General features: G+C 47.0%; 1 protein-coding gene across 1 annotated transcript; it reads right to left on the minus strand.

Moving 5' to 3' along the window:
* Positions 1 to 2,813: 2,813 nt before the first annotated feature.
* Positions 2,814 to 56,767, minus strand: PIAS4 (protein inhibitor of activated STAT 4). The gene is made up of 11 exons (XM_066574428.1): positions 56,680 to 56,767; positions 33,126 to 33,573; positions 24,669 to 24,753; positions 18,022 to 18,063; positions 17,854 to 17,944; positions 17,632 to 17,760; positions 9,619 to 9,724; positions 9,296 to 9,369; positions 6,968 to 7,128; positions 5,634 to 5,764; positions 2,814 to 5,487 (listed from the first exon to the last, which is right to left on the minus strand). Exons 1-11 carry the CDS (start codon positions 56,704 to 56,706, stop codon positions 5,279 to 5,281), a joined length of 1,503 nt encoding a protein of 500 aa, XP_066430525.1. The 5' UTR covers positions 56,707 to 56,767; the 3' UTR covers positions 2,814 to 5,278.
* Positions 56,768 to 72,089: the final 15,322 nt, after the last annotated feature.

A 72,089-nucleotide genomic window follows, 5' to 3' on the forward strand; every position in this document is an offset into this window, starting at 1 on the left:
ACTGCTTTCAGTAGTTCCCGGACCCCTGTTGAAGATGTAATTGGTGACCTGAGCCTCCTGTAGTCAAGAATTCTTGTCGGGGGTCAAGATCCAAATTCTATTTGGTACCCATGGTGTAGGATTTGGGGAATCCAGGTGATTTCGCAGAATGCGGCTCATCTCTCTACGAAGGCCTGTAATCTCGCCCCAACCGGGATGGCGTCACAGTTTTGGTTTGGGGAAATCCCGCTGATGAGGGTTAAAAAGGAATCCCATAACTTTTTTTCCCTTATGCTCTGATTGTTGCATAAGGCCCCAAAAAGGTAGTCTTTGTTGTTTCTCTTCAGTTTTTCGATCTGATTTGGTCAAAGTTTGGGCCAATTAGAATTGCTTGTGAAAAGGGAGCGAATATGAATTATTTTTGGAAGCTACATTGCCTGACCAGGATTTCAGCCACAGCACCCTTCTAGTGGAGTTAGGTAATGCTTCAGCGCGTGCTAACAGTTTGACGGACGATACATCAGCCAAGTAGTTTGTGGCCATCTTCAATACCGGGAGGGAATTCAGAATTTGCTCCCTCGATGTCTTATTGGATATGTGAAGTTCTAACTGCTCTAGCCACACACTTAAGGTTCTGGCCACACAGGTGGCCGCGAAGCTGGGTTTGAGTAGACTGGCTGCGGCCTCCCAAATGTTTTTTTCAAGAGACCCCTCTGCCTTGCTGTTCATGGGGTCCCTCAGCTGCGTAGCGTCTTCGACCGGTAGTCTCGTTTGCTTGGCCATTTTAGCTACGAGAACATTCACCCAGAAGGCTTCCTCCCAATCTGCACATAAAGTCTTCCAAAAATGGGTAGCACCTTTTAATCCCTTTAGTCGTGAAGGATCCTGTATCGGGTTTACCCCACTTCTTTATCATCTTTTGAATATTTTTACGGACTAGAAAAGTGTACCTACTTCTTTCTCCCAGCCTCCTGAAAACCTCATCCTGAATGGCATGAGGGTATCTGGGTTCTTCCATTTTGAGGGTAGCCCTGACCGACTTTATAAGTTTGGAAAGGTCTTCCTGGTTAAATAAAAATTTCTTGTAATCGTCCTCATCCAAGCACTTCTCAAGGACTGGCTGTTCCTCCACATCTTAAAATATGGTACTTCTTTCAGAGCTTGAGTAGTCGCCTGAGCTACCAGGCCTCCTAGAGTGTTTTGACACGGACGCCGTAGTTGGCTGTACAATTTGGGATGTCAGGGCTGAGCATACTTCCTCCCTGATCAGCTGTTTAATGTCCTCCATAAACGCACTTGATTCTTCTTTTATAACCTTGGCTATATGTAATTTGCACAGTGGTTTGGCATATGCGAAGGGTAATTTTTGCGCACTTTACACATTTTTTTGGTCTTGGTGGGCCGTTTATTTTCTCGTCCCCCTAACAAACAACATAGAGAAGCAAGTAAAATGCATAGATATTTCATTTAACATAACATTCAATCAAGCGTCTTTTTACCAAATGGGCTACTTACAACCCCGGTTCGGGAATGTCCAATGCTGGAGTTCTCATTCTTGCTAGTACTGCAGTCACCGATGAACAGAAAAGCCTGCAATGCAGAGCTTTACTGCAGCAGTTTTATCTTCTCTTGGACTCTTTTTTTCCTTCTTCAAATTTGGTGCCTCCGCTGCCTGGCCACACCCCCTGCTCCACCCCCAACACCACTGCATCATCGTGTCGGTCATGAGCGTCTCCTAGGTGAGATTCTGAGTGCCAGGCCCGCGGCTCCTGTGGACTGGTAGCACCAGGGAGAAGGCAGACCACAGACCCCACGCAAAACCCCCGATGAGTTTCAGTGGGAGGAATCTGGCTCAGGTAAACTGCCCGATGCAGCGTCTCGGAAGACGTTTCTAGGAAATGGAGGACCAACTTCCTGACCTCCGATCCATGTGAGTATTCAAGCTGGGATCTCCCCACAGCACCTCCCTGCGATCCTGCCTCAAGGCAGGACAGGATTACACCGAGGAAGGTAGGAGAGAGGGGAGCTTTTAAACCTCTGTGTGTTCCTGTCCTATCAGGAGGCGGCGATCTCAGGTGGTGCCGTCGTTGAGAAAAATTTGAAAATTTTAAATAAAATTAAAGAATGACAGACTTGTTTTTCCCCATTTCATCCTACAAAAATGTATGTAAAATGGTGCCATTAAGAAAATACAACTCCTTTCACAATAGACAAGCCCTAACAGAAAAAACAAACATATTACTCTTATTAAAGGCGAGGGTGGGAAAACAAGAGAAAAACAGTGCATCCTTAAGGGGTTAAAGGCTATTAACTTTGCATTTAGGAAGCAAATTGGGAACATTTTAATTCAGAGTTAAATTTAAGATAGGCAACTGTATGAAGGAGTTACAGACTTCACAACCAGTAAAACGGTAGGAATGAAGGCTATTATGCAGTTCCAAAATGCGGATCCAACAGCGCACGGGTGCTCCTTGGTGTGCTGCTCCCTCCCGTCTCTCGGCGTTGAGAGCGCAGCAGGGTGGGATGTGAAGAGGGAGGAAAGCATCAAAGGCTTCAGCCAGCGAAGGTAATAGAATGTTCTGCACCAAAGTGTAAATAGGGAGTAAAACACATACAAGGAGAGATATCACACACGCCATGGATGAGTTTAGAGAGAAAGGAAAGCACCCACAGCAGAGAGATGGGGTAAAACTTAAAAAGCCTATTACCATGTTGGAGTAAATCTGAGTGCCACCAGGTGGACATGTATGCTCTGACAAAAGAATGATCTAACATGCCCAATAATTGCATCTAATCTCATTATATATATATATAAAAATCTTTCAGGAACTAGATAATTGCAAATAGTTTTATTGTAACAAACACTATCTTTTTGTGTTTTCCTGTTAAATTGGGGAACAAAAAGAAAAAAAAAACCAAAAACCTAAAAGTATTTATGCAAAGCATGTAAAAAAAAAAAGAATAAAATAAAAACACATCCATAAAAGAAAATAAACATTGTTTACAGACACTAGAGACTGATTAGGAAGATTTAAAAACACTTAAATTAGAAGAAAATAACACAAAAATGCCATCTCATTGTGGCCAATTCTGAACCAGTTTCTTTATGTCTTGTCTCTCTCTGCAGGGGTAAGGGGATTAACAAGTACAACCGTGTCTTCGGGGAAGTAGAGCATCCGCCGGCTCCGCACGGCTCACTTCAAGTACCACCCAAATAGTAAAATGGTTTCACACATGAAAATTATTGGCACAGTAGCTACGTTCCATGAAATGTAGTGCCGTGTTCTAAATATTTCACACCTTCCATTTGCATCACACTTACTTTCGGGGTTGCAGTTCAGGTTACCCTACATGCCACAGTACTTTAGTAAATTCTAGCACAATTGAATATTTGCAGAAAATTGAAAATGAGAAAATTCTGCAATAAATTAGATTGGGAATTTCAATTGCAGAATTCTAAAGCATTCTTGGGTAACACTGGGCAGCAATGCAACATGGAAGTTCGAATAGTGACTACATAGGACAGCACATCTGAGTAAAATATGCACAACATGACTTTGAAAAAAGTTGGGAAAAAACAAGGGAATCCTCTCAGGCTACCGCTAGCTTTCTTCCTCAGACCTCCAGTAAGTGCAGTTTGAAAAACAAAAATTGAAGCGGAGGATCAGGAGGAAAAATGAGCAGATTTAGAAAAAAAAACTAAAAAAAAAAAAAAATGAAATGATGCAATTTCTAGGCCAAAAAAGAAAAAAAAAAAAAAGTCAACATAGAACTTTTTGTTACACACAAAGTTTCATTTTTCTTAACACAACAATGGCTCACTTAAGTTTCACTAGAATTGCTGCATGCAGGAAGCACCCATAGTCACATGTGAATGCCAACTGCTCGCATACATGCAGACCCAGCTCTGTCACAGATGTATCTCTATGCATGATTTGCAACCAATTTAAAAGATTTAATGCAAATAACCAGAATATCAATTTTGAGAACTGCTGCGGTTTCACAGTAACTGTGGCAAGCTGTATTGTTTTAAGCAGACTACGTGGTGATGGTCCGGTTAAGAGCATGAACACAAAGCCACCCAAAAAGGTCATCTGCTGTTAACCATTTAGAACATACCGAAAGTTAGTATACTAATAAAACCTGGTTACCTAACCATATAGAGTAAAGATAATGAACACAAGAAAATAGTTTCTATATTAAGACGTTGGAAAGGCTCCTAAAGACGGGAGAGTCCAGGAACAACTTGAAAATATGAGGTTTGCCCTCTATATGAAGTATGCCGAGACTCTGCAAGACATTCTCCTACAGCAGGAAGATTACATGGGCTTCTTCTTAACGACTTAGCAAGTCCAGTGCAGATGGTATGGGTTTGCATTTACTTGAGGGGAAGTGTTTGGGGTGACAGGGTTTTTTAATCTGACTTTTGAAACATTAACACGCAAAAAAAGAAAAAAACTGGAGTAGTTTTCAATGGTATGAGAAGAGATTGTGTATGGAGTGAGCGGGGCAGCAGAGTGAAGTAATCAGGAGGATTATCGTGGGGAGGAGAAGGAAAGTCTAGAGCAGCAATACCCCCTCCCCTAAATAGCACAAACAAAAACCTGAATAGCAGAGAGGTAGTTCGATTGAAAGCGTTGTGTTAACCCCTCTCCCACCCCTCAAATGTTGCTTACAAAAATCTAAACACACCCCGCTTTTTGCATATTACTAAATAGTACAATGAATAAAACCACCACCCACAAGTCTGCAGGGAGTAGTATATTGAGCTGGCCATTTTTTCCAATCCCACAATGGCTCTCATCATCCAGGTTCATCTCTAAGTATTTACAATATTTTGTCTTTAATTATCCCCCAAAACATTCACATCCCTTCAATGACAATTGAGTTGCTCCAAATATTTAGCTTTACTACTGTGCCCCCTCTCACTGCTCATACATGACAGCAAAAGTGGGAAGAGTCAAACTTGTTTCTGAAGGCAAGGAGAGTGGTTGATAAGGAGGCGTGGAATGGTTTTTTCCCCTCTTAGTCTCCTGGACCCACTTTGAATATACATTTAATTACAACAGGGGAAAAAAAAACAAAAAAAAGAGAAAAAAGTAAAAAGGGGAATGAAGACAGAGTATTAACCCACTGCAGGTCAAGATGATGTTCTATGCCTTTTAAACTGTACAAGTAGAAGGGACATTGCAAAAGTTGCGATGCATACAGGTCTTGGTAGGAAGAGGAGACAGCAGCAACCAGCTGTGTCCATTTGCAATTTCAAGGTTTAAGTCCACAGTAAGAAAGCAGGAAAGGGTCAGCAAGCCGATAAAAGCCCTTTTTCAAAGCAGCGTCTCTTATGGGGTGGGCGGTCCTCCTCCTCCTCTTCCTCGTCTTCTTCAGAGGAGGACGATGAAGACGAAGAGCTGTCCAGCGTCAGATCCACCACATCTGGCCCGGGCTTTCCATTCTCAGTTGACACAGCGTTGCTTGGAGGGGGAACCTTTGCTGTCATTTCTGGAGAACCTGATAAAATAGAAAAGGACAACAAGCAGAACAGTTTTTGAAAAAGCAAAGCCAAACCAAATCAGACAAAGGAACAAAGATAAATGGAGAGAGACTTGTGACAGTACAAAGTAAGGAACGCAAGAGAAAAAGTTAGAGGCAAATACCCAAGTCGAGAATAGGACAGACTGGACTGCTGCTCCTCTCTTTTTCAGCTTTTATTGGACGCCAAGACCCATCAACAAGAAATTCAATTTCGTCTGCATCCTTACACTCACTAAGGATCTTTGACAATAGTCTGAAAAAGACGACATTTTGTTCAGACATCAACCGGTTTACATGTAGCAGCATTATTATAATGATCCAGAATCCATTTACCCCAAAGCACTGCATGCTGGGTGCAAAGAGCTGTAAAGTCTGTGATGCAAAAAGTAAGACAGCGATGAAGTTCCTCTATTAAATTTGGTAAATATGTAGTATGTTGCCAACATACAAATTACATTAAGGATTATGTAAAATCTTAATTCTTTTGCTTCCCTGTGATTAAGCTGGAGCAATCATTGGTCTCCATCCCTACTGGAAGAACAAGCACAATCAGCTAAGCTGGTAGGGCAACTTTATGGGGAGATTATGACTGAATGCCGCCTCGCCCGACTGCTCTAGGACGTCCGACCTGATGAAGCACTATGGATATTCCCAGCAACATCCAATAAAGAGTTTTGGTAAGGTCAGTTGGCAACTACTTTGAAACCAATTTTGACCCTCAGATAATAGGTCTTAGAGCTTCCATGCATCTCTAGTACTTACTTTACTTTCCCCGAAAATACTGTCTTATATTAATTTTTGCTCCAGAAAGGGCAGAGTGACTTACTTTCAGGAATGCTGGGGGGTGGGGGGTGGGTGTTATACTCACCTGGTCTGCGGCGTCCCTATGGTCTTTGGCGGCTGCACTGTGGTAAATTTCGTCCTCCTCGTCTCACAGCTGAGGTTCTGCTAGTGACAGGGCTTTGAATACCCCGCCTCCAGCAAAGTGCACCCTGTGATTGGCTAATCTCAGCGCCATCTGCCAATCATAACCAGCGCTCGATGAGCCAATCACAGCCAGCAAATGACATCACTGAATGGCTGTGATTGGCTCATCGAGCGCCGGCTGTGATTGGCTGCTGGCTCTCGATGAGCCAATCATAGCGCTCACTTTGCTGGAGGCTGGGTATTCAAAGCCCCCTCACCAGTAGAAGCTCAGCTGTGAGATGAGGAGAATGAAGTTTACCAAAGTGCCGCCGAAGACCATCGGGACAGCGCGGACCAGGCGAGTTGATTTTTTTTCGGGATTGCTTTAGCTAGGTCTTATATTTCAAGCCTCCCCCAAAAACCCCGATAGGTCTTGCTATCGGGGTAGGACCTATTTTTGGGGAAACACGGCAGCACCAATTTTCTTACTGGCAGTTAGTTGCTTTTATAAGAACACTGTCAGAAGAAAAGAAAAAAACAGACGTCTCACCCATCAATTATAAGCTGATCGTATTGAGCCGGTTTGTCACACACGGGACATGTCCATGTTGGTTTCTTTTCATTCATTTGTAAGTAGAAGACTGCATCAAAGCACTGCAGATGAGCGCACGTTTCTGCTCGACATGGTACAGTTAGGCGCATCTTTACAAGCTGCAGAAGAGAAATTCAAGTATTATGTATAGTGTGAGGTGAAGAAATACATAAGGGGCATTCTGTTAACACAGCAAAGTTTCACAAATTCCACAAAGTATGTAATCCTAATAATGTCCGAGACTTAGATGCTGGATAAAACTCCAGAAGCACCTTTAGATCCTTATATTGAAGTACCGCTGCCCCCTGCTCCCATGCTAGCAGAGCAGAAGCAAAGCAGCCAAAAACGACAATACCTACAAACGCAATCTGTCATGTGTCTGAGCGTGTTCACAATCTCCTTAGGCAAATCTGAGCCGTGTGCCTATAGTTTTCTGTAGCAGTACTGGTTTTGGTATGTGAGCCATGATTTGTGACACGTCACCTCTAGGAGGGCGCCGCCTGCAGGTCCAAACATTGTACATCCTACTGATGGCCTCAGTCATATAACCCCTGCAGGAGGACTGGTGCAGCCCTGTTGGTTCCTGCAGTGTGCTGTACCGAACCTGAGGCAGAGTACACTGCACAAACCAGCAGGGCTGCACTAATCCTCCTGCAAGGGTTATATGACTGAGGCCATCAGTAGGATGTACAATGCTTGGACCTGCAGGCGGCGCCCTTCTAGAGGTGAAGTGCCACAAATCACTGCTTGCATATCCAAACCACTACTGCTACATAAAACTATAGGCACACGGTTTGGATTTGCACAAGGAGGATTGTAAACCATGAATTTTCAGAGAAGCTCACGTTCTGATTTCCATGCTGTGATTGGTCAGAAGTTCATGCAAACTTATCTATCCTGTTGGCAGGAGTAGTAGCCTACTGCACCTGCACCTTCCTCAAGTATCCCAAGATGTAATTCATCTGGACCTTGAGACTTGAATTCATGAAAGGTTGCAGCTTTCTGGCTGAAAGTCACACATTCCAATACAGGTCCATGTTGGGAATAAGTGAGGTATGTGATAAGTCAACATTAAACAAATGCGTTGTTACCAGAACACCCCCCTTAAATCTAGCACCACAATGTGACAGGTTTTCTTAAGTGTTTATTTGCATGTGACTTCCATGAGAAAGCTCACAATCTGGAAGCACTTGCTACTTTGGATCTTTCATCCCTCGGTCATTGGCTGCTACTCTTGAGGCTGTCCAGACATTCGGGATACTTTGTACCTCTGTGCAATATCCCGCATCTCTGGCTACTAAGCAGATTCTCCCTCACTGTAGCTCCGTTCCTCGGGCTGTGGTCCTAACTAGCTCCAGGGTTTCCAGTTGATCAACAGACTAATATCTAGTAATCTGTTAACTGGTGCACTACAAAACTACTTAAAGGGGCAGTGTCACTTCCTTACAAGACTGAGAATCCCATACATGCTAGACTGTAATGTTAGGGCTGCAGAACAAACAAAATAGCTCCTGTTTTCAGTGGGATAGATGGAAATACCACATAAAGATCTGTAAACTCTTTGCCTTAAGCCTGGGCTCCCACACAGCTGAATACCGGCAGAAATCTCGCGGTTTGGCCGCAGCGAAAAACCGCGAGATTTCCGTCCGGAGAAGCGCTGCTTCAAAACCCACGGCACTTAGCCGCGGGTTTTGAAGCGGCCCGGCCGCTCGCTCTTCCGCTGCGGCCGGCGCTCCGATAGAGGAGAGCACGGCCGCAGCGGAGGAAGAAAAAGAATAAGCATGTTGCGGCCGGCTAATCCGCGCCGCAGTGCCGGCTTTGCCGCGGCGGATTTGCCATCCCGTGTGGACGAGATTTCTGAGAAATCTCATCCACATGGCTGGCTAATACCGGGATTAGCGGCCGCAGGCGGATTTGTCGTGGCGAAATTCCAGACGGAATTTCCGCGGCAAATCCGCCCCATGTGAACCCAGCCTAAGACTGATGCCTATAGGAACACTAATGTGGTAACAATATGTTAAGGTTTTTGTTTGTTTATAGAGAAACAGCAGCATTCATGTCCATGGACCGCAGTGTCTGGCACTGCAAATCAACCCCATTCAAGTAAGAACAGTACCAGGCCATTGGATAAAGTAAAGACGTTTCTGGAAGATATCCTTTCTAATCACCAACAATACCTTTATTAATAAAGTATCATAAGTTTAAAAAAAACGTCAAGAATGACCGCCACAGCTGCCGATATCAAAGATAAACCCATGTTTAACAGCTGCCACGTTGATATCTTACCGGACAAATAAGGGACACTCGGACACCAGTGGTAGCGATCTCACTGTCTGGATCCAAACGCAGTTTCTCCCTTACTGCATCGAGGGAAAAAGGAAAAACTGTATTAGGATCCTTCAATAGAAAGTTACAGAAATATTTCCATTTTCTAGCACCGATCACTCAAAAGAGGGGTGCGATTGGAAAAAATAAAAAAGTTGCTCGACTTTTTTTTAGTACTCCGAGCAAAGGCTACAGTGTTCGTAAAGTGGCATACAGTATTGCCTAGCATTACATCTTATTGCGCATACTAACGTTTTGGAGAATGCTTCCAATCTAGATCTTACCAAGGGTCTTGCACAATTCTGGATGTTTCACTCCGATGGTTTTTAAGCGTTGTAGAAGTTCAGACGAGGTTCGCTGTCTCACCAAATACAAGCCCACAGAATAACTCTGTTCAAGAAAGCAAAACATGTGCAAGTGGTTACTGAAAACAAGGAGTTAATGAGAAGTTAGCAAAATAAAGGCAAGACAATACTTCCATACAGCACATCAACACAAGACATTTACCGTAAGGACAGCCTAGCCAAGACTAGCACATAATTGTGACAGCAAAGATTCAGAAGGCGCCAAGGTACAACTGTTTAAAAGAGTATCTCTAAACCAGAAATAAGACAGTCCATATTAGTCAACCAGAAGCTGGAGATGAAGCAGAATGATTCCTGCTATCAGTTTGTGACTGAAAGAGAAGTGAAGCCGTTAATGCTGGATAATGTACACTGACAGATGTGTGAAGATGCTGATGAGATGAGGCCACGATCACACGGACGGCAGGATTTATACGAGGCCCGATGGATGCTGAATATCGTGCATGCCATGCTATTCTGGGCAAAGAGCAAATGAACCCCCATGGAAAACAACAAGTCCAGATTTGAGCAGAGACTTAACCTGCTAAGGACCAAACACTGTAAATATACAGCGCTTGGTCCTTGGCTTTAATCTCGGCCAATAGAATAATAAATCACGGGATTACAGATCCTGCAATCTAGGAGGAGCAGGTCAGGTGCCCGACCCGGAGGAGAAGACATAAGTGATATATAAGTGCTTCGGCACTCTCTTGCAGGCTATATACCGTAGTAGTCAGCATAGTGTTCACTGTTGCCTTTATGGGGCCGTGCGATCAAGTCTTAGACTACCAGCTCAGCCCAACTCTGCAGTGACTACAGCTGAAAACTGAAAATATATCTAAATGAACCCCCAAGACATCTTAGGGTACCAATGTTAAAAAATCCACTCCCTGTCCATAAAAAAAAAAAATCCACTGTCTGACGTCTGAAGACATTATGATTTAAGGCTGTACAGCTCCGATGTTGGAAGACGTCCATCGGGGTTCTCTTACTGTATATTGCCAGCCTCTGTGCTGTCGGAGCCTATCCAACGTGTCACCTCATGCAGTACTGGCTTTAGCCAGCAGATAGCGCCGTTGTATAACGGCAGAAAAAGAGTAAGCCCCCTAGGAAAACCAGGATACAAATTGGATTGGAAAGGGTTAAATTACTATAATATGAACAATTAAGCCTATGAAAAAAAAAATACGATGCAAAAAGCAAATAAAGAGCAGCAAAGGTGGAGACAGACAGAGACTTACTGCCAAAGAGAGTATACCGAACACTAAACTGTTCTTCAACTATATAAAGATAACTGAAAGTGTTGGCCCTTTAAAAAAAGAATTGAGGGACTGTAGAGGGACGTGACAAAACACAAATCTATATTAGGTTTGCCACTGTATTCACAGAGAAAAATGAAAGATCAGGTAAAACACAAAGCAAGTGTCCAAACCACCCCACCAAAAAACCAAAGAAAGACCACAAAACAGACGCCCTTCCAGTGCACATGGCTTGAGGCTTAGCAGCATGGAAGAGGACTTTGATTTTGGTTAGCTGTAAACTTAAATAGGGCAACTAGTGTCAGGAAGCTGCAGCCAAGGCAAGTAGGATCATGGGGGGAAGATCAAAAGAGGTGTAGGGTCCAAGTCACTGGTCAGACCACACATGGAATATTGTGGACATTTATGAAGGCTTTATGCCAGCTTTCTGGCCTAAAAAAGTCACAAAATTTTGCACAAGGACAGCTTGCGAAAATATTTTGCGACTTTTCAGCATTCATCTATTCAATGACCCATGTACTGGGGAAATCTTACTAAGCCCAGCACAAGAAATACTGGTCTTAGTAAATTTCCCTCATTGTGCACAGTTTTGGGCACCGGTACCCAAGACATATGGGACCATGAGCGGATTCAAACGGTTCGCAACTAAATAAAAGGAATGGGAGGACAACACCCAAAGAGCCCAAAATTGGGTTTATTTAGAGAAACGACAGCTGAGCGGCAACCTAATAAATATGAATATTATATCAGGGGTCAGTACAGAGATCTCTTTCATCATCTATTATACCCAGGACTGTAACAAGGGGGCGCTCTAATAACTATGTATAATATATCAGGGGTCAGTACAGAGATCTCTCCCATCATCTATTATACCCAGGACTGTAACAAGGGGGCGCTCTAATAACTATGTATAGATATATCAGGGATCAGTACAGAGATCTCTCCCATCATCTATTATACCCAGGACTGTAACAAGGGGGCGCTCTAATAACTATGTATAGATATATAAGGGGTCAGTACAGAGATCTCTCCCATCATCTATTATACCGAGGACTGTAACAAGGGGGTGCTCTAATAACTATATATATCAGGGGTCAGTACAGAGATCTCTCCCATCTATTATACTCAGGACTGTAACAAGGGGGCGCTCTAATAACTATGTATAGATATATCAGGGTCAATACAGAGATCCCTCCCATCATCTATTATACCGAGGACTGTAACAAGGGAGGTGCTCTAATAACTATGTATAGATATATCAGGGGTCAGTACAGAGATCTCTCCCATCATCCATTATACCCAGGACTGTAACAAGAGGCTGCTCTAATAACTATGTATGGATATATCAGGGGTCAGTACAGAGATCTCTCCCATCATCTATTATACCCAGGACTGTAACAAGGGGGTGCTCTAATAACTATGTATAATATATCAGGGGTCAGTACAGAGATCTCTTCCATCATTTATATATACCTAGGACTGTAACAAGGGGGCGCTCTAATAACTATCAGGGGACAGTACATCTATGGGAGATGGTTCTGGGTGCCTTTCTTGAGTGTTACAATATTACATGTTATATCACTGATTACTTAGAAGGGTCAGTGATCCGGGATTATTTTGATTGCCAGATTGGAGTCTGTAAGGAATTGTTTTTCCCCTAAAATTGGCTTCTACTTCATTGTTTTTTTTTTTTTGCTTTCCTCTGGATCAACGTTGCAGGATAATGGGTTGAACTGGATGGACATTTGTGTTTTTCAACCTTACACACGGTTGTTATGACCCATTTTAATGACTTTCCAGTCTTGTTAATCAGGGGTGTCTTGAGTGGGAGACAACAGTTTACCTGAAACAATGCATGCAAGCACAGCACCTAGCTGTCTGTGCCACAGACTGTGGAGCGCAGGATACATGTTCAAGTGTGGATCCACTCTAACTCCTACAAGCTGCGGATGTGCAGTTAGGAGGGAGGTGACCCTGACTTACTGGCTAGGTGATCGAGAGGTATTACAAGCAAATGCATTTAACATAAGAGTACAGTATCACGTTACAGATCGATCTGCAGAAGTTGGAGGCTTGGACAGAGAAGTGGTAAGTGGTATTTGTCAGCCACTTTGGGCACTAAGCTATACTTATGGGCTCAAAGCAGCTGACACACCGAGTCCGGGGATACAAGTCTTATACTTACCTTCTCCAACGTTACCTAAGTGTCGGCTGTCAAACCCGCTGCTGAACATTTCCAGCAGATTACACAGGCATGTAAAGTGAGAGGTCTCTGTATTCAGCAGCGAGTTTCAGAGCTGACAAAACATTGGAGAAGGGGTATAAAAATTAAAAAAAAAAATTACATTCTGAGACTCTCAGCTACTTAAAGCCCATAGGCAGAGCTCATAGGGCCCAAAAGGAGCCAACAGTCTCTAAAACACAGATAAAGCTAAAGAAAGGTAATGTGCTTGGACAGAAAAACCAAAGTGTCACCATGATCTGAAATAGAAAAAGAAAACCACACGGGTAAAAACAGATGGAAACACTCAGAGGTATCGGTGGATGGCAAAAGGGAAATTTAGCTGCTGCAGAAGTAAATATTGTAATAAAATCACCGATCTAACCACTCATGACACATTCTGCACAGGACTGGACTTTAGTGTAGAGAGCAATCAACCATAAGAAATGGAATAGGTGGACTTATCAGTATGAGATTAACCACCTCAATGCCAAGAGAGTTGGGACGCTGTATAAAAAGAATGCAATGATAGCTATGTTTATACACAGTAGAGCATAGAACACGTCAGAAGGGGGCAGTAACACAGAGGGCCGTGTCATCTTTAAAATGTTACTCAATTAGAAATTGTGGGCAACAAGACATCTCACAAAACTTGTGGCGGGACCGTGTCTACCACTGTGTAGCAGCGCCTCTTTCTACTAGTGTCTGTAAATGTCTGGGAAGTGGAGACCAATTGCTGGAGTTTTGGGAGAGGAACGCTGCCCCATTCCTGACTGTTGTAGGATTCTGGCTGCTCAGTCCTCCTCGGTTATCTTTGCTGGATTTCTATTGGTGAACAGTCTGGACTGCAGGCAGTCTGTTCACCCCAGATTACTCCTCTGCGAAGCCATGCTGTTGTGATGGATGCAGTATATGGTGGAAGGTCCGGACTGCAGGCGGCCGGTTCACCGTGGACTCTTCTCCTGTGAAGCCATGCTGTTGTGATGGATGCAGTATATGGTGGAAGGTCCGGACTGCAGGCGGCCGGTTCACCCCAGATTACTCCTATGCGAAGCCATGCTGTTGTGATGGATGTAGTATATGGTGGAAGGTCTGGACTGCAGGCGGCCGGTTCACCCCGGACTCTTCTCCTGTGAAGCCATGCTGTTGTGATGGATGTAGTATATGGTGGAAGTTCTGGACTGCAGGCGGCCGGTTCACCCCGGACTCCTCCTGTGAAGCCATGCTGTTGTGATGGATGTAGTATATGGTGGAAGTTCTGGACTGCAGGCGGCCGGTTCACCCCAGACTCTTCTCCTGTGAAGCTGTTGTGATGGATGCAGTATATAGTGGAAGGTCTGGACTGCAGGCGGCCGGTTCACCCCAGATTACTCCTCTGCGAAGCCATGCTCTTGTGATGGATGCAGTATATGGTGGAAGGTCTGGACTGCAGGCGGCCGGTTCATCCCGGATCACTCCTATGCGTAGCCATGCTGTTGTGATGGATTCAGTATGTGGTTTAGCGCTGTCCTGCTGAAATATGCAAGACCTTCCCTGATAGAGATGTTCTCTGGATGGGTCATATATTGTGCTACAACCTCAACACTGCTAGTGCCTTTCAAGATGTGTAACCTGCTCCTGCCATAGGCACTAATGCAACCCCATACCATCAGAGAGGCAGGCTATTGAACTGTGTGCCGATAAGCTGAATGGCTGCTTTTCTCTTTAGTCTATGTTTTAAAGAAAAAAAACCAAACACATATTTTGATGCTTTTGACCACAGAACAGTGTTTCACTTTGCCTCAGTCCTTATTTAAATGAGCTTTGGCCCAGAGAAGACGCCGGCGATCCTGGATTGTGCAGATATATGGCGGCTTCTTTGAATGATACAACTTTAACTCGCATTTGTGTATTGCACAACGGACTGTGTTCACAGACAATGACGCCTGGAAGTATTCCTGAGCCCATGCAGTGATTCACATTACAGAATAATGCCTGTTTATAATGCAGCGCCGTCTGAGGGGCCGCAGATTTTGAGAATCCAAGATCGGTCTTGTCCCTTGTGTACATGAATTTCTCCAGATTCTCGGATTCTTTTGATATTATGTACTGGATGGTGAAATAGTTAAAGTCTTAACTATTCTACAAGAGGAATATTATTCTGAAGTTGTTCCACACTTTTTAGGTGCAGCTTTTCACAGATTGGTGACCTCTGACCATCTTTGCTTCTAAGAGACTCGGACTCTCTAACATGCTCTTTTTATACAGTCATGTGACTTAAAAAATTGACCCCCCCTCCAGCTGCTTTTCATTCACATCACTTTTCCAGTCTTGTTAGCCCTGTCCCAACTTTTGTGAGGTGTTGCTGCCATTAACTTCTTACATTTATTTTTTTAAAAACTGAAAATAGAGAAATGTCCCCCTTTCAGCTTCTGAGGTGTTATATGATGAATATGGTTATATGAGATTTCCAAATCATTGTTGTTTTTACATTTATTTACATTTTACACGGTGTCGCAACTTTTTTGGAATGGGGTTTGCAAGATCAAAACCAGTGTTTGTAAAAAAAAGGCTGCCTAGATATGACCAATTCACTATGTATAAATACATCAAATCTGTGATCTTTTAATTCTTAGGGTTGTAATCACGACATGCGATTATCCAAGACATCTAAGGCAAGGGGTGCATTACTACTTATGATCTGTGGGCCACATTGCCATACTGTACCACTTCCAAGGGCTGCAAGGGTATTCCCATCTGAGACATTTATACCCAAAGTATATGGCATAATAAATTGAAGTTCCATTTCCAGGACTCAGACCTATTGGGAGAATGGGTGTCACCTTTCTCCACGAATCAGCACTCCAGAGGAGGAGGAGACCATGCACGTAGCTCTCTCCAATGTAGATGGATATTGAGATAATGGTCTGGCATTTCATAAGTCCTATAAACTACAATGACGAGGGCTGCGTGCATATAGGATATCCCCCAACTCATGTGTTCATTTCTGGAGTGCCAAATAGGTGAAGAGACTTTCTTCTCCTAATATATGGGAGACCTAGACATGTCTACACAGGGCACCCTTAAAGGGGTTCCGACATGGCTCGTCGGAGGAAAAAGACAGCCTGCTGGGAGATGACCCCGCTGCACAACACCACAACAAAAAGGTAAGTATTAGGTTTTTATGCTTTAGCAGCCATTAATTGTGGGTTCCCTGTGTCCATTAGGCAGACCAGGGAACAATGGCTGCTGAAGCGTAAAAACCTTATTTGTGTCAGAACCCCTTTTTACTCACCTTGCCTGGCCAGGACCGATCACCAGACATGTCCCCTCCGTCTGGCATCTTCTTCTGTGGCTTGTAGAAGCAGAGCAGGAGCGGTCAAAATGACCGCTTCCTGCTCTGCTCCGTCCGTCAGCCACTTCTGAGGTGAACGGACGGGCCGCCCACAGCAAGCACGTCACAAGCAGTGTGTCGGCGGCCCGCCCGTCCTGACTTAACTCCGAGATTCTTCGCATGCGCAGTGGAGACACGGCCCGTCCTGACTCCTGTCAGAGGGCACCTCTCCACTGCGCATGCGCGCGATCCCGGAGCGGCCCCGGCTCGTGGAGGAAGAAGCAGAAGAACAGTGCCTGCCGGGAGATGACCCCCCCGATGTCAACAACAACAGGAGACAAGGTAAGTATCATGTTTTTATGCTTTAACAGCCATTAAATCGTGGGTTCCCTGTGTCCATTAGGCAGACCAGGGAACAATGGCTGGTAAAGCATAAAAACATTATTCATGTCAGAACCCCTTTAATACTTGTCCTAATATATGGGAGACCAGACATGTCTACACAGGGCACCCTTAGTACTTGTTCGTTCCTGTTGCCCCAATATGTGCCATTCTTCACCCTGACATGGAAACTACATGTGAGCAGCCATGCACAAATAGATCTGTATCCAAATGGCATGGTGAGCCACATGTTTTGCACCCCTGATCTAGAGGAAAGAAGGCTTCATGATTAGCATAGATCGTTTTCTATTAATGCAAGAGCAGTGAGACTATCAAACTGCCACAGGAGGCCGAGACGACCAACTTATGGAAAGGTTTTAGAGATCATGAATCCGGTTTTGAAAGCTCACCAAATATATACATGCTGGTACCTACAAGAGGAAATGCATTACATAGCGCAATTGTGAGAAATCAGCTGGAAGCACTCCATCTAAATGTGTCTGGCCGACAGTAAAAGGGTGAGGGGGTGTTTGAATGGAAGATGCCGCGGCCCTCCGCCCTCCCTGCCCATTACCCTCTAAGCAACTAAAAAAAAAAAAAAAAAAAAAAAAAGAGGTTGGCTGCAGTCAATGGAGAACCTTTTAGTTCTAGCAATTACTGTGGGTCTCAGCACCCAAACCCTAAAAAACATGAAGGCTTCACTTCTAAATATAGGAATTCTACCGAAAGAATTGCATGCAATTGGCCTAAAATAAAAACGACTACAAGTGCATTTATACTTTGCCATAGTTTCCCCAGGTGACGGTCACTCTGTTGCTAGCTGAAGACAGATACATGAGATTGGTAAGATTTATTGGGCGGCACGGTCTCTTGGGTTCAACGCCAGGTTTATTGGAGGGGTAGTAGCCCTAAGGGAACAAGACAAAGGTTTAAAGTGAAGAACAATGCTACAGAAGAATCTAAAGCATAGGTGAGATCAAGCAAGTAGGCATTTAACTTACTGGCACCGAGCAATAGTTGTGGTTGACCTTTACAGCGATGTTCGGAGGGTACTGATCCTCTTGGGGACAGCTGGTGTCAGTGTAACAAATCCTGAAAGAAAGGACACCGATGTAGCAGACACACCGAGCCGCACAGCACATAATAGCTGGGTACTGGAAACTACTTACCTCAAGACAACTTGAACAGATTTGGTGCCAGGGTGTAAATCCCTAGGAAGGGAGTGAAAAGGGTTACAAAGAACACCAAAACTCAGACATACCAAGTGGTTATAACTAAATATTGTAAGTAGGTGTGTTTTCTCTTTTGGTGGGGGAGCTTGGAATACATAATATCACAATGTCATGGACTTTGCTGTGAAGAATCGAGTTATGCAGTCTGCCCCCTGCAGGCAGTTTACACAACCAGCACTCCGACTACGCTCTGACTACGCTCCGTCAAGCAGTTACTGGGCAGAATCATGGCAACTTGTCTTTCATCCCCATAGCAAAAACTCACAGCTTTCATTCGGCTTTAGAATAATGAAAGCTGCTCTGCGATTGGTTGCCAGCAGTCTCTCTTTTAGATAGATGTCAGAAAATCTGCCCCTAAGCTGCAGGACACAGAGCGTTGTCAGAGTGCTGGTCATGTGACCTGGAAGCCAGAAGAGAAACGTACAATACACAGTCTGAAGCTACAGAACCGGATTCAACAGAGGGAGTGCTCCTTTAAATAAACAAGAGTGTATTAAGTCAGATTTTCATATCTTAGGGATAATGCCCACGGATGGATTTCCGTCACGCCCCCCCCCCCTCCCCCCAAGACCCCCTACTCGCCTCCGGATCCACTGCGTAGCTCCCGCATGACACTGCTGGCGCGCATGCGCAGTACTGCGGCGTTTCACTGCAGCTATTAGGTTTTATTGAACCTGATAGCTCAATGTACACGCTGAGGAATGCCACAGCGTGAAATTACCCACAGCATGTCCTATTTGCTGCGGGAATACGCGTGGACGGCTTCCATTGTAGTCAATGGAAGCCGCTCGTCACGCTATACTTCTGCTGTAGCACAGTGGAAGAATAGCATGAATACACGCCCCAACCACCGTGTCATGTGACACTGCCGGCACGTCATGCGCTGTTCTGCGCATGCGCGCCGGCAGTGTCATGCGGGAGCTACGCAGCGGATCAGGAGGAGAGTATGGGGTCTTTGTGGGAGGAGGAGGGGCTATTCCACTTACAGAGCCCGCCACGGCCGTGGGCATGAGCCCTAAACCCCTTAGTGACCACCAATATGCCTTTTTGAAGCAGTCACCGTCGGGCTTTAAATCTGCACACATCAAAGTGCTAACGACCACATATCTGTGTGTCTGTGTGTATGTGAGAGTCTTCACATGCTCTGCCCCCTGATCACATGACGGTGACATCACAGGTTCTAAAGCATATATAAAACAGGGCCTGACAGCAGCTGTGTGCTGACAGGACCTGTGATGTCACGGTCAGGTGATCAGTCACATGGTCTCTGAGCTCCGCTCCTGATCACATGACTCATCATTGCAGGTCCTAAATCAACAGAGCCTGATCACATTATGGTGAAGTCATCACAGGTGCTTCATCCTTGTGTACTGAATGAGGGATTATGGGCGGACTACAACCCTAACAAACCCCTGCGGCCTCAGTTGCTATAGATACACCAGTATTCAATCTGGCAGTTTGTAGCTGGTTGGGAGACAGCTGCACACCTGTGTGGAGACTCCAGTAAATTACACCTCACAGATGTCCACATACATAGCTGACGGTGCATACTGACTAACATTGAAGCATCGTCCGTCACCACTATCTTCACATCTCCTGAACATATCATCAGGTCATCTCAAGTGTGAATGCCACCAACACCGGTCCAGCCTTCATCTAATCGTCACCCGTTGTCCAGTGGTGAAACAAACAGTCTCTGTCGTGCAAACATGTCATCACAGAGGGTTCAATGCCGCCGTGAAGCTAATTCAGCTTACATGACACAGCGACAAGCCACGATGTCACCTCAGAGAGCAGCTCAAGTTTGCAAATCACGTGCAGCTGATATGCAAAAGCTATGAGCCACGAGCCAACATGTCTCCTTAGCTGCTGAAGTTCGTAAGTCACTGTTTGGAATGTTCTGGAAATTTGTAAATAATGCCAACAGTTTACTATTTGCACATAAATATTTGTACCAACTCCAATTCCTCACAGTGTATACTTGTACGTGGCACACTGTGCCACCAGAAACACTGGTTGTATCCCTTCTTCAGAATAATCACAGGTTTAAAACGTTGCAGTATCGGTATTGTTATTTTGTACATTTAATATTTTCTTATTCATAGGTGTTTGCACTGTTCAGCAAAATTGCAAATAATGGCAAAAGCTAACCATTTGCACAGAAATATTTTGACCAACTCCAGTCCCTTTCCCTATAATACATTAGTAAGTAGCGCACGGCACCATCAGAAACGCTGGTACTATAAATACTAATAACCGGTCATTTTAAGGTGGTGGTTAAGCCGATTACTGATAGCCAGGCTCCAGCTCTAACACACAGGAACAGAAAAACCTCAGATCCTGGCTGTTTAACCCCTTAGATGCCACAATCAGTAGCAACTGCAGCATGTAAGCAGATGACAGGGGGAGGGGCTCTTTGCCACCCATCAGTCTGCAGTGTGGTCACAAGGTAGCAAAGGGATTCCATAGCAGTCAGAAGCCTGACAAAGGCCTTTAAATCTGCCATGCTACTGAGCCTATTAGGCACTGTCTCCCCCGAAATCTAATGGCCTGCTGTCATGGTCTTAGTAGAACTCACTACATAAGTAATGCAGTGTACTAGGCTAGTGATCCAAAAATCACATTTTGAAGTTCCTTTCAGGGACTAAAAATAGCATCAAGCTTTTTAAAGAATTTTTGTTTGTTTGTTTTTTTTTTTATTTAAAGGGAAAAAAATTGATAAAATACCCACGGACATTCAGAGAAAACAAAAATTTTTCTACAGCACAGATCTCCTCTGTGCCAACCGGATCTTTTTCCTTCAGCACGGCGGATGCGTCCAGACATGGATGCATGCACAGTGCAATTTTTTTTATTATTTTTTTTAAATCTCCTGCTTTCCCGCAGATCCGTGGCACAGTCACAGTGACAGCTTTGGCTGTGCCGCGGATAGGACGGCTTCCATTGACTTCCAGAGATCCGCAGACAAAATGAAGCATGCTGTGATTTTGTTCCCGCACATGCGATCCGCACGCCCGGGAAAAAAAAAACCCCATAAAATAATCACATCCTCATGCTTTAAATTGCCCTGCGGATGCTAACGCATGCCTATGGGCGGCTAGAGCTGCGGATCTCCAGCCCGTGGCCCGTGGGCCTAACAGTCACATGTACCTCAAAATGGTACCAATAAAAGCTATAACTTCCCGCAAAAAACAAGACCTCAGAACTCGGAAAACCAATACGAAGACGCAGATTCAATGGTTTTTCTTTTGAAAAGGTGTTTCAATAGTTGTAAAGTAGACAAAAATTCATTAAACTTTGTATCAATAGTAATCGAGCCGATCCAGATAAGAAATTTATGATACTTTAAAACAGCGAATGCTGTAAACACAAAAACCCAAACACAAGGGCGTCGTTTCTGGATGTTTTTTCCATCTTTTCTACGAGTCTTAAAACACTCAGCAATCGTCTGCTGTAGGATTCGTGTATGATTTCCATGCGAGTGCCATGCAGATTTCTATGCGCATCGCATGAAAAAGAAGCAGCACAAAGAAAAACAGGAACTGCAGAGCAAAACGGGGAAAATAAAAGAAAAAAACATGCGAATGACCCCTAAAGAGTATATTCATTCTCTGGGGGCCATTCGCATTTGGGTTTTTTGTCTCATTTCATTTTTTGCACTGTAGCTGAGTCATCCATAGGAGCCCTATGTACAATGGAAAACACTCCCCTGTAGTGACAATAGTCACTCGCAGAGCTGATCTGGGTCTGCTAGGACCCTGCAGTTCTCCTGTGACAGGGGACACCCAGCGGTCACATGATTGCCGGGTCACATAGCGGAACTAACACTTCCGCTTTTTAGTAGCACTATGCAGCCTGGAAAAAAGACAAGCTGTTGAAAACGGCTTCCACCTTCTCCTCCAGGTCCTCGGCTGTGTCTGACAGCTGAAGACCCGACCTGCTCCTGCATATTTTTTTGCTATCGGCCGGAATTAAAACCCAGAAGCAAGCACTGTAAATTTATGGTGCTTGGTTCTTAAGGGGTTAAAATGCTATCCGACTTTTATTATGATAAACTAGTCAAGCTGCATCCTACATTCTAAATCCTGGTTATCAGTGTTTTTGATAAATAGGAACTTCTAGTTAGGCCGCCTGCAGGCAACCGGGACGGATCTGGCTGCGAGAATTCTCGCAGCGGGACCCGACCCAAGCCCCGCACAGAATTAGAGCATGCCGTGGTTTGCTTGCTGCGCGTGATTTCACACAGACAAACCGCGGCTGTCTCCATACGATTGCGTGCTGTAATGCAATCCTATGCAGGCGTCCAGGTGCGGAAATTCTGCGGGGAATCCCGCCGCGGAATTTCCGCCCGTCTGCAGGCGGCCTTATTCAAAGCAGAATTTGTTCTATTTAATAAGTCTTTGTATTTCTGTTTTTAAATATAAGCTTAAATACATTTCGATCAATTCCACCAAAATGGGACCGACTCCACAGCCCTGCAGACCACTGGGCCCAAAAAGCTCCAACACAGCAGGTCTTCTGGGTTTTTTCCCTAGGTGCGCAGTGGTCAGTACCTACCAAAAGAGGCTCAAGGACATCCAGCCAGTAAACCCTATGACAGGGTCACTGAAAGCTCAATGATGTGCGTGGAAAGCAGAGTCTTGTTTGCTTCATCCAATCCCTACTGCAGCAAAAATGGCTGAAAAACTACCATTCTGGCTATGATAGAAATGTGCCAGAACACACAGTGCATAGTAGCCTGCCGAGCCTGCTGCTGCAGAGACAGACTGGTTAGAGCAATGTTCCCCACCTCCAGTCCTCAGGGACCCCTGCAGGTCATGTCAGGATGTCCTCAGTGTTGCACAGGTGATGTAATTATGGTCGGTGCCTCAGACATTGCCACAGGGGTTCTTACTATAGGATATCCTGAAGACATGAACTGTTGGGGTCCCCGAGGACTGGAGTTGGGGACCCCTGGGTTAGAGTACCCATGCCAACTCCTCTCCGCTGCCAAAAGGTGCCTAAACATTTCACGTAAAGCAACACAAAAATGATGGCCTGTAGAAGCCAGAATACTGCAAACTCCTTTCTCACCAAGTCATCAACATTTAAAAGGGGTTTTTCCAAAAACTTTAAAATTACCTCACAACTCCTCTTGTCCTTCCTGGTTGTTCCTGACCAGGTAATATGACTGCTGCAGCCAATCACTGGACACAGCAGTGACCTTCTTTAGCCAGTGATTGGCTGCAGCAGTCACATGACCTGGTCAGGAACAACCAGGAAGGACAAGAGGAGTTGTGAAATCATTTTAAGTTGTGGAAAAACCAATTTACAACCCAACTGACACGGACCACAGTGCAGCATCAGGGTCAATATTTTATGCTGCCCTCGGTAAGGTACATTAGAGCATCACACTCCGTGTCAGCTATGGATGTAGCCTGGGTCTGCTGTACACCCATTGTCAGGGCTACACAGCAGACTCGGGTATTTACCCAGGTTTGCCTGGTGCAGACACCAGCTCTGCCTTTGATACTCTGAGGTTTGTTCATCTTTAAACTGCCAGTCTGGTGGTGATTGTTCCTTAATTCATCATGTAACGAGCCCCTGGTAGCCGCTAGTATTATATCATTTAGTTATTCCTTTCTACTAAACTTCCAGAAGTCCTTCTGCTCAGGTGGTCATGTGATCTCACCCCCCCCCTCCCCCGCACACTTTATTTTGATTTATGTCCCCCTCAGTCACTTTTCAGTCTGTATAATCCCTGTGCGATGGACCCGACCACACCAGCTCTTCAGAGGGGGGACACAATTCACACATCTGTTAGGGCTGCGAGTTATGATTCAGGCTCAGTTTTGTTTTTAGGGCACAGAAATTTTAGTTTCCCCCCCAAATGATTTCAACTGGTGTAAAAGAAAAAAAAGAAAAGAAAACAAAAAAAAAGTCCGAATGGACTGAAAGCTTTCAGGTTGTTTTTGGTTTAAACTTTATACCGCAGTTCGGCACTAATCCAAGATCTACACAGAGAAGCTGAATTACAACCAACAGCCCTAAGGGAAGCGAGAATGTAGTTTTACTGCTGATGAGGAGAGGCTCGTGTCACACGGGGTGCGCAGTCACAGATTTACTGCAGATCTACACCTAAATCCGCAACAAAACTGAAAGCCAATAAAGGTGAGAACGCACTTCTAACAGGGATGATTGTTCAGCCTGCGGACTAAATACTTAAGGTTTAAGCTTATTTAGGTGAAAATATAAAAGATGGTAATGGCAGTGTCCTCCCTGCAGGCAGAGAAGGTACAGTCTCTTGCAGTTATTGTGATGGTGCATCATGGGCCTGATAACACAGAATATTGAAATAGAAATCAGATGTAACTCTACATAAAGATGGATCATGATAATCACCAGACAGGATGCTGCGCTGCATGGAAGAGATTGCAGGGACTACATAGGAGTCCGACAGGAAATCGAGTAAGAGGAGAGGGGCAGTGATAGAAAAACGTGTTTCCACCAACAGTAGCCCTTAAACAATTTGCGCAGTTCCATATTATATAATTCTTAGAGTAATAGAGCATTATCAGCGCATATCTACCATGCAGAAACAGTACCTTGAATTCTTTATTAGGTCCACTTGTCTTGGAGACAGGACAAACACACAAGGACTATCTTGGAGTTTTTCACTGTTCTGTGCAACTGAAAGAAAAAAGAAACATTTCGTATTAGATTAATTTAATTAGAATACTTGTTCTCCAGTCAAAAACTAGCTTCTGGGTTGTTGTATACACATTTTCCCCTAAATGATGAAAATTGGCTTCTACCCCTTTGCTTCCTTCGTCTGGATCAACATGGGGATTGGGGGGAGGGGGGGGGGGGGGGGGGGAAATAGGCTGAACGTCTTTCTTCAGGCCATGTTACTATTCTACATTAGATCCACAAGTGTCATGGCTTACAGACATCGGTATGCCATAATCCCACTGCAAGCAGAACCACAATAGGTGTTCACACAGGAAAAACGCTGGGGCTTTTGCCCCAGTAATTACCCCAGAAATATAAGCCCTACCCTGAAAATATGCCCTAGCTACACTACGTTAAAAAAAAGCAATAATCACCTACCCACCGGCATCTGTGTCCCTTATGCTGGTCTCCAGCGCTGTGGCAGGCTGCAGTCCTGAGCGCTGACAGGAGTGTCTTCTGGTGACGGGGCTTTGAATACCCCGCCTCTGGTAAGAGCACTGTGTTTGGATCAAGCGCTAATCAAAGCCGACGCTCGATCATTCACAGCCACTCAGTGAATGATATCACTGAATGGCTGTGAATGGTTCATTGAGCAGCAGTTCTGATTGGCTGGTGCTCCATCCAATCACAGCGCTTAGCAGAGGGCGGGGTATTCAAAGCCCTGTCACCAGAAGACAATCCTGTCAGTGCTGAGGATTACACTGCAGCCTTCCACAGCGCCGGAGACCATGGCAAGGGACAGACGCCGGCGACTGGGTGAGCTTTTTTTCTTACACCTTATTGCTTATACTAACCTAGCCACCGGCGTCTGTGTCCCTCCTGCTGGTCCCCACGCTGAGGCAGCACTGACAGGATTCTCTTCTCCTGGTAACGGGTACCCCACCTCCGGTAAGCGCTGTGATTAAACTGAGCGCCAGCCAATCAGAGCCGATGCTAGATGAACCAATCACAGCAGTTACTGGAGGTGGGGTATTCAAAGCTTCATTACCAGGAGAAGAGAATCCTGTCAGGGCTGAGAACTGCAGCAGCATGGGGACCAGCATCAGGGACACAGACGCCGGAGGCTGGGTAAGTATAAGACATACCTAAAAAATAAGACACTGCCTCTTTTGGAGGTAAAACATAATGTAAGACAGGGTCTTTTTTCAGGGAAACATTGTATTTACACTGCACTGTCATAATGAAACTCCTCATGCATGCTGCAGAAACGATAAGCAATGAGTTTAACTATGACAGTGCAGCGTAAATAGCAGCTGCTCAGTATTGAGCAGCTGCCATGTTAACTGAATAGAGAGAAGAGGGGGTGGGGACCGACCGAAATCTGCTCCTGTCGCCCCGCTGTGAGCCAACGATACTAGCTCCCGCCCATGCAGCAGCACCGCAGCCAGTATGTGCGGGGGCGAGTGTCGGGCATCGTTTACCCAACCCTAGTCCTGGCTAAATAGGGCTTAAGAGATGAAGTGACCCTGTGCTAAAGATATGGTGCAACCTATATGCCCTAGTCATTAATTGTTATCACAGAGGAGGGTCCCTCACCAGATTTTATAACACAAAGCACATCAATTATGGAACAGATCTTTTAGACCTGATGAGGCTTCCAGAATCCACATTAGAACAGCCGCATAACGCTTTAAGGTTTTCATGAGCAGAGATCATTGATGCGCCGGCGCACTTTCAAAAACAATCATAACTTTTGCGGGAAGAGTTCTGATTTTTAAGGGTCCTATTTAGCGTAAATTATTGGAAGGCTTAAAAATTACTAAGTGAATAAAAAAATAAAATAAAAAACTCAAAACACAGAATTCCAACATTTTTGGGGAACATTTTTACAGCATTCATGGCGCACTAGAAAGGTCGTTGTCCTTATCCTGCGGGCAGGTACCATCACCAAATAACATATAGCTTTAGGATATTTAAAATAAAACCTTTTTAAAAAAAGAATTGCTCTAACCCCTGTATTTTGACCCCCATAACATTTTTTTATGACGGCTTGTTTTTTGCAGTGTGACCCGTAGTTTGTATTGGTAACAATTTGTTGAACATTTGGCTTTTTGATGACATTTTTTTCCGTATTTTCTTGGAGACAGAGAGGCCAAAACACTGCGATGTCGCCGCCGCGGCATATATTTTTTCTGATGGAGATTAATAATGTGATGTTCTAATAACACTAATTACAGATGTAGAAATAGCAAGTTTTAGATTTTTTTTTATTTTTTATAATGACTTGGAATTAACTTTTGTTTTGTTTTTTTTTATAATTAAAATTTATTTTTTCAGGAGTCGCCATAGGGAAGCATGACAGAACTATGCAATCACTTTATTGTTCACACTGTATAATGCAAAAGCAAAAAAAAGGTTTCAAAAAAAAAAAAAAAAAAAAAAAACCTAAAATGTTTGAACAATTTCCCCCCCCATATTAAAGTTTGAACAAATTACCTCCTTCGTGCGGCACGCGATTGTCAGAAAAAAGGTTATAAAAAGCAACCTAAAAGTCACATGAACTCCAAAATGGTACCAATGAAAACTATATAACGTCCCACAAAAACCAGCCCTCACACAACAGGCTCGGCAGAAACAAAAAAAGTTTTGTCTATCAGAAGATCGAGGCAAAATTTATAGTATAGCAAAGTAAAAGTATATAAAATTTTTACCGTCATAATCCCACTCTCCCACGGAATAATGTCATTTTTTGCCGCAATACGTACGCCGTGCATCCACCCCCTACACGTCAAAGATGGCAGAATTGCATTTTTTTCCCCGTTTCAATTAAACAAAACATTAAAAAAAAAAAAAGTTTCTCAGTGCATTAAATACCTGAAAGTACAACAAGCCGTCAGACAGCTACGGCAATAGAAAAGAGTTAGGATTTTTTTTTTTTTTTTTTTTAAGTTAGGCTAACCTCACAGGAGAAAGCGCCATATTGCATCACGGCCTAATTTCGAGCTCGACCACATTTATTTTCCCTGTGGACCTGAGGCGGTTTTCTCTCAAAATCGCCTTGCATCACCTCGGGGAGGTCGAGATCCTCCGCTCACATCTTAAATGGCAGACCGAGCATCATGCGACCAACCATGTGGCGCGATGCTGCCGCCGGCCCCAATGAGAGCGACGGGAGATGCAATCCGAGAGCACTCAGAGAGATAGGACAAGCTGCGATTTGTTTCACATCGTGGTGCAATGCGGGGGGAAAAAAATATATATATCGCTCGTGTGTGTAACCTGATTCTAAAGAATGGGGTTCATATTCATGCGGGATGCACAAATCTCACGGGATTTTCTCAGCTGTGTAAAACCGGCCTTAGGAGGAAAAATCGTAGATTGAAAAAGAAAAAAAACAAAAGCCTGCGTCCCTATGGGGTTAAGGACACGTCTATAGCAAAACAACCATGGCCGCCCGGGGCCTTCCAGCAAGCTGCAGGCAGCCGTGAGATCAGAGGGGAGGATTCATGTCATTTACACCCGCCCGCACTAAGCTGTGGCGCCGTTACGGGACGTGACCGGTAGTCCGCGGTGATTTATATTGTCCTAATACATTTACCCGCTCTTACAACTCAGCGCTGTCACTTGGTGAAGATCACATGGCGACAGAGCTCCATCGCAGCAACCGAGAATAGGACTACTTCGCTTTTCCTTAATTTTTTTTTCTTGGAGACGGGGTGACCAATAAAAGTACAATTCTGGCCTTGTGTGTTTTTTTTCTGATGGCGTTCACTGTGCAGGTTAAATAATGCATTAATTTTACAGACACGGTGATACCAAAAGGTTATTTTTTAAATTGTAAATAGGGGAAAAGGTTTTTTTCCTAATTTTTAATATCCCTTATTTTTTACAATAAAGAAGTTTTGAAACTTCTTTGGACTTGAACGTGTAAGTGTTTGATCGCTTCTACTAGAATACTTTAGTATTGTAACATATGGCATTTCTGAGGGCACATCTTAACAGGCAGAAATGCATGGTAACCCTGGGGGCCTTCAGAAGGTGCCAACTGCCACGAAACCCAGATGGCACCTCCTCCCCCCCCCCCCCAATCACCACAGGGGGCGTTCAGGATCTTCGATCAGGCCACTTAAGCGTTTGTAAATAGACAGCGGCCTTTTATCGGCGAACAGCGTCAGCCGTGTATGGAATGGGTTTGGATTCCGAGGCTGCCACATTAACCCCGAGTATGTACAGAGAATGCCCATCCTATAATGTGAAGGAGTGACAATGCTGCGCAGTTTGGACATCCCCGTATATGGAGGGCTGCAGACGGCTTTCAGTAGGAGATCCACCAGTAAAGCTGGTCTGACGGCTTTAGATTCTTCCAGCTGACTTCTCACCACAAGGCAGCTACTATATGTATATTTTTAGGTTTGGGTCTCCACATTCTGACACCCATAACTTGTTTTTCCATTGCTTGATTTTTGGGAGGGAGCTGTACATTTTATTGCTAAGGTTTTGGGGTTTGTACAAGACTTTGATCACTTATTACAAGCAATAACACATATGATTAATTTGTTTTTCTTACATGATAAATGGGGAAATACCTTTAAAAAAACGTTTTACCTTTTTGTGACTTCCACATGCAATCACTTGCACAATACACTGCAATACCAGCATGCAATACTATTGCTGAACTGTTTTCTTAATCAGAACATCTGTACCCCTGCTGCCCTCACCCTCCTGTCTAAACAAAGGGTAAACTAAAGCCCTGTTTACACGCAACCATTAATGCTCAAAATTCGCTCAAACGATGTATTTTGAACGATAATTGTTGCGTGTAAACGCTACCATTGTTTGCTTTTCGTCCGAAGGATGATTTTTAGTTGCGTTTAAAATCCATCATTAGGCCAGAGAGATGACAGGAGGGACCACAGGCTGCGATTCTCCATGGGAGCGCTGACAACATTGTATTCAGCTGCAGTCTCGCAGCAGAACAAAAGGGCTGTATGCAGATAACAGACCACCGCTCTGCATACAGCAAAAGGAGCCTCATTTACATGCAAAATTATCGCCCAAACTATCAATCATCCTATCCTTTCAATGAATTTTGAGCGATCATCTTTGCGTGTAAATGGGGCTTAAGGGTGGCCATACAAATTAAAGGTCTATTGGTTCGACTTGCCAATTTTAGCTGGTCCTGACGATTATCTACTGCAGATGAGGGCCTCTGATTCTCTGCGCCGACAGATTCGGGAAGAATTGGGCACTTTGTTCTCAGAATGGTAAGCTGGTGCCAGTGTCTTGCAATGGTTGTCTCCGCTCTCATCATTCAGAACACATGCATGTCTGTCTAAGCCGAACGTGCATGTGTAGGAGGGTGACTGTCTAGAAAGCCGTCACCCCAACACTTGCACAGGCAGCAGCTTATCTAATGTGCATGGCCACTCAAAGTCCAACAACCCTTAAGGGGCAGGACCCACCAGCCTGCCAAGAATGGAACGGTTCTGAAGAAAACAAACAAGGGTGTTTGAGGTTTGCTTGTTTAATTCTTGGGGCAAGTTTGAAATTCTAGAAATTTAGAAGCCCCCCAGTAACCGCACGGTCAAAAAACAAAGCAAATTGACTTGTCAAAAGGTTTGATCAATGGGGACTCCCTTCAGGTGTTAAGACAGAGGAAGGAGTGGAAGAACCAGCTGAGTGGGGTCCTTTCTGCATTATTGTTTTGTTAAGCTATTGTATCAGGCTGGGTTCTCACAGGGCGGAATCCCCACAGAAACCTTGCAGTTTTCCTGCAGCGAGTGAAAAAACGTGAGATTTCCGGTGGGAAAGCGCTGCGAGTTTTGGAGCGGCTTGGTCGCGTGCTTTGCCGTTGCGGCCAGCGCTCCCATAGAGAGCAGCACGGCCACAACGGGAAAAAATTTTTTTTTAAAAAAGGCAGGCTGCAGTCGGGGAATCCGCACCGCTGCGCCGCGATGGATTAGTCATCCCGTGTGGACGAGATTTTTGACAAATCTCGACCACATGGCTGCCCAATCCCGGGATTAGCAACCGCCGGTGGGTTTGCCGTGAAATTCTGGACTGAATTTTCGCGGCAAATCCGCCCTGTGTGAACCCAGCCTAATGGTACTCAGCTTTCCCTTAATCTTCTAACGAGCCTATCTCCAGATAACAAGAGGTGGTAGGAGCAGTTCACAGGAGCTTGGCTAAATGCTTCTATCTCTTCATTTAATCAATTAAAGGTACCAGAATTTAAAGGGGTTGTCCCGCGCCGAAACGGGTTTTTTTTTTTTTCAACCCCCCCCCCGTTCGGCGCGAGACAACCCCGATGCAGGGAGGTAAAGAAAGCTCACCGGAGCGCTTACCTGAATCCCCGCGCTCCGGTGACTTCTCTACTCACCGCTGAAGATGGCCTCTTCCTCCGTGGACCGCAGCTCTTCTGTGCGGTCCACTGCCGATTCCAGCCTCCTGATTGGCTGGAATCGGCACGTGACGGGGCGGAGCTACACGGAGCTACACGGAGCCCCATAGAAGACTGCAGAAGACCCGGACTGCGCAAGCGCGGCTAATTTGGCCATCGGAGGGCGAAAATTAGTCGGCACCATGGAGACGAGGACGCCAGCAACGGAACAGGTAAGTATAAAACTTTTTATAACTTCTGCATGGCTCATAATTAATGCACAATGTACATTACAAAGTGCATTATTATGGCCATGCAGAAGTGTATAGACCCACTTGCTGCCTCGGGACAACCCCTTTAAAGTTATTCCCTATCCACAAGGCTGATTGGGGGTCTGCCGACACTCCCTGAACTCAAGAGCAGGGAACCCATGTCCCGTCGTCCTCACTGCAGCGTTACTGCAGTGAGAAAGAAGCTGAAGGACGAGCGGGACACACAAGCGCACCAGTGCTGCATTCACTTTCAGTGGACTGCCAAGACACCCGCTTGGGTATTTCCATCAACCCCACTGAAATGAATGGATTACTAACCGCACACGTGCAGACAGCGCTCCATTCAGAGTGACATCTCTGCGTGGCGATCGGTAAGTGGGACACGGTAGTCCCGTTCTCAGTGGCGAGCCCCCCCACCCCACCATCACCACCAATCAGCAAGCTGTCGCCTATCCTGTGGATGCCCTTAAACCTGCCATCAATGTTTGATTCAAAAAGTGTAAACTTTAGAACTTTTGACATTTCAGAGCCATTGATCGATGGGGTCCGAGTGCTGAGCACCCCAACGACCACTAACACAAACAGGCGGCGTGCTCAGGTGAACGTAGTGTATGTGCGACATGCTCAGCAAGCGGCGTTTGTCTTTTCGTTTTCGTCTGCTGCATCTTTGTTCCAGTCAAAACTGAAGCAAAAACAAAAGTGGAGTCGACTGAAAGCCTACAGTTTTTATTTTTGAAAACCCATTGGGATCAATGGAAAAATGATAGGTTCATTTTAGTTTCAGATCCCCCAAATACGGAGCAGAGACGGAAACCCTGAACTGACTCCACGCAGGTGATAATTCACCCTTATTTCCTGGTGGGATTTATGCCCCACAAGAGGTACTGGGGCCAACATAACCACTGTGGGGCCAGTATAACTACTGAGGCCCCTGGGGGCCACTATTACCACTGGTATCACTACGGGTCACCATTGCTGCTCGGACCATTTTATTTGGGCCACTGAGAGGGGTCAGGATTACTATAGGGACACTGAGAAGGCCGCTTTACTTTTGGGGCTTCTGTAGCTATCCACGTTCACTTGAAGCTCAACACTTCCCTCGCTCAGCCCACCAGGGAAGTTTTATCTAGTAGGTTCAGTCACAGATCCAGCTGAAAAGACCGGAAGAACAAGCGCTGCCTACAATGCTTTTTCTTTCGTCCAACAGCTGGGCTGACCCCATGAGAGGTCAATGGTGTACACCCGGCGCTGTCCAGTTTCGTCTAGAGATGGAACCATTTGGCCACGGGGATTTGCCTATCCTGCTCCCTAAACCAAGCAGGAAAGCGGAATCCCCAGTGCTGGTGTGAAACCCCCCTAAGACTGGACTCACGCGACCGTATGCGCAAAACCCTAAGCGAGTCATGCAGCGTTTTACTGCTGTGGAGTCGGTGGCGAGCCAGCCCATCGCCATGTATGGCAGCGAACTTGGACGCACGACAGCGTAGCTCACACACGCGGTAATATACGAATATAAATGCCGCCCATAGACAAAGTATTTCGTATGAACTGCGTTGTTTCCGCGCCCATAGAGGACAATAGGCTCTCGCATGCGTAATACGCAGCAAAGTGGAACATGCTGCGAATGACACAAATGTGAATAATTGAAAATCAATGTACTTTTAGATTACAATTTGCCACAAGAATCCCCCAACTTTACATGAACCTTCGTACAGGAACACTCTATAACACCAACTCACCGAGCTCCGTGGGCTTTAAAAGTTCATCCACTACATCGTAAAAGGGCAGCTTCACAAGTCGGACCTCAGGTTTGGTCATTATTTTGGGAGGTAAACGAGAAAGGCCATTAACATGTTTGCCGTAGAGGGCTGGGTAGTCCATGTTAGTTGGAGAAAGAGAAGTCCTTGGGCCAGGCGCTCCATGATCATAAGACGGATGGACAGCCAAAGAGTCTGGTGAGCGGTGTGGTGGTGGCACGGTGACAGCAGGAACAACAACATCCGTGGCCTTCTTTGAATACCTAGTCTCATAAAGCTCCTTTATTTTCTTGAAGACTTCAGGGCTGCAATCAAACTGCACCAGCTGCAATGCTCGGGTCACAAGCTCATGCTTCAAACCACTTTTACTGCGTCCAACGTATCCCAGAAGCATTTGAAGATCTGATACTCGAAAACTCATTACCATGTTCTTCAAAATAGAAAAAAAAGGCATGTTAAGTGTCAGATTTGTGCTCAATAGTAACACTATAAATTTATACTACTATGACGATCAGCTGCTGACAACCCGGACCGATAAGAATGGCGGCAGGGTTAACAGACAGCACCAAGATGCTCTACAAGGTGGACAGGAACAGCATGCAGTACGCTGGTGGGCTGCGGAGCAATGAAGAAAGGGAACCATCTGGTTGGGCAAACCTCGGCCAACCAGTGCTAGGCTTGTATACTGCACTGATTGCTGGCCAATCACCGCACAGCGGAGCCGCTGCCTCGCCCACCGCTCTGTGAGAGCAGTATCCTCTCCAATCCTCTGTCTTAGGGCTTATTCAGACGTATGTATATCGGCCAGGTTTTCACGCCCGGCTGATATACGCTGTCCCTCCCACTCACTGGCTCCCCCCTCCAAGCGGTTTGCAATGGGAGTGGGCGTGATAGGGTGGAGCTAAGCTCCCTCCCCTTGTCCATAGCCAGCAATGGGAGTGGGTGGGACAGAGCAGAGCTTAGCTCCACCCCCTCCCATTGCAAACACAGGAGTAGAGGAGAGAGGCAGAGAGCCGGGGAGGGGGGACTGCTTCGATGGAAGCGTATGCCGCCCGGGCGTGAAAACATCGTTCAATATACGCTGGTGGGAATCAGCCCTTAAGCTGCTGCTCCAAATGGCTACAGAAGGGAATAGGGGAGCAGAATATTTATTTTTATTATGTTTTGGGGGGATGAGGGGGAGGGGTGGACAGAGGAATAGTGATATCTAGAAGATAGGGGGCTCTGATGCCTGGGAGAGGGCAATGACTAGAGGAGTAGTACATTGGGGGGCCTCTAATGAACATGGGTTCCTCTCCTCCTCCTCCTCGTCACAACCTCCCCATATTTCATGCTTATAATTTCGAACCCCGTTCTTTTACATGGTTGTCGCCACGCACAGCAATTTCTTAATCCGCGCATCATAAATTCTGCACAATTATGATAATCCATATACATCACCGATTTGCAGTGCATACAATTCTAGTATGTGGAGGGGGAAAAAGAGAACCATTTTTAAAGTGGGTGTTTGGAGAAACATTAACTCAACATTCATCGATAGTTTAGCCCTAAAGCCGGCTTCACACGGGTGATAAAATCGCGCAAAATCTGTGTGTTGTGAGGTGTGACTGTTCTCAGGGAGAGAACCCAAGTCATCCTGTAGATATGAGACCTTCTAATGGCCAACACAAATACATGATGTTACAGCGAGCTTTCAGGATATCGCCCCCTTCGTCAGGCTAATGAATGAAACTAGTTAGGATGGCACATAATTACATACAGATGCGGAGGGGAGCGGGGGGGGGGGGGGGGGGGGCAAATACCTCTTCATCTAAATAAGTGAGTGTTGCGAGGCGCACCGATATGTACCCTGTTCTTTTGAATGGGGTCATACACACGAGTGATGTTTTCCCGCAGGGCACCGCGATGCAGGAAACACATCGGGCACGCTATATCTTTGCGCATGCTCTTGCCTTGCAGCGCCTATTGTTCACAATGGGGCCGGCGGCGGCGTCACACTGCGTGAATATATGCAAATATTTACCTAGCAGCCCCTGAGGACACCACTAGCCCGCCCGTCAGCATATTACATAGACGTACCCGAACGACTACGAGATGGAAACAGACGTCTAGGTTTGGCTCATGTAAGAGTTTTTGGATGCACTCGTCATGTCAAGGATTATAGTTGGTAGAAGTTAGTCAGCCAATAACTACAAATTCTGTCCTACATTATTGTATTTTTCACCCAGAGTTAACAGATTTCATACAGCCACTTGAGAACAATTAACCAGGACTCATTTCTATCAATGATCCAGTTGCACCTCACTGTAAAGCCCGGTTCAGACGATTATCGCTCAAAAGAGGTCTTTGGAGTGATAGTCGTGTGCCTTTAAGTGCAAGGTGATCGCTCAAATGTTGAGCAATCACTTTGTGCTCCGAGTGGGGGATGCAGAAGATAAGCGAGGCCTCTTGTCTTCTGCATCCAGCTGTTCTCTGCTCGGAGCACCCAGTTAGGCCGCCTGCAGACGGGCGGAAATTCTGCGGTGGGATTTCAAGCGGAATTTCCGCCCTTGGAAGCTGCCATAGGATTGCATTAGCAAACGCAATCCTAGGCAGATGGCTGCGGTTTGTCCGTGTGAAATCTCGCGCGGCAAACAAACTGCAGCATGTTCTATTTCTGTGCGGCGCTCGCAGAGCCCCACACAGAAGCATCACTCACCGGCCACCGGCTCCAATCTACGCATGCACATGAAAGATCCGGAGCTGCGGGGAGCGGGTGAGTACGCGCTGCTCTCTGCAGGAGCTCGGGTCGGGTCCCGCGGCGAGAATTCTCGCTGCCGGATCAGACCTGGCTGTCTGCAGGCGGCCTTAATTAGTTTTTTTTTCTGGCTTTTTCACAGAAGCTTTTCTATAGGACATTAAAAACTGCAGAAAAAAAGCATGCTAAAGGGGGGTTATGGCTTCCCAGAGGAGCGACAAGACGTGCGGAGAGCTCCGAGTGATCCCCGTATTTCAACCGCTGGTTTTTGAGTCTTGGGGTGTAAGAGTGCTCTGCTCACCTGGGCAGAAACCCCTGTGCTGCAGAGCATTCTGAGCGCCGCCACATGCCGTTTGGCTAGACTGGACCAGTGGCATCCCTGGGCTCTCCTGGCAGCCGGACCTGGCATTGCCATCAATTGGGTCACCCACCTTGTTGCCTTGGTGGGGGGGGGGGGCTTCTGCTCTTCCTGACCTACGGGCAGAACGCGTCAGAGCCTAGGGTACCCGGTCGGCTCCTGCCAGAGGTTCCTCGACAGTCCCAGAGGCAGTTCCAGTATAGACACACGGAGGGGCTGCAGATAGGGCATCCTAGGGCCAGCTACACTTCACTCCAAGCCTTCAGACCTCCCTCAGGTGACACAATGTAATTTATAGATTGCCACTACTATAAAAGTTTTGGGACACTAATTTTATCACCCTTGGAAACAAGAGACTATCAATTTACTCTTAATTACATATAACATACAGATCTCATTCTACCGTCTTGCACAATTATTTGAATTTCTTAACCACTTTACACCATCTGAAGAAAACAGGCAAGGATCAACAACAACAACAACATCTTACTTCACAAAGCAGTAAAACAAATAGCGCTTTGCATTCATTTGGGCATTAAAAAAAGGAATTGGAGAACTTGTATTCCTGCTGACATCTAGTGGTTACTTTGGAAATTGCAAGTTCATTTTTGACTCGACTCTACATATATACAATGGAGGAATCCGGTTGAAGCACATTCCCTATGCTACTTATAAAATTATTGTCGAATTGGTCATGCAAATATTTAGCTTTGATGCAAGTTTACCACTTTTCTTGTTTTCCGAGTACAATTCTATTTCAAACAGACAGCTGATTGGTTGGGGTCCAGAGTAACGGACCCGGCCAATCATCTATTGATGGCCTATCTTGTGGATAGGCCATCAGCAGTAATCTCCCTGGATAAACCCCTTAAGGACACGGCCCCTTTTTTTCCCCCCTTCATTTTCAGTTTTTTCTCCCCTTTTTAAAAAAATCATAACTCTTATTTATCCATCGCCATCTGCGGATTATTTTTTGCAGGACGAGTTGTATTTTTTAATGGAACTATTTGATATATCATAGAATTAATCCAAAGTTTTTCAATACATTATAAATGGAGTGAAATAAGAAAAAAAAACAAACAACATTTTGCCATCTTTCGGTGCGTCTTGTTTCTGCGGCGAACAAACTGCAACAAAAAATAAAAGAAGGACCTGATAACGTTACTCTCGGGGTCAGTGCGATTACTACCAGACCAAGTTTATATGTTTTTTTTTTTTGCTGTACTACATTTTTAAAGAAAAGATGAAAAATGTTTTAAATTATTTTCTGTTCCCATTTTCTGAACGCTAACACTTTTTTATTTTATCGCTGACAGCGCGGACGAGGCGTCCTGTAGTTTCCGTTGGTACCTTTCTGCAGTTCATACGACATTGATTGTTTTTCTTGGAGACAGGATGCCCAAAAAGCACAATTCTGGCGTTCTCCTTATTTTTTGGACAATGTTCTCCTTGCGGGGTAAATAACGCATTACTTTGACAGATTAGACTTTTACGGACGCAGCGATGCCAAATATGTATTTACTTTATCCTTTTATTATAAATATGGCAAAAGGTTTTTGGTTTTTTTTAAACTTATTTTTTTTAATCCCCTTCAAAATCCATAGATTAGAAACCGATCCAGCAGGCCGACGCATGTTTCTAAAGGGCACAGCTGTTTTAATGTACACATTTGCAAATGTTTGTGCCCTAAATGTCCATCAAGGCTCCTTATTTGCTAACCTTTCTGACCAATTACAGAAATGTACCGAGTGATAACTTTAGGAGGCGACTGATGGCCCATTTACACGCAACGATTATTGCTCAAAATTTGAGTGATAATCGTTCAGTGTAAATGCGGGGGGAAAAAAACCCCTAACTGTTCGCAGTTGTTTATTGCTGACTTTCTGTCAGTGAAAAAACTATTGCTGGCTTCTTGTGTGTCAACGCTCCCCGCTCAGCGCTCCACATAGAAGGTGAAGCGCTGAGCAAGAAGCTCGCGAGGTCTTTCAGTGTAAACACTCTAAACGAGCACTGATGACCTTAGCGGCGATATCAGCACTCATGCAGCCGTTTAAAGCAGTGTTCCCCACCTCCAGTCCTCACGGACCCCCAACAAGTCATGTTTTCAGGATGTCCCCAGTATCGCACAGGTGATGTAATTATTGTCGGGGCCTCAGACATTGCCACAGGGGTTCTTACTATAGGATATCCTGAAGACATGACCTGTTGGTGGTCCCTGAGGACTGGAGTTGGGGACCCCTGGTTTAAAGGACTGTCGGCCCATGTCGAAGAGCCATATCATCCCCCTCCAACCTTCACACAATCGAATGGTTCATCCATTGTTTCCTGAACAAAGATGAAAACCTGCTAATAAATTTTAGATTTTTTTCCATTTGGTAGATCCTTGGAGAGAATATACAGGAAACAGGCGAGAATTGATTATATTTATATCTCTCACTTCTTAATTGGCATAGTAATCCAGACGTTTTAGGACTCGCTTCTCTTCTTACCATGCTTTCTTTTCCCAAATATCACTACTTCACCAACATAAAAAAAAAGTCAACTGTGATTTATAAAATTAAATGTAAAATCAAACTACAATCACAAAGCGCAGGAAGTAGCAGAAATATTTCATTCATATTGTACGGATTTATACAATACTAATGGCGCCGCAGATGAAAACTCACATGGAGCCCATAAGATCCAAAAAGTTTTAGATTGTCCCAAATTTCTGGCACTCAAAAGTATTTTTACGTGAACACAAAACTTTTGCAAAATGTTAACAATTAGCCTCTCCCCAAGCCCAACATTTATTTGAAGATGAAATTCTCAAAACTATTTTCTGAACCAGGGAGGTCTGTCTGGTTATAAGAGATGCAGCTGATGTACTAAGTGGATATATTAGCTACAAACCGTGAGCAGCTTCTTCATAAGTCAGTATGGAAAAAAGTTACTATACGAGAAGGTAGAATTGCTAAAATTTACAAACTGCCTTACACAGCAATGAGGTTCCTTCCTATAGCAAGTACTGAGATCGGGACTGGAATACCATCTTCAAGGCAAATGAGATCACATTTTATTGAACTCCCACATTTTCAATATTAACATTCTGTCAGGACCTACACTTCTAATAGCTGGGTGGTACCATATAAAACTCCAGAATTATTACTCAAAATAGACTAAAAGCTCTCCCCATATGGTGGCATTGTGCAAAGGGCAGAGGTACTCCACATATCTGGTTTTTCTGCCCCCTTATACAATCATTGCATATGGCAACGGTTTTGATTGGCGTCAGGTGACCTTTTTTATTTTATTCAGCAATTTTTTCTTAGATGGTAAAAAAAAAAAAAAAAAATGTTACAAAAATAACTATGTCCCCCACGACATCATATAGGACCTGTGGGGGGTCATTCGCTTTTTTTTTTTATTATTATTTCACGCTTTTTCATTGTAGCTGGGGCATCAACAGGAGCCCGAGTTACAGGGGACACATCCCCCTGTAGAAACTATAGTCACTGGCAGAGCTGATCAGGGTGTGCTAGGACCCTGCAGCTCCGCTGTATCAGGGGGATCCCAGCAGTCACGAGATCACCGAGCCACGTAGCAGAAGAAACACTTCCACTCTTTAGTACATATCACTGTGTAGCCTGGGAAAGGAGAAGTGTTTAGTTCCGCTCTGTATTTCTGCTATCGGGCGGGATTAAAGCCCAGGATCAAGTGCTGTATACAGTGGTGCATTGAGTTAAAGGGGTTGTCCCGCGGCAGCAAGTGGGTCTATACACTTCTGTATGGCCATAATAATGCACTTTGTAATGTACATTGTGCATTAATTATGAGCCATACAGAAGTTATAAAAAGTTTTTTACTTACCTGCTCCGTTGCTGGCGTCCTCGTCTCCATGGTGCCGACTAATTTTCGCCCTCCGATGGCCAAATTAGCCGCGCTTGCGCAGTCCGGGTCTTCTGCTCTCTTCAATGGAGCCGCTCGTGCAGAATGCAGGCTCCGTGTAGCTCCGCCCCGTCACGTGCCGATTAAAGCCAATCAGGAGGCTGGAATCGGCAATGGACCGCACAGAAGAGCTGCGGTCCACGGAGGAAGAGGATTCCGGCGGCCATCTTCACAGGTAAGTATAGAAGTCACCGGAGCGCGGGGATTAAGGTAAGCGCTCCGGTAAGCTTTCTGTACGTCCCTGCATCGGGGTTGTCTCGCGCCGAACGGGGGGAGGGGGGGGGGGGGGGTGTTGAAAAAAAAAAAACCCGTTTCGGCGCGGGACAACCCCTTTAAGAGTTTAATTCGCTCAGTGACGGAGCTCTTAACCCAAAACACTCGTAAGTCAAATCAATTTTTCCCACTGAAATGAGTGGAAAAGCCATTAATCTGTTCTGGATCGAGAAGCTCTCCCACTGATTTCAATAGGGATGGCGTTGCACCATTGAAAGCAATAGGACGCTGACACCCCTGCAGTGATTTTCGGGGAAGGGGTTTAACCCCTTAGTGATGGCGCTATCGTAAAACTACGTCCTGCAGTTGCAGGACGTGTATGGAGGGAGGTAGCGCCGCTATCTCCCTCCATACAGCGCGGGCATCAGCTGTTTATCACAGCTGACACCCGCGGGCAATAGCCGCGCTCGGCCGATCGCGGTTATTAACTCTTTAAATGCCCCGAACGCTGTTTGGGGGTCCCGCACGACCCCCCCGCGGTGAGATCGGGGGAGCCGTGCAGGTGTCATGGCAGCCGAGGGCCTAATGAATGGCCCCAGGGCTGCCTTAGCAGACTGCCTATCAAGCCATCCACACAGGGTGGCTTGATAGACTGCCTGTAAAAAAAGCAGTATGACGTAATGCTATAGCATTACGTCATACTGCAGGAGCGATCAAAGCATCGCATGTTAAAGTCCCCCAGGGGGACGTCAAAGTAAAGTAAGAAAAAAAGATCAATAAAGTTTTTTAAAGTGTAAAAAAAAAGTTATAAAAGTTTAAATCACCCCCCTTTTGCCATATCCATTATTAAAAAATCTAAATCATAAAATAAAAGTATGTATTTGGTATCGCCGCGTCCGTAAAAGTCCGATCTATCAAAGTAGTGCATTATTTTTCCTGCACGGTGAACGCCGTCCGGAAGAAAAAAAAATAAAGAATGCCAGAAATACACTTTTTTAGTTACCCTGTCTTCCAGAAAAAATGCAATAAAAAGTGATCAAAAAGTCATATGTATTCCAAATTGATACTATCGGAAACTACAGGACATCCCGCAAAAAATGAGCCCTCGCACAACTACGTCGACGGAAAAATAAAAAAGTTATTGCGCGCACAAAATGATCGCAGAAAATAATTGAAAAAAATTAAATATCTTAAAAAAAAAATACAAGTACTACAGCAAAAACAATACTATATAAGTTTGGTATCGTAGTAATCGTACTGACCCATAGAATAAAAATATCAGGTCGTTTTTAGTGCAATTTGTGCGCCGTAGAAACAGGACGCACCGAAAGATGGTAGAATGTCGTTTTTTTCCCCATTTCTCTCCGCTAAGAATTTTTACAAAGTTTTTCAGTACATTATATGGCACAATAAATAGTGCCATTGAAAAATACAACTCATCCCGCAAAAAACAACAAGCCCTCATACAGCGACGTCGATGGATAAATAAAGGAGCTACGATTTTTTTAAAGGGAGGAGGAAAAAACAAAAATGGAAAAAAGCAAAAAAGCTCCATTATATTCCCTGAAAATCATCCCTAGATGTAGAAAAAAATGTATATATATACGCTCACCTGTCTGCCGGGGCTCAGGCGCGTCTAGCCGCCGCTTGTTCTCCCTGCACTGCTCTGAAGCTTTTCGGCAGCCGCAGTTTAAAAATGCAGGGAGAACAAGCGGCAACTAGACACGCCTGAGCCCCGGCAGCGGCGGACAGGTGAGTATATATATTTTACTACAGCTAGGGATGATTTTCAGGGAAGGGCTTATAATTAAAGCCCTTCCCCGAAAATCACTGCAGGGCTTGCCGGCAGACCACTGCGTTCAATGGGGCCACCGGCAGCAGCCCTATTGAGAGCGAGGCTTGTAACCCAAGTTTTTGCTCTTAAATTAGAGCAAAAATCCGGGAGAGAGTCTGCTCTCAAGTCAAAAAGCTTGCAAGCTGAGGCACTCTTAACCCAAGGTATCCCTGTATTTTCCACACTTGGTCCTTGACCCCTTAAGGACCAGACACATTTTAGGGATTTTACCCATGTGGCGGTTTTACTACCCTATTTTTTCCCTTTACCTATCAAAATTGTTTTAGCTGTGCTTACTTTTTTTTGCTGCAGGGGAGTTGAACTTACACCGGCCCAAAGCTCCTAGGAGCATGGATAATTACTTATGGCTGGGATGGAGGGTTAGGGGTCATTTCAGAGTTAGGGTTACATTATTAGCTATAAATACTTCCATGTCAGAGCGGGGTCACTGTGACATGGAAGGATTTACAGCTCATAATTTAGCCCTAACACTGAAACGACCCCTAACCCTCCATCCCAGGCTTAAGCAAATCCCCACGATGCTAGGACCTTGCTGAACGCAGCCAATCAGCAGTGTCTAGGCATACAGTGGGCGGATACAGCCCATCACTAGGTCTCCACCCATTCTACTGGTGGTGATAAGATACAATAGTACGGTCAGGGTCTGCTGGGACCCTGCAGCTCTGCTGTAGCAGGGAATCCGTGTGGTCATGTGACCCCCTGGCTCCTGTAGCGGAAGTTACACTTCCACTTTCTAGTACACAGCACTCATTGAGCGCTGTGTACTCGGGGGAGGAGAAGGCAGAAAGGGTTAAAACCCCTCCTGCCTCCTTCTCCAGGTTATCAACTGTGACTAACAGCTGACAACCCGTCCTGCTTCTGACTGATTACAGGAGCCTTTAATCCCCGCCGTAATTTTACATACGGCTGGGCTTAAAGCCCAGGACCAATTACCGTATATTTAAAGTGCCTGGTCCTAAATGGGTTAAGGGGTTAATGCATGACAATGGGTTCTGGCATTTACAGTCTTCATTTGTATATGGTGGGAAGAGATGAAAAATATAACCCTCAATTCAAACTGTATGCAAAATTTGGTTAGCATCCTCCTACAGTTTTGGCTTTTCTTTAACACCATGACCTGTGAACATAGACATGTTTGGTACTTTTTGAACTCTTCACATCTAAGTGGTCATTTACATGGGCTTTTGTGGCCCACGTAATATGCAGTACACAGCAAATACGTAGGTTACATTCGCATTTACTGTTCATGTTATATATCTTATATCTCCATAGCCTATAATATGCACCACATGGTTTATTTCACGAGCGAGGAAAAGAAAAAACACAATAGTGAGTAACTAAACAGAATGTTTAGCATCATATGTTACGTATATGAAAAATATGCAGTCCATACATGACCCATGCAGGTAATCCCTTAGTCTTTGCAGAGTACATCGTGTTCACATAAGGGGTCTGCTAGAGGACGCATTTTAGTTGCAACCTTTTTCATGAAAGGTTTGCTTAGATTCCCTGCTCCATGTACGGCTGCCTGAGGGGGGGGGGGGGGGGGGCATGTATAAGTTACGGTAAGCTGTATTTTTAGTAAACAGTATGCTGCACGCTAATCGCCCCATAGCTGTTTGTTGCTTAAAGTAGGCATTTTTTGGTTTCACTTTTTGACATTTTATGCAAACACATTGAATCCGCATTAAGCAGCGGCAGTAATCAACCCTCGCAGGGTAGTAGTGGTAGCTCAGATGAAGAGGAACCTATAAAATAGATGTCCTGTAGAGCTTTAGAAACAGTCCAGAGATACCACTGTGCAAATTATACATTACATTAAAATAAAAACTCAACAGAACACAAAAACTACCATCAATATCCAACCGACTTATGTAGTTATGGAAAAGATATGCAAAGCAGCTGGAGGCGGCATAGGGGGCAGTCCAAGGAAGCCGTAAGCCATCAATGGCATCTCGTGTCCGTACATGTGGGGCATCTTCTAAAAAAGCATAAAGTTTAAAACTTGTAAGTGGCCAGCTTGGTAGCAGAGTGGTCAGAACTGGGGTCCAAGGTTGAAACCCAACCAAGGGCAACCTCTGTATGTTCTCATGGATTCCCTCCAAAATGCCAAAAACATACTGATAGAATACAGATTGTAAGCCTCAACGGGGACAGAGAGCAATGGAATGTAAACGTGTGTACAGCGTGGCAGGATATCTATCTTTACCCGTTTATTCGGTGCCGACTATCGGACACTTTATGGGTCCGCCCCCTCCGCGCGGTTCTGTTTAGTACGGCTTCTTTCAAAGTGAATCCAATAAGTATTTGGGTGGCATATGGTGGGGTAGGTCACCACGTCTTTCTCCTTGGGAATGGCACACAGCTGAGTTATGAACGCCGTGTTTAGTGGATAACCGAACCGTGCAGCTGAGCTATATGCACTATACAACATTGGTAAAATAAGCTTTTTCCATCTCCAATAGGCAGCCTTCCATTTGAAAACCATAGCTATGAATCTGATGAGTGGGGTGTGCCGTGTTTGTTATAAGCGGTATGCCTACTAGGTTCTGGTAGCCCAATAGTTTGTGGTGTGCGATGTATATTCTTAACACTTGGGAATGATAAACTCCTGTGTGACGGCGGGTCAGTTGTTGAGCGCCCCTGCTGATGCGGGTTGTGGTATACATAAGCTTTGCTCACCATGATCTATTCTTAAATTGCGTGTGTACACCTGGCTGACCGGGAGCTTTAGGCCTCATGTCCACGGGGAAAATCAGGCCCGCTACGGATTCGCCATGGAGAATCCGTAGCGGGTCCCTCCTGCCCCGCGGACATCAGCGCTGAAAATAAGAATTAACTCACCTCTCGCACGCTCCGGATCTTCCCTTCATCGCAGCTTCATCTTCTCTTTGTCGCGGCCAGATCTTCTTTCTTCGGCGCGTCGGATGTGCACGGCGGTTGCATGCCGCGCGCATGAGCCGGCCCGAAGAAAAAAGATCCGGCCGCGACGGAGAGAAGATGAAGCCGCGAAGAAGGGAGGATCCGGAGCAGGTGAGTATATTCCGATTTTGGTCTCCCGCGGATCCGGACGGCTTCCATAGGCTTCAATAGAAGCCTGCGGGAGCCGTCCCCGTGGGAGACCCGTACGAAAATGGAGCATGGTCCATTTTTTTTCATGCTCCATTTTTTTTTTTTTAAATCACTTTTATTGACCATCCGCGGGTATTTATCTATCCGCGGGTGGTCAATGCATCCCTATGGGATGCAGATCCGCATGTGGGTGATCCGCTGCGGATCCTAATTCATAATTTGCCCGTGGACATGAGGCTTTAGGGCTCATTTACATGGGCGTGAGCGCATTTTGGCCGTGAATACGCTACATATTCACCTGACCGAAAAACACCCATATCCTGTGTATGTCGGCCCTTCTGCAGGTGCCTTGCACGTTTAAATAAGCAGCATACCCATGTGCGCAAAAAATTACGAAGGAGGGGGGCCATTGTTGTGTTTATATTCACTGCGTATTTACACGAGCCCATTCGCTTCTATGTCCTTTCTGGGCGTAGTATGAACGAAAACAGGACATGCTGGGAATTTTTTCACAAGACCTGAAATCAGTGTGGTCTATTCACTGATTACGTGGTTTATTTACGCCCATGTGAATGTGCCCCGAGTTACAAATGAATGGATTAATGAATTTTTTTCTCGCTAGGTCACAACAATGTTAAGTGAAGGTGGAAATATAGTCATGGGAAAAACTAAGTACAACCTCTTTGAATTTTACGGTTTTATGCATCAGGACATAGGAAAAAAATTCGGTCCATAGGTGGTCTTAAAATTAGGTAAATAGAACCTCAGCCACCACAACGAATTACACAATTACTAAAAACCAGGCGCAAATGCAGAAGCAGTGTGTGAAAAATGAAATCCTCTCCATGAATCAACTTGCAGAATCACATTTAGCAGCAATAATACTCCCATTGGCAAGTGCTGCCCAGGTCTGCAGCATGTCGAGTCTTCAACTACTAAGCCCTCCTGCAAAATGCAATCCTAGGCAGACGGCCGCGATTTGTCCGCATGAAAATACATGCGGAAAACAAATCGCGGCATGTTCTATTTCTGTACGGGTCTCGCAGAGAAAGGTCTCCCCCGGCTACACTCTGCGCATGCACCGGCTGGCCGGCAGCTGGCACATCAAGGAGCCGCGGGAGAGGTGAGCGCCGCACTGGTCCCTGCAGGGGCTCGGGTTGTGATCCCGCTGTGAGAATCCGACCCAGCCGTCTGCAGGCGGCTTAACAGTGCATCAGGTAGTTAGAGAAGCGGTGCGGCCATCATTGTTCGTCTGCGACCAGGCTGTGCTTACATTTTTCACACACTTAAGCCCCTGCACACAGGCGGAAATTCCGCGGGGGGATTTCTCGGTGAATTTCCACCCATGGAAGCTGCCATAGGATTGCGTTAGAAAACGCAATCCTAGGCAGACGGACGCGATTTGTCCGTGCGAAATCACACACAGAAAACAAATCGCGGCATGCTCTATTTCTGTGCGGGGCTTGTACAGCCTCGCACAGAAATGTCACTCCCCGGCCGCCGGCTCCGCTCTGCGCATGCGCCAGCTGGCCGGCAGATCAAGGAGCTGGAGCCGCGGGAGAGGGGAGTGCTGCGCCGGTCACTGCAGGGGCTCGGGTTGGATCCTGCTGTGAGAATTCTGGCAGCGGGATCCGACCCGGCCGTCTGCAGGCGGTCTTTCTGCATTTTTGTTTTGTTTAGTTATTGTTAAAGGGTTTCTTTGATTAAAAAAATAAATAAAATTAAAAAATTCCATACTTCCCTATTCCTCCCCAGACAGTCTTCTTACCGCATCTTCTCTCCCTCCTCACCCCCCCCCCCCCCTCCTCCTCCTCCTCCTCCTCCTCTCCTCCCCTGGGTAGCCTCACAAGCCGGCTGAATCTTCTTCCATTGATGCAGCGTCCATTCGCTGCATTTCATTTCTTGCAGGGCAATGTACGCCATGTCACTAGTGACGGAGCGTTCACTACCTAGCAGGAAATGCTGAATCCTTGGCAGCCTGGTTTAGCGCGTAGGAGTTCAGCATTTCCTGTCATTAGTGATGTAACGTACATTGCCCTGCAGGAAGCAGAATGCCAAGAATATACGCTACATCACCGGAAGAAGAATCAGCTGGCTAGAGCCAAGGTGACCCGGGGACTAGAGAAGGCGGGAGAAGATACAGTAAGACTGCCTGGGGAGGAATAGGTAAGCATTGAATTTTTTCAGATCATGCCAGAACCCTTTACATAATGCATGGAGTGATGGGTCAGGTGTTCATCTGAGGTCGGATTTACTTCATGTTAAGACCTTCCTAAAAGGACCGGAATTTTGTTGCTGGCAACAGCTCATCAAGATAAGAGGGCACACCAAGGCCTCCCACACAGACATTTACAGCGTTTAGCACTAAAGGTTGGACAACGCTCCTGCTTCAGAGGGAGGACATATGCGCACAATACGCAGCGGATATTTAAGCACCAAGGGTCCCATAGAAGTCCATGGGAGGCGCACAGATACACAATTCAGTGGGGGGGAAAAAACACACACATTTGGACCACATTAGGCTAAATAAATCATGGTGGGGGGGGGGGGTCACGTGAACAGGCCCTGTGTATGCAAGAAGTACAGCGCTATGCGACAATATGCATGCAAATGTTCGTTGCGCAGAGGCGAGCGTTTTAGCGCATACACTCGTCTGAAGACGCCCTTAAAACCAGATTTCTGGCCTTACAAGTTCTGATGATTTTATGAAGATACATATGCATGTAAACAGACCTAAGACTACCTACACAAGGGTGAGCGCGATATTGGCCCGATATCACGCTCGCCAACATGCGTTTTCATGCTAATGCGAGGCGTTTTTTTCCTATTAGTAGCGCCTCTTATCACTTCAGTACGGTAGCGATCCTCCGGCGCCGCAAGTGTTTCCCATTGTTTTCACATGCCATGCGAAGTGTTTTACTGTCTTACTGAAGACAACAATGGGGGAACTCGAAAAGATAGAACATACGGCGATTTTCTCTGTCTCGCAAATGCACAAATCTCACGCAAGATTCTCGGCTGTATGAAAGTGGCCCAAGTGGCATTTATGATCTCGACACACAACTTAATAGGGAATGGCTTCCATTGAAGTCAATGTAATCTGCCCGGTCCACAGCACGCCCACAGCTGACACTGCAAACGTGCCACGGATCCGCAGGAGATTTAAAAAGGAAAAAAAAGGCATGGTGCATGTGCGCAGCACGCCGAGCGCATCCGCCATGCAGATTAAAGAAGTTCCGGACGTGACGGAGAAGACGGCACCATGTCCGGACAGGTGAGTAACTGTTTTTTTGCCTCATGTCTGCGGGCATGGCAGGAATCCGCCGCGGGATTCCCCACTCAGAATCCAGGCGTGCCCGCGGACATGAGGCCTAAAGGCTGGTTTAGACAACAATTATCGCTAAAAAAAAAAATCTTTTGAGCGATAACCGTTGTGTTCTTTTTACAGCGCAGGGCGATCGCTCAAATGTTGATCGATCACCTTGCGTTCTGAGCGGAGGATGTGGAAGACAAGCGGGGAGTCCAAGCCATTTTTGAGCCAAAATCGTTGTCTAAAAGGGCCTTTAGGGTATAGGGCTTGATTAGGATTTACTTAGTAAATTAGGTTTCATTTGTACATGTAAAAAGTGTGAAAATTGTTCTGGCTTCCATAGATGCAAAATGTCCAAAAGCTCAGAGCAACAGAAGGGTTAAAGGGGTTGTCCCGCGAAAGCAAGTGGGTCTATACACTTCTGTATGGCCATATTAATGCACTTTGTAATGTACATTGTGCATTAATTATGAGCCATACAGAAGTTATTCACTTACCTGCTCCGTTGCTAGCGTCCCCGTCTCCATGGTGCCGTCTAATCTTCAGCGTCTAATCGCCCGATTAGACGCGCTTGCACAGTCCGGTCTTCTCCCTTCTGAATGGGGCCGCTCGTGCCAGAGAGCGGCTCCTCGTAGCTCCGCCCCATCACATGTGCCGATTCCAGCCAATCAGGAGGCTGGAATCGGCAATGGACCGCACAGAAGACCTGCGGTCCACCGAGGGTGAAGATCCCGGCGGCCATCTTCACCAGGTAAGTAAGAAGTCACCGGAGCACGGGGATTCAGGTAAGCACTATCCGGTTTTCTTTTTTAACCCCTGCATCGGGTTTGTCTCGCGCCGAACGGGGGGGCTATTGAACAAAAAAAAACCCGTTTCGGCGCGGGACAACCCCTTTAATCACGAACCAAGGCCTCTTTAGACAGTAGGACCGTTTTCTAAAGGATTCCAAATTGACTGGACGATTACATGAGGTGCTGCGATCTTCGTATTCAGCCATCATCAACAGGGCGAACAGCTTTGCCATGCAGAATGTAGCATTAGGGTGCTATTACATGAGCCTCACTAACGCCCGTGTAATATTGCCAATTGCTGGCCTGCAGCCTGGCAGCTGCTGACGGCGAGCGTGTAATAACCCGGCTAGTTTCACACGAGCGTATTACGGACACATTCATAGACCTGCGTTCAGACCTGGACGAACGTACATATTTGTCAATGGGGTCCGGCCGGCGCTGTTCGGTTCCATCCAGAGATGGAGCAGTTCAGCCACAGGAGTTCACCGCTTCCCGCTCCCTGAAAGGAGAAAGAAAGCAGAATCCTCGCCACAGGTTCTTCCTTGTCATATACAGGATATCGGACTAGATGTTCAGATTTTTTTGTAGTAGTGACCATACTGCAAATCGGGTGTAGATGTTGCGGTGCCACGTCTGCAGACATTATTTTGCTGGATTTGTTTGATCAGTCTTGAGCTTGAATTGTTCTGGACACGGCAGAGGACCGTGAAGGCTGAACCATAAGGCTGGGTTCACACAGGGCGGATTTGCCGCGGTTTTGCCGCAGCAGATCCGCCCGCGGCCGCTAATCTCAGGATTAGCCAGCCATGTGGATGAGATTTTTCAGAAATCTCGTCCACACGGGACGGCTAATCCGCTGCGGTAAATCCGGTTGAAACCGCGTCTGTTTACCTTCCCTTGTTTATTTACGTCGCGGCCGCGCTCTCCTCTATGGGAGAGCCGGCCGCAACGGAAAAGCATGTGGCCGGGCCACTTCAAAGCCGCCGCGGTTTAAGCCGGTTCTCCCAGCGGAAATCTCGCGGTTTTTGCTGCGGCCAAACCGCGAGATTTCCGACGGGAATCCGCCCTGTGTGAACCCACCCTAAATGGGATTTACAGCTTTGTTTTTTTTTTTGCTGATCTCTCCTTAAAGAGGGTTGTCTGGGTTTTGGACATTTCCCCTACCACCAAAGATACTAAAATAAATCCCGCTGTACTTCCCCGCTCTGTGCCGCTGTTGTCCCAGTGTTTGATGCTGAAGATAACGTCACTGGATACCACGTGAACTCTGCAGAGACCCCAGCGTCACCATTCTGAACTCCTGGCATCATGGTGCCCAAAATGTGAGTGCTGATGCCAAGAGAGAGGGTGCCGACGGTGCAGAAGCCTCTGATTGGCTGCAAGCGTCACGCAATATCCAGTGATGGCATCTTCTGAGGGGCTGCAGTGCTGGACGGCGTGGCAGAGAGATATTAAAGGAGATGTCCCGCGCCGAAACGGGGTTTTTTTTTTTTTTAAACCCCCCCCCCCCCCGTTCGGCGCGAGACAACCCCGATGCAGGGGTTAAAAAACCCACCCGCACAGCGCTTACCTGAATCCCGGCGGTCCGGCGTCTTCATACTCACCTGCTGAAGATGGCCGCCGGGATCCTCTGTCTTCATGGACCGCAGGGCTTCTGTGCGGTCCATTGCCGATTCCAGCCTCCTGATTGGCTGGAATCGGCACGTGACGGGGCGGAGCTACACGGAGCCCCATAGAGAAGAGGAGAAGACCCGGACTGCGCAAGCGCGGCTAATTTGGCCATCGGAGGGCGAAAATTAGTCGGCACCATGGAGACGAGGACGCCAGCAACGGAGCAGGTAAGTATAAAACTTTTTATAACTTCTGTATGGCTCATAATTAATGCACAATGTATATTACAAAGTGCATTATTATGGCCATGCAGAAGTGTATAGACCCACTTGCTGCCTCGGGACAACCCCTTTAAGTATAGCCGGTGTTATAAGGGGAATCGTGTCATCAATATTAAATGGGCAGATTCCAACTTTCAGTATCACACCGATGAGCTGTTTGCACGGCCGCTCTCACAGGCGTTTGTAAAAACACTACGTTTTTCTGAGCATTTGCCTACGCTTTTACTGAATATTTTGTGTATTAATAACACAGACAGAGCAAACTGATGACGTCACCATTTTTTCCCCTCCCGGTGGCATAGTAAGTAGACTTAAATACTGTAAGACGCGTTTTGAACACACCCCATTCATTTCAATGGGTGATGCAGGGCGTCAAAAACGTGCTGCAAAGCTGAAAATAGAATAAGCAGCATTGAAATGAATGGAGGCGCAGTGCAGGCTTTAGGCAAGGGTCACACAGGGCGGATTTGCCGCGGTTCTGCCGCAGCAGATCCGCCGGCGGCAAAACCGCCCGCGGCCGCTAATCTCGGGATTAGCCAGCCATGTGGACGAGGTTTCCCCGAAACCTCGTCCACACGGGACGGCTAATCTGCTGCGGTAAATCCGGTTGAAACCGCGGCTGCGGCCGCCGCGGTTTCAAAAGAAGCAGCATGTCTGTTTACAGTCGGTTTTTTGTTTATGTTACGGCCGCGCTCTCCTCTATGGGAGAGCCGGCCGCAACGGAAAAGCATGCGGCCGGACCGCTTCAAAGCCGCCGCGGCTTAAACCGCGGCGGTTCTCCCGGTGGAAATCTCGCGGTTTTTGCTGCGGCCAAACCGCGAGATTTCCGACGAAAATCCGCCCTGTGTGAACCCAGCCTTATAGTGGGAGCTGAAAATGCTGTAAAGCGCACCTGTGTGTCACCGCTTACACCGCTCTGAACTTCTGTATTACAGCTCAGGCATGCTCAGAGAGGCTAAGCCAGAGTAATACCAGGCCCAAACAGCAACACTTACTGCCCCATTTACCTAAAAGATGGCTGCACTATCGGACAGAGCAGGCACCTGTACCTCTTGCATCTCCCCTACTCCCTCATAGATTGTAAGCTCTTGCGGCCAGGACTAACTCCTTTGATTTAACTAGTTTTTGCTCTAATATTGTATGTAAGGTCTTATGTCTATACGCGTTTCCTCTGATTTGTAAAGCGCTGTGGAATATGTTGGCGCTATATAAAGATTATTATTAAGTGCATGGAGAATGATGGGACGAGCGCCACCGCAAACTGACAGGCAGCACGTATTCCGTCTCGGCCCCCTATGGATTAGCGAGTCTGCTCTAAATATAGGGCATCAATTAGAATCCCCTATAAAAACCGCAGCAATCCTCTGCATCTAGGGGCTTATTCAGACGACGCAGCACAACATTTGCGCATGGATGAGATACATTTGCGCACGTGTCCGCGCATCAGGGCCAGTTCAAACGTTTGCACCAAACACCCTTTCCGTGGATTAAAAGGCTATTAGCCTAATGAGGTCCAGAGATGTTCTACTTTTCATGGTTTTGCGCAGTGTTTCACGCATCCCCTTGTGTATTTGCGCACCTCCCACAGACTTCTATGGGAGCCTTTGCTGCACAAAACGCAGGACCTACTTTTTTGGGAAGACCTGGTCATAAAAACGAACCCACTGAAAGGCTGGCTGGGTAGTAGTGTACCTTGACGCCACCAGAAGCTAGGGGTTTGACAGGAGGAACCCCCCTCTCACACCCCCAGCTCCTGATAGGCACAAAGCCTAGCAGCACAGTTTGGGTTGATTTGTCCCATCACTGCAGCCTTAGCCCGAGGCTTACAATACTCCGTAGCCTTACATTAGCCGTAAATGCTCCCATGTTACCACTGTAACATGGCAGCATTTACATGTCAGAATGTCATGGGCAAAGAACGATAGTAACCCTCACAGCCTCTGTGCTCCGTGCCGGCCGTCATTTCTTGCATGGTCGCCACGCGGCTGCCGGCTCACGTGTCCTTTACGTCAGCCGCCCTCTCCCTTACGGCAGGCAGCTGCGAGGTCTGTCCCGGCGGAGGCATTTTGTGCAGTGTGAGCGGCTCACCTCTCCTTTTCCTCCGCCGCCTCCTTCCCGGCGGCTGTCAGGTCCCTTCCGGCGGCTGCTTCAATGCTGTGTGACGGGCGCTGGCGGTGAAGATGCTTGTCTTTCTTTTGCCAACGCCGATCACCGTCTCCACTCGGATGGGCTGCCGACTCATGGGCTACCGGCGCCTCAGGATAAGGCACTTGCTCCGTGGGGTTTGCGGCTGCAGCACCGGCAGTCGCTGTATGCTTTTTTTGCCTCTCTCTCTGTAGTGGACTTGCAGGATCTGCAGGCCAACCGCATGTTCAGCCAATCCGGTAGAGGGGGCGTCACCCTCCTGTCAATCTTGACTCCACCAGGAATTCCTGGTGGCGTCAAGATACACTAATACCGGCTGGCTGTACACAGGACAACCATCGGCAAAATAATAAAACTTCGTTCAAACAAGTAATTTTCAGTAAGGCTTGTCGAATGTAGAAGCGCGACCCAACGGAGTGCTGAATGAGAAATTACTCAGTGGTTTCAGCTCACTGAAGCGAAGCGACTAGTCAGCGCGTTCTTGCACAGCGCTAACAGCCAGCAAATGAAGGAAATCTCTGGTGCGCTTCGCTTCCAATCACTGTGAAAACACACGAGCGCCAAGTCTGAGGACAATAAGCGCCCAGTCGCCCCGCGTAGTCACCCTACGTTGTCAACTGAATCTGCAGAGGACAATAAACATCCGGGGTCCCGTACAGAGCCTCCTCTGTCAGTTACTGGAGTAAAAAAGTTGCAGATTTTTGCATAAGCAGGGAGTTGTGCAAAAGTCTGCAACGTTGTCTTTTCTCGGCAGCCTCGTTACTAGAAAAAGTGGGCGGGGCCAACCCAGACCAACAGATTTATGTTGAATTCACCCCAAAAACCTGTCAAATATTTCACGGCGATGCCTCATGTATTGGGTCCATGGTGAGCTAACGTTGAGTGCAGCGTTAGTAAGCTTCCCCCATTGTACCTATCCACGGTGTATAGACTGACTGGGATATCATACATGCAGGAGCGGTTCAGCTCCGGGGGGCCGGGGTCGGCCATCGGTAAGATAACTGCTCGAAAGGAGAACCTCAAGCGACACTTGTGTCCAGACGGCCACCAACAGCCTGATGAGCACTAAGTCGTTAGCGGCCTCATTTCAGCTCAACAGACAAAAAAGGAAGCCGCCTGATTGAAGGCGCCCGCCGTCAGTCTGAACGACTTGTGAATGGATTTGCACTGGAGACCCCCTAAGAGCGATCTCAGCAGGTGGGCAACCATCACTGTGTAGAAGCCAACAACTGTCCTTCCTACGCGGCAACGACTTCTCTGACCGCATGCTGCTCCATGTGGAAGGAACCTTACGGCCCTCTTACAGGACGATTCTCTGATTGGCTGTCTGCTGACAGTGAAAGGAGGCGGCCGGAGAAGAACGCTGGCTGCTGCTCCGCCTCCACGCCGGCCGGGCTCTGAGCGATGCCAGTGTTACTCCTGAGTGACAGCACAGGCCGACCATCACTGGGACGAGCGTCGGCATCGTTTGCCCCACGGCTCGCCCGTCTTGAAGCTTCCTTGAGGCCGCTCTCACGCAAGTTTGTAAAATGCAATATTTTCAACGTGGTGTTTTTACCGCATATTGTGCGCAACTCCGCGGCGAGCCGATGACATCACCACTTATCACGGCTCCTTGTGGCGTAATGAGCGCCGATCTACAGAGTTTTTAATGAACCCTATTTATTTCAATGGGCAATGCAGGGTGTCAAAAACACCAAAAATAGAACACCGCGTTCGTTTTAGCGCATTTCTAAAATGCTCGTCTGAGAAGCTCCGCTGAAGTGGACGGCGGCTTAGTGCAACGTTTTCTAAAAACACACCCGGTAGACGCTGTGAAAAATAAAAAGCCTGCGTGCGAGCGGCCCTGGGGCCGGTGTCCACGGGCGGATCGGGTTCTACAGGCGGGAGCCCGCGGCCGAGGAGCCTGCTTATCCGAGTCTTCTATTTCCGTCCCTGCGGATGTGTGGAGGCGCCGGCCGGTGTGCCGCTGCACGGGCGCAGTGGGGGGTTTGGTTTTTTTTAATCCCATTGCGGACGGGCCGCGGATCGGACGGCTTCCACTCACTTCTGCGCCGGATCGCACTGACATGGAGCATGCTGGGATTGGCTTTCTGGACAAAAAGGTCAGCAGAACAAGTGCGCATTAATCCACGCGGGCGCCAACGCTTCCCTACGGGCGGCTTGGCTCGGGGGTCACCCGCGTGGATTACGCAATCAGATCCGCCCGTGGACATTGGGCCTTACTCAGCAAAAATAGCGGGAGGCCTGCAGAAACGGCGGGAGAACAGCAGGAAGCAGCGGCGCCGCAGAAGAGATGCGAGCGCGCCGCCGGAATACGCCGGGAATCACCCCGAATTACGTTATCAACACGTGTTTGCTAAAAAAGTTCACTTTTCCACCTATTTTGTGTCGCTGGCCGCGCGTTCCACGTAACCGACTCCCACTACCTCCGGTCCCCCCTCACGCCCGCTGGCCCCGGTCCCCCCGGACGTCCGCTCCCGCTACCCCCGGTCCCCCCTCACGCCCGCTGGCCCCGGTCCCCCCGGACGTCCGCTCCCGCTACCCCCGATCCCCCCTCACGCCCGCTGGCCCCGGTCCCCCCGGACGTCCGCTCCCGCTACCCCCGATCCCCCCTCACGCCCGCTGGCCCCGGTCCCCCCGGACGTCCGCCCCGCTAGCCCCGGTCACCCCTCACGCCCGCTAGCCCCGGTCACCATGGACGTCCGCTCCCGCTACCTCAGGTCACCCTCACGCCCACTAGCCCCGGTCCCCCCAGGACGCCCGCTCCGGCTAGCCCCGAACGCCCGCTCCCACTACCCCCGGTCACCCCTCACGCTCGCTGGCCCCGGTCCCCCCGGTCCCCCGCTCCCGCTACCCCCGGTCACCCCTCACCCGCTACCCCCGGTCACCCCTCACCCCCGCCGGCCCCGGACCCCCTGCATTCACCCTCCCAGCTGCAGATGCAAGTTCTCCGTCCCGGAGGAGTGATGGGCAGCGGCGGAGCGGCAGCTGGGGTCCCCGGATGTGCTTTGTTATCTCCCCACTAGAGCTGACGCTGACGGGCGGCTGACGGACCCGCCAGAGAAGCGCTAAGAATAGGCGCATAACGGGCGGCAAAGGCCGAGCGCGGGGGGCGGCAAATAACTTACAAACCCCCCCAAATGCCGCCCTGAACAGTCGGGATGCCGCCGCACGGGGCAGCGGTAACAATAGCGCCTCGTCCTCGGGACCTCCCCCATCTTTCCCGGTCTCACCTTCGCTTCCACTAGCTCCGCCGCCATCTTGGACTCCAGCGACCTCCGCGCCGGCCGACGACGCCCCACGTGACACAAATCCGTTGTGTCAGACCTATCCCCACCCGCTCCACGCCGGGCCCGGCCGAGAGCTCTACGCGCCTGCGCACGACGCTGCATGAGAGTCCGCCAATCACAGGCGGGCGGGGCTGTGAAGCGTGTGAGGAGAAGCGGCGGGCTCTGTGCTGTGAGGGCGGCCGGCCGGGCGGGGGTCCTGGGGCTTAAATGGGGGTCCGCCTCAGAGCTCTGTCATTCAGGCGCCATGGTTTGTGGCAGATGTGTGAAGGCAGGGGCAGGTGGAGAGCGGCGGGGCGACACCATCTGTATGCCTAGAACATTCTGCAGGCCGTTAACCCTTCAGTGACCGGGCCGGCTCGCGCCTCAATGACCAACGCGCTTTTAATTGTATTTTTCATCGCCGCGTTCCGCCATAACGTTTTGATTTTTCCCGGTGATGCAGCCGCACGAGGGCCGGTTTTTATGGGATAAGTTGTTTTTTTTTCTAATCGCCATGGACAAAAACTAGAAATGTGATCTTAACATACGTATTATGGAATTACACGGAGATTGGATATAGAAACGCATATATTCAGAAGCGCGGTATACAGTATATACTGCAGCTGTGTTATATGGTGGTTTATTACACACCGGCTGGTAGCGGTCAGTCTGTGGATATACGTATATTTAGGTCCAAAGTCCGCGGGCGGATCTTATTCATTGAGTCCGCAGCTCTGTCCGCCCGTAGAGCCCCTCTGGTCGCCCGTAGAGCAGCTCTGGCCGCCCGTAGAGCCCCTCTGGCCGCCCGTAGAGCAGCCCTGGCCGCCCGTAGAGCCCCTCTGGCCGCCCGTAGAGCCCCTCTGGCCGCCCGTAGAGCAGCTCTGGCCGCCCGTAGAGCCCCTCTGGCCGCCCGTAGAGCAGCTCTGGCCGCCCGTAGAGCCCCTCTGGCCGCCCGTAGAGCCCCTCTGGCCGCCCGTAGAGCAGCTCTGGCCGCCCGTAGAGCCCCTCTGGCCGCCCGTAGAGCCCCTCTGGCCGCCCGTAGAGCCCCTCTGGCCACCCGTAGAGCCCCTCTGGCCGCCCGTAGAGCCCCTCTGGCCGCCCGTAGAGCCCCTCTGGCCGCCCGTAGAGCAGCTCTGGCCGCCCGTAGAGCCCCTCTGGCCGCCCGTAGAGCCCCTCTGGCCGCCCGTAGAGCAGCTCTGGCCGCCCGTAGAGCCCCTCTGGTGCACTGTCCTACAATGGCCTGCAGTTCTCCCATACCCAGAAACTGGAAGACAGGCGAGGGGGAGGAGTAGGTGCTCTTCTCTCCCTGCAACGCACCTTTTAGGTCTTTCCCGATACCCTCACTCACTTTCTCATCACTTGAGGAACATGCCCTACGGCTTTTCCGCCCACTGTCCATGCGAGCCCCCCAGGTGCTCCTCGCCTGTTTCTGGACCACGTTGCCGCCTGGCTTCCTGACTTCCTCTCCTGCGAAATCCAAATCCTCATCCTAGGAGACTTCAACATCCCCACCAAAGACCCCATCTGCCTCTCAGCTTTTATCGCTCACCTCCTCCTTTGGTCTCTCACAGCCTCTCTCACAGGGATGGCAATACTCTTGATCTAGACTTCCGTCTGTTCTGCTTCCAACTTCACTAACTCCCCTCTCCCGCTCTCAAACCATAACCTCCTCTCTTTCTTTATCAAGCTTCCTAGTATCTCACCAGCCTCTCCTACCTCCCGTATGTACAAGAACTTTCAGGCCATTCACACCAAAAATTTTGCCGAGTCTCTACAGTCTTCTCTGTCCCCTATCTCCTCTCCTGCCCCAACTTAGCTGCTGCACATTACAACACCACTCTTAAACATGCCCTGGATGAAGCGGTACCCCCCGTAACCCAAGCCATCCAATATACACCGTGGCAACCCTGGCTCACGCCTCAAATGCGCTTCATCTGTCTGTGCTCTAGGCTTGCTGAACAGCTGTGGAGAAAGTCTCAAAAGTCTGCAGAGTTTCTTGACTTTAAATTCATACTGAGAACATACAACTTCACCCTCCACCATACCAAACAAATATACTTCACCTCTCTCATCTCCTCACTATTCCATCACCCTAAAAGACTCTGACACTTTCCACTCTTTTCTCAGCCCAGAACTGCAGTCCCCAGTGACAGATCTCAGTGCTGAAGAGCTGGCTGCTTACTTCAAAACGAAAATTGATGACATCCAGCAGACTAGCCATGAGTCTGGTCTTGTCAGTACTGCATCTAGTTCCTGTTCACTCTCTTTACTTAGACTAACAACAGTGGAAGAAGTCTCCAGACTGTTTTCCTCTGCTCACCCCACCACCTGCACTAGCGATCCTCTTCCCTCACACCTCCTCCAGTCCCTCTCCCCAATGATAATCACCCACCTCACCACTATATGTAATCTTTCTCTGACCTCTGGCATTTTTGCCTCCTCATTCAAATATGCTATCATATTCCTGCTGCTGAAGAAACTGACTCTTGACTCGACCAATGCTGCCAACTATCATCCCATCTCCAACCTCCCCTTCATCTCCAAACTACTAGAACGCCTGGTTTACTCTCGCCTTATAGGCTATCTCTTAGAACACTCTTTTCTTGACCCTCTACAGTCCGGCTTTTGCCCCCTACACTTGGCAGAAACCGCCCTGAATAAAGTGTCAAACGACCTCCTGATGGCCAAATTGAGGGGTGACTACTCCCTGCTGATCCTCCTCCATCTCTCTGCAGCATTTGACTCTGTTAACTACAAACTCCACAGTATGCTTTGCTCCATTGGATTAAAAGACACTGCCCTCTCCTGGTTCTCCTACCTATCCGACCGCTCTTTCAGTGTCTACCTTGCTGGCTCTACCTCCTCTCTTCTTCCCATTGCTGTTGGGGTTCCCCAGGGCTCGGTCCTTGGCCCCCTACTCTTCTCCATCTACACAGCCCACATTGGAAGGACCATCAGATTTGGCTTTCAGCACCATCTCTATGCTGACAATACCCAGCTATACACCTCCTTCTGTGACATGACAGCAACATCCCTCCAGAACGCCACCTACTGTCTGTCCGCTGTCTCTAACATTATGTCCTCTCTACCTAAAACTGAACCTCTCAAAAACTGACCATCTCCTGTTTCAGCCCTCTACTAACCGACCTCATCCTAACATCTCCATCTCAGTGTGTGGCACCACCATAACTCCCAGACAGCACGCCCGCTGCTTTGGGGTTATATTCGACTCTGATCCTTCCTTCACAGCCTACATCCAATCTCTTGCCTGAACATGTCAGTTGCACCTCAAAAACATCACAAGAAAATGCCCTTTTCTCACTGTGGACACGCTAAAAACACTCACTGTTGCCCTCATCCACTCTCGGCTCGATTATTGCAACTCGCTGTTGATAGGCCTCCTCTGCTCCAGACTCTACCCCCCTCTAATCCATCATGAATGCGGCAGCCAGGCTCATCTTCCTGTCCAGCCACTACACGGACGCCTCTGCCCTGTGTCGGTCACTGCACTGGCTGCCTGTCAAATACAGAATACAATTTAAACTCACTACCCTCATCCACAAAGCTTTCCAAAGCACCACCCCTCATTGCTTTCCTCATCTCAATTCACCACGCAGCCTGCGCCCTCCGCTCTGCTAACGAAATTAGACTAAGTGCCCTCTTTAATTCGAACCTCTCATTCCCACCTCCAAGACTTCTCCAGAGCAGCACCAGTCCTCTGGAATGCGCTACCAAAAAATATCCGGGCAATCACAGACACACTAAACTTCACGCATGCGCTAAAAACGCACCTCTTCAAGGAGGTATACCATATCCCCTAAACCAAAACCCTCTGTGCTGTGCCTGATAACATGCTCCCTGTCCTACCGACTACAGTTCCTGCTAACCGTAATCAACCGGCACCTGCAGTCATACTGATTCCGCCACTATACGGGCTGACCATTGTCTGTGTGTATAGCATCCCTCACTCGCCACCCCGCCATGTGTTATTGACATGTGTTATTGACTGCGTTTTCAGCAAAAATATGCCACTCTTACACATGCGCTTTTTACTGCAGCGTTTTGAACACCGCAGCAAACACAATATAACTCTTCCATTGATTTCAATGTGCACTCAGTCCTGGCGTTTTGTAATGACGCAATTTTCAAGTGCTATCTGCTCTGTTTTACCATGTTTAGGGCACCTCATCACCCATCACAATGATGCAGTGCGCTATAACCTGCTGTCTGAAACCGAAAGTAAAATCGCAGCAAAATGCCACGATCGGAATCGCATTTAGAGACGCCTAACTGTTTGGGGGTTTTTTCGCCAACAGTTCTGTGTGAGGGGTTGTTTTGCAGGATGAGTTGTACTTTTTAATGGGACTATTTGTTGATCCATGCCATGAATTGATTACTTTCTATTTAGCTTTTTGTAACGTGAGATAGCAAAATTAGCTAATTTTGCCTATGCTTTTTGTACTCTTTGTAATGATGGCGAGCCATCCGGACCATCTGCAATGCAGATGAAAACAAAAGAACACAGGTACACATGGCCGCTGGCGGAATCTGGCTCTGCCTTGTGCAAGCGGCCCAACTTTATTTCTCTGGATCATTACGAATGCACCGAAACCACGTGTGGTTTTATTTTTTTTTTTCAACATAGTAAAGGGGGGAAGGTGGGTTTTGGACAGTTTTATTTATTCTTTATACTTTTTAACTAGTCCCACTAGAGGACTTGAATATCACCATATTTTATCATATTTCTATTATACTGCTATACTGAAGTATAGTAGTGTATTACAAAGCCAATGAAGATGAGCCTCATAGGCAACCATAACTAACAGACATGGATGCTATATTCAAGCTTCCAGGTGCCATAGAAATCGGAACTCCATGATGATATTGGGGGGTTTGATGGGTGAGAGTGCTCCCTCCCATTGTCAGCATTTTACATGCCACAGTTGCACCATGGCATGTAAAGTGTTAGATAATGGGGATCCGTGGTTTCTTCGGGTCTCCACTGTTAGAGTAGGTGCCAGGCTGTCATCTGACAGCTGAAAACCTGCTCTCCCTGGCACGGCAGACCCACACCAGGCTTCTGATGTAAAAAAAAAAAAAAAAAAAGGCACATCAGAATAAGGCCTTGTTCACACGGGTGACAAAGTCACGCAATTTTGTCACGTTGCTACAATGCTACAAATCACATGTATGCAAAGCCCATGTTTACCTATGGGTTACTTCACACGTGCGATATTTTGTAGCATGCAACTATCCGACAAAAACCTCACATGTCCCTCGATATGCACACGATTCATGAGGTTTTGTAGCCCATGTTTCCCTCATGGAGCCGCCTTCTCTGTTGCATCGCATGAAAACGCGGTTTTCGTGCGGTGCGATGCAACTTTGACAGTAGGAAATCCCTGGCTGCAGGGGAAAAAAAATACACATACATTACCTTGGAAGCGCTTTCAGATCGTCTGCATCTTCTCCCTGGGTCCACGGCACTGATCTTTTAATTGCCTCTGCGTTTCTTCTAACACCATCAGTCTATGGTTAAGCATTGGGACTGGAGTGTTGATGGGGAGACCAGGACTAAAGATGGGATGTGTACAGTAGTTGGAATAGAATGGGCTCTGGACCAGGACTAAAGATGGGATGTGTACGGTAGTTGGAATAGAATGGGCTCTGGATGGTAGAATTGTGTTGAGCATTGTTGTAGGTGAACTCTGCTGTTGACAAATAATCCACCCAATCATCATGTAGATGGGAGATAAAGCACAGGAGATATTGGTTCAAAGTCTGATTTGTTCTTTCTGTCTGGCCGTTAAACTGCGGATGAAAGGCAGAGGAGAGATTTGTGGTAATACCCAGCGCTGTGTAGAAATGTCTCCAGTACCTCCAGCTAAACTGGACCCCTCTCCTGGAGACCACATCATCTGGAATTCCGTGTAATCGGAAAACTTCCCGGATCATTAACTCTGCGGTGGCAATCTTTTCTATGGGGATGAAGTGGGCCATCTTCGTAAGTCGATCCATGACCACAAGGACAGCAGGCATCCCTTTTAAGGGGGGCAGATCCACTAAAAAAGGAACGAAGTAGATGTTTTTAAGCCTTTGTGGCCCCCTAGGTGATCAGCCAGCTTGAGATCGTGGACTAGTTTAAAGACTTCAAGTCGAGCAGCTTCGGGAACATACAGTTAGTGTTCTCGCCTCCAAAGCCCTTATGTAAAGGAAAGCTTTACATCCTGACAACTCAAGAACAAGTCCTTTTTGTATTCTCCCTTAAGCTTTGTTAGGAGGTCTTCAGAGCGTAATTTGCTCAAAAAAGAATTGTGTTGTCTGTATTTGCCCTCTCTTCAGACTCTGTACTTATCCTGCACAATGCATCTGCCTTGCCATTTCGGGCACCGAGGCGGTAGGACAAAATGAAATTAAACTTGGAGTAGAACAAGGCCCATTGTGCTGGTCTCGCAGATAACCTCTTGGCAGTACAAAGGAATTTTTATGGTCAGTAGGAACTGTCACTGGATGATGGGCTCCTTTCAAGAGGTGTCTCCACTCGATGAAAGCAGCTTTGGTGGCCAGAAGCTCCTTGTTCCCCACATCATAGTTTTTCTCAGTGGATGATAATGTGTAGGATAGAAATACGCAGGTGTATTTGCATCTTATCTCTTATTCACTGGGACAAAATGGCTCCCACCACAGAGTTGGAGGCGTGCGGCTCCACGACAAAAGGCAACTCTGGCTTTTGGTGGATCAGTATTGGTGCTGAGGTAAATAGAGTCTTTAGTTTTTCAAAAGCGGTTTGAGCCTCTGGGAACTAGGAAAATGGCGTGTGCTTTCTTTGTGAAGGAGGAGATGGGAAACATGACTTTTGAGAAGGATCCACACCAGATTGTATGCTCCTCTGAGGTCCAGTTTCGTAAAAAACCTTGGCTACCCAAAGCCTCTCCAGCAGTTCTGGGATTAATGGGAGAGGATAGCTATTCTTAATGGTGATCTTGTTTAGCTCCTAGTAGTGGCTGCACAGCCAAAGAGTCAAATCTTTCTTCTTAAAAAAGAAAATGGGTGCGCCTGCTGGAGAGGAAGAAGAATGGATGAAACCCTTTCTTAGATTCCCATCCAGATGTTCCCGAAGGGCCTCTAACTCAGGTTCGGCAAAGTTGAAGATATGCCCAAATGGAATAGAAGATCCCGGGAGCAACTCAATAGGACAGTCATGCGACCGGTGAGGTGGCAGCTGGTCAGCCTTCTTCTTACTGAAAACATCCTTGAACATCTGGTAGTGTACTATTAATTTCTCTAAATCTTGTTGCTCATCCTTGATGTCCTGTACTGGTTTAGGGGTGGATGGTGCCATCTGGCAGTTTTCCTTACAGTATTCTGGCAATGGTCCTGGCTTCCCAGTTGATGGAAGGATTATGGGAGGAAACTAGGGGATCCTGCCAATCGCTGGAAATTTGGGGGATGAGATGAGCTGGAAGCTGATTGTCTTGTGGTGGTCTGAGTTGATGTGGAGCTCTCCAATTCAATTGTCTTCTGTGTGATGGGGCTATTGGTATGGACCTGAGTCTGGTTGTAATGTCTTTGCTTTGTCATGAGCGAATGTTAAGTCCATGAAGTGTCATCACCCCCCCTCCCCCCGGCTCCTGAGTCCAACATCGCTGAGCACTGTGTCTTCTGATCGCCTGTTACAATGTCAATTGGGAGGACAAAGTGATGGAGTGGGGGAAGGGTTTCCACATTGTCCTGAATTGCTGGTACAAAGGTGTGTTGGGTGGTATCTCCTTGTTTTATGATGGCTGGATTGGCCATTGGCTTGGCATGGACCAAGTCGAGAGTCCTTTGGGGCTTGCTTGGACTGTTTAGGGCATAATGTCCCTAGCTCCCACAGTAGAGGCACAAATTTTCAGCCCGGCGCCTTTCTTTTTATGTAATAGAGAGAGGTCCGCGGATGACGTCTACCTACATAGGTTCGCGGGCGGCTTCAGTCCTTATGTGGGCATTAAATGTGGGTTGACTAAAAGAGTATGGGGTGCTGGTGCCTGAACCCTGCAATCTCTCCTTTTGCCGCTTGGAAAGTCTCTGGTCAATCCGGATGCATAACTGGATGAAGTCCTCCAGGTTATTGGGAGTCTCCACTCTGGCAAGTTAGTTTTTTACCCACTCAGATGTTCTGCGGTGTTATTGGCTCTGTTGTGCAGCAGGATTCCACGTGGTATCATTGGCCCAATGACAAAATTCTGCTGTATATTCTTCAACAGAACGTCCCCCTTGTCGTAGGCTATGCAACCTCCCTTCAGCCGTGGCACAGTGACTGGGAGGGGGGAAGGGAAGGAGGTTCAATATAGCTTAACCTATAGCAATGAGTATATACCATGTATGCTATATCTTATATGCCCATAAAGGCCAGGTATTATGTGTTTAGATAAAGAGTTTCATGCATAATAAACAGCAGAGCTCTCGAGACTTCAGACTGAACTGAACTCAGTGTGGATTCTTTTTGGGTGCACATAAATCAGAGTTTATAATCAGGAGGCTACAAAATACTCCAAACCCTGCTGGAGAAATTTTGATCCAGAACAGTTGGCGTCCCTGGGTGGGCGAGTGGGCTACGACCACCGGCCGGCCGGACACGAGAGAGAGATTGGAGGAGCAGACAGTGAACTGGACGCAGTGGGCCCCGCTTACAGGACACAGTAAGATGGCTTTGAGTTGTCTACCTGTGTAACTGATTCCGTGACTGTCTGTCTTCCTGTCCCTGGTCCGACCACTGGTGGTCATCAAAGACAGGTAATTTAGTTCTGCCTACTCCAAAGATCCTCTGTGCAACCTGTTGGTAAGGGGTATTTTGTATACCGTAATTAATGTCTTGAGGCGGTTATTGAGGGAACGCTGAGGACCAAGAGACAATTTGGGAGGGTTAATTTGGAATAGGCGTATTCATGTGTATAATAGAGCATGTTATGTTCTTATACACTTAGAGGACGATGCTGGGCTAAATTGAAATAGGCGTACTCATTTGTATAATAGAGCAGGTTACGTTCTTATATATTTAGAGGGCGACGCCGGGATTATATCCGCGGTGCTGACAGCTGGTTACTCCGAATATTGTTGCGATCCTGGTCAGTACCGATATAACCGTCAGTCCTTGTGTATAGTCAAATGTCATCTCCGAAGTGTGTTCAGGGTTTGCTTTTTGGGATTACTAATAGAGGGTGGGCTGTTGCAAATATCAGTGAGACGTATACTTTAAGCCACTGTGGGTATTCTCCAGTAAATCAATCTGTCCCTTTTGTTTTGTGTTATAGAGTTAATGTGCATTGTGACTTGCGGCCGAAGGAGGGATCCTATTGGGAGGACTTGAGGAAGGTGGAATATGTTAAAGGAGTACTACTGTGCCAAGCAATTCAGGACCAGATAGCATTAGCAGGAAGGATATAGTTGAGGAGACTGGGCATTGATCCCAAGATTCCAATGTCCAGAAGCAGCACCGATGGTGTATGGTAATTACAAACTCACCACTTCTTCTTAATCATGAGTAACTTTTATTTTCCTTCCATGGTCATAATATACAGCAACAGCTGTTTCCACCCGCAGCATGGGTCTTTTTCAAGTATTCAGCTTGAAAAAGACCCATGCAGCGGGTCAAAACAGCTGTTGCTGTATATTATGACCATGGAAGGAAAAAAAAAGTTACTCATGATTAAGAAGTGGCGAGTTTGTAATTGCCATACACCATCGGTACTGCTCCTGGACATTGGAATCTGAGAATTTATGGTGGGATTGGGATCTCATCCCACCGGAGCGTGCATCTAAATTCCACTCCATCCATGATTGGAAGATTGGTGAGTGCGACTGACAACTTCGTTTATTTGTGTGGGCATTGATCCCGGTTATCCGAGTTACCAGATAATGGGGAACAAAGCTAGTAAAGATAAGCGGCATAGAGCATGGGTTGCAGGGTGGAGAAGAATGGAGGGGGGTAGGTGGCAGACAGAAGAATGGAGAAAAGTTTTACGAGATAATAAGTGGGCTTTGGCAGACAGGGAGGTGCTTTCGGCTGCTGAGGGGTGGTATAGAGTAGCTAAAGGGATCCACAAGCAGAATTTGGTAGAGGAGGAGGTGCAAAAGGGGGGGATGTGTATCACCTGTATCGTGAACCCTGTAATGTATTTGTATTGTCCCCTGCGCCTCCTCCTTATGATGGTGGTCGCCCCCTGCTGGACTTGCCAGGTCTGTAGTGTCGAAAACCCCGCATGGCGTGACGTCTGCAGCAATTGTGGGGTGCCACTCCCCCACTCTGAAATCACTTCCTCCCATGTGCCCACTTCCGGTGTCCGTGACATCACCTCCAGCCCCTTCCCATCCGAAAGGCCTGCAGGACAAGCCCAGCCCCTTCATCCTCCGGCGGCCATCTTGCTACACCCGGAAGGCCTAATCCCCTGATGCCACTGTATTTAGTGCTAACATCACCATTTTCTGAAGTAAGGTCTTGTTTGACCAGACTTTATTACACCCTAAATGTGGCCACTTTGGATGTATGATAACTTCAGGGAAAGAAACTTTTGCAAAGATGCACTCTTAGGACATAGTAGATGACTAAGCTATTGTATAGTGTATAAAAGATTGGCGTTGATGCATGGAGGACAGAAGCAGTGGACCCATGAGTAGGGGACGCTCACTCATGGTGTAGTTTCCCAGGGACTCTGTTTTCCGCTGCCCGCTTCTTCAGTGGATGTCCAGACAGATGATGATAAGGAAGGCTCCTACAGATGGAATAATATCTCTACAGTCACTCAGCAAACTTTTTCACACAATTTGCCAAAGTAGTCTTAATATTTATGTGATAAAGAGACTTCACCGCTCAGAGTAGGATGTCAATTTCAGCTGCATTTTTTTTTTTTTTTTTTTTTCCCTATGTCTTTGTATATTTTAGTGTCAGTCTTCACTGAAACTATAATTTTATTCAGCCAGAATAATCAGTGATACAGTGCCATCCCTGAAATTCCACAGACTGGATGGCTGGCAATGGCCCCCTCCCCCCCAGCATATTACGCAACACGCCTCCACTCTGTTGCTTGTGTTGTGCCCTCTTGTGTTAGAAATGCTAGCTGAAGGAGAAAAAAAGGTTTTCACTCAGATTTTGCTTTTATCTACAGTGCACCTGCTCATGCTACTCAACGTGCCAGCGTTGCAACGCCTCCAGTCCAGCTACCTTGCTACCTCTGGAGAAAGGGGGGAAGTGGGAATAATCACCTGATAGTTTTTCCTTTTAGCTTGATACACATGATTATGCACTAGCTAATAGCCCAGGAGACTTGGGATTCAGTCATGTGGATCAGTCATTAGACGACCCTGATTTTGCACGTTTGTGAATGGATCAAGGCATGGTCAAAAAGGCAGGTTCTATACGGGTTATGTTGGGCTCTCCTTACATGATGTAGTCAAAGCTGAACCTCATGCTCATGAGAACGTGCCTAACGTCTACACAGACTCCCGCTATGCCTATGGCACTGCGCATGACTACAGACCCATCTGGAGAGGGAGGTCATTCTTGAAAACAAATGAAAAAAAAAGCAATTGAAAAACAGAAAAGGTGTACCAGCACTAATGGAAGCCCTCTTGCTGCTTGAGAGAGTGGCCTGAAAAGGCAACAAAAGGCCACTCCAAGGATGGCACAAAAAAGAGGCAACCATAAATCACCCAGATGATCAGGCTGTGAAGACAGCCACACAGAAGCCTAAACTTGATTCTCCAGGAGTTGGGGCAGTACAGGTACCTCCTAAGACGTCACCCCTGGTGGATTATGACCCGTTGATTCAGTTACGAAGGCAGACAACAAAAGGGGGAGGGAAGGAACAATGGGAACAAGCAGGAGGGGCAGAGAGACACCTGGAGATAAATGGATGGTATCCAACAAGCCTTGTCTCCCGCAGGCCCCTATCCTGTCACAGTCCCCCCCCCCCCCCCCCCCACCTCCCCCCGGAAATACACACCTGTCAAAAACAGCTATAACAGATGTGGTTGCTAGTCACTGGTCTGCACCAGGATTTAGTGTCACGGCAACCAAACGCACACAGGGCTGCCTGACTTGTGCACAGAACAAAGTGGGTAGGTCTGTATAGGCTCCCATGCAGTGCACCCCTCGTCCTGACTACCCGTTCCAGCGTATTCAAGTAGTGCCAAGGGTGGGCAGGTACGTGTTCGTTCTGGTCTGCCTAGACCCATTTTCAGGGTAGCCAGTCTGGCATACCTGCTCACAAACTCCACCACCAAAAACTGTTTTCTGAGGTGGTATACAGGTACAGAGTATTAGAGATAACTGAGAGTGAGTGAGGTACTCCCACCATGGGAGAAGTGATGCAGAAAGTGTTGGGAGTAGAGCTCGCCTTTTATGCTCCGTACCATCCACAAAGCAGTGGTAGAGCAGAAAGTTTAAATGGTACCTTAGAAACCACAATCCAGAAGGCTATGGCGGAGCTCAATAGACCATTGACCGAGTGCCTCCCCCTGGTACTCTTCTCCTGACAGAATAGGCATCAGCCTATATGAGGTACTTTTTGGGTCGGCCCCAAGGTTAGGATTGTATTTACTGCGATATCTCTAGATGCAGCACGGTAGCTTGACAAACTGTGTTATTGCTCTCACAAAACACTTAACTAATGTATATTCTCGAGTGTTTATTTCCCTTCTAGATGCAGAGAATGACGCAGGGACCCATGATCTGCTTCCCGGAGATTGGATGTATGTGAAGAAATTTGTTAGAAAACACTCCCTTGAGCCTCAATTTAAGGCCCTTTCCGGGTGCTCCTGACTACTGCCACAGCTGTGAAGCTGGACGGAAAACCTACTTGGATCCACGCTTCACATTGTAAGAAAGCCTTACCTCCAGAGGAGCAGGCCTAGTTATGCTGTGGGCGTTTCTCCTGTTGGGACTGGTTAGGAGCGGAGGGGAGCATTACCATCTACCCCAGGAATTACACTTGCTATGCAAACAGACAGGGTGGAGGGAGACTTTGGGGGAACTTCACCGACAGATATTGCTCCTCCTACAGTACACTAGGAGGGGAACAGACACAGAACCAGGTCCAGTCTTTAGGAGATGTTTATTGGCTTTGCGGGGACATGAGGTCGAGAACCCGACTGGAAGGTAATTGGACAGGGGAGTGTGCCTTAGCCAAAGCCCATATACCCCTCGACATCCTGTCAGACAACGTGGGGAATAACGAGGTTACATCCAATGGGTACCATAGAGCAAGAAGAGAGGTCCCGGGCGGTAGTTTTGACCCGTACATGTATATAGACGCCATAGGACAGCTAAGGGGGGTACCTGATGGGTTTAAAGCTAGAGACCAGGTTAAGGCCAGGTCCATTTTCCCAATTATTACGGTAAATAAAAATCTTGACTGAAGTAATTATATCCATTATAATCAGCAGCAGTTTATAAATTATACTAGAGAAGCCCTACAGGGACTAGCCGATCAATTAGGGCCCGCCTTGACTATGACTTTTCAAAATAGAATGGCCCTAGATATGATATTAGTGGAAAAGGGGGTTGTCTGTAAGATGATAGGGAAGACTTGTTGTACCTACATCCCAGACAACACGGGACCCATAGGTAAAGTCACAGTTGCCATTAAGAAGCTGACTGCACTATCGGAAGAACTAAAAAGGAACTCAGGAACTTGCGACCAGTACTTTTCATGGATGAGAGGGTGGCAAAGGATTGTGGCCCAAATAGGCATTGCTGTCTTGTGTGTATTGATCATTTTTGCCGTCATAATCTGCTGTGTCATACTATGTATAAAGAAAATGTGCGAGAAGACAATCGCTGGTGCAGTGCCGACCATGCTCCTTCTGGAACACGAAAACACAGACATCGAGAAACCTTATGCTCCACTGCAGTCCCTCCCTTTCCCCCCAGATACAACAAGATTCAGCCTTAGGGAAAGCACCTGATCATCTGATATGCCAAACCTGTGACTCGGGGATTCCATGGATATGTTGTGGTTTGTCAAAAGGGCCGCAGAAGTGTTTGAGAAAGGCATATCAGGGCAGGTGGATAGGTCTTCAGGGTTAAGGACAGTAAAATAGACATTTCAAGGGGGGATTGTGGTGAAGACGAGCATCGCCCAGCGTAAAATGTCTTTTTGTTGTACAACTATATGTATTTCACTATAGTGATTTGACTTACAGAAACACTTAACAACATCTTTCATGATAATTGCTGCTGGACAGCAATATGACATCAGATGTGTGCTGCATTGGCTGCTGAAGATGGGTTCAGTAGTTCGGATGATGAGGAGGTAGTCCTTCCAGTATCAAACTACCCCAACATTCAGCTAACTTGAATCACACACACACTGACTTCATCCTCCCTGCCCATCCCCCTTTCCAGCATTGAGCTAAGGACAAAGGAGAAGTTTGTATATGGCATTATAGAGACTGGAAGGGGGGAAGGGAAGGAGGTTCTATGTAGCCTAACCTATAACAATGAGCATATACCATGTATGTTATACCCTATATGCCCATAAAGGACAGCTATTATGTGTTTAGATAAAAGGAGTTTCATGCACAATAAACAGCAGAGCTCTCGAGACTTCAGACTGAACTGAACTCAGTGTGGATTTTGTGTGCACATAAACCAGAGTTTACAATCAGGAGGCTACAAAATACCCCAAACCCTGCTGGAGAAATTTTGATCCAGAACAATAGGAAGTGCAATCAGGAACAAAGTCGGGGTCAGGACCAGGAGGCAGGAACTAGGTAACTGGACAACACAGAACAAGGCTAGATTTTAGCAGTGGAACTGTCCAAGTCCTGATAGGCTAGCGAAGAGAGCTCTCAACTAGCATGCAAGAGGTTGGGGGTTTGAGCCCTGACATTTAGCGTGATCAGTCGTCATGTTTGTTTAGTCAGTGTATTTAGTGTAGTGTCCTATCAGTGTAAAAAACCTGCTCCTGCTGTGTGCACCTTTTTTAGTCACCCATCCCATCATTAGTCACTGTAGCATCAGCGTATCCCTCCGTCTAAAAAAAAAAAAAAGTTCCTTTTGTATTCCCATTCCATAGTCCCCAATCCTGTCATTAGTCAGTGTAGCGCAGGGTTAGTCAATGTAGCATCAGCGTATCCTTCAGTGTAAAAAAACAACAAAAAAATTCCTGTTCTATTCTCATTTCATAGTCACCCATCCCACCATTAGCCAGTGTAGCGTGTGGTTAGTCAATGTAGTGTCCGTGTATCCCTTTAGTGTAAAAAAAAAAAAGGTTTCTGCTGTGTTTCTGACCCCGTCCCCTGGTCACCCCATCCCAGTGATTCCGCAGTGTCTTGTGGTCACCCACCCAAAGTTCCTGTTGTGTTCACATTTCGTGATCACCTATCCCGTCTTT

This window comes from Eleutherodactylus coqui, chromosome 7 (genome assembly GCF_035609145.1).
Source record: "Eleutherodactylus coqui strain aEleCoq1 chromosome 7, aEleCoq1.hap1, whole genome shotgun sequence".
NCBI classification, from domain to species: Eukaryota; Metazoa; Chordata; class Amphibia; order Anura; family Eleutherodactylidae; genus Eleutherodactylus; species Eleutherodactylus coqui.

Excerpts from the sequence above, each read along its gene's own strand:
- PIAS4 (XM_066574428.1), bottom strand. The coding sequence starts at position 56,706 with ATGGCGGCGGAGCTAGTGGAAGCGAAG. Across the intron at positions 33,574-56,679 it reads CGGAGCTAGTGGAAGCGAAG|AACATGGTAATGAGTTTTCG; the intron begins GTGAGACCGGGA and ends TCTATTTTGAAG. Across the intron at positions 7,129-9,295 it reads GAGTGTCCCTTATTTGTCCG|CTTGTAAAGATGCGCCTAAC; the intron begins GTAAGATATCAA and ends TCTCTTCTGCAG.